Raw genomic sequence first — 71,385 nt, 5'->3', positions numbered from 1 at the left:
CCTACAATAAATAGATATGTCCTCATGTCTAAATTTAACTGTCAACACGTCGTCTTTGAAGTATTTTTTAGTGACATGTTAGTCAAGATTTACATCTTACGTCGAGAAAGCTGTCTGGCTGACGACTTCGGAGTGGCGACAAACTCGTAATAATTATTAGATTCCGACACCGTTTGTGAGGCAAGGACGAACCCGTCCGCCTGAGTTGCTTGGTAAGATGCATTTTGTATTTTGCTGCGCGAAAACAGCAACCCCAATTTGACAAAGACAACACTCAAGGTCATGGTATAAAGGGTCCTACGTTGTTAATTAATACAGGGGAGGTGAGTTGGGGCTTGGGGTTTAGTGTCAGTTAGGAGAAATGAAAAGTGACACAGGGGAAAGGATGTATCCCGGAAAGACGTGGAAAAAACGGAGGTATTTGGAAAGTGAGGAGTTTGCAAGGGTATTGACCTTACAGGATCTGAAGTAAGATTGACATCATATTTAGAGTTACATCTGGGTTATCAGAAAACTGATGTTGCACCTCTCGATTCTCTTGCGCAAACTCACCATATGCAGTTTCCATGGTAACGTTGACATTCCAGAAGTGTAAATCATAATCAAAGTTTGTGTTAGACTCTCTGACAGTCCTCAAAGCTTCGCATAAATAGCTAAATCTTGGATTGTTTTGTATGTATCTACTGCATAATTGTACTGGTATACTAGTATCCCAGGATCCCTAGCCCTGTACTGTGCGCCCTTATCGATCACATAGGGCTAACCTGCTTCGCCTAACACATCAACAAAAGGTTAGCCCTATGTGATCGATGAGGGCGCACAGTACAGGGCTAGTGATCCTGGGATACTAGTATACGAGTACAATGACGTAGATACATACAAAACAACCCAAGTTTTAGCTATTTATGCGAAGCTTCGAGGACTGTGAGAGAGTCTAAGTTTGTGTATACTAGTATACTTTTCGGGGACAGTTAACTCATTGATCATTCGATCTTTCCGCTCAGGGTTATGTTAATGTTTGTGTATTTTTATTAAACTAACAGTAGACAGATGTAAATTAGTCAGAAAATGACAGTTTATAAAGTCTCACATGAAACATACAGCAAAAGCGTATTCGGTGTTGATTTGTTACCAATATCTGTTACTATGACAACCAATAACGAGATCCGATATTATACAAAAGTATGACAATAATGAATATTTCATGGTCCCAACGGACAATTCACTGATCACAGGACCCAAGTTCGACGTCATCGTCAAATTTCAAGGTTACCACGTTTTCACTTTTTGACAACATATCACCGACACATTACAATAATTACCATTAGAGATAACGTTATATGCTGCAAGGATGTCATAATATATAGTCTTCTAAAACGATCATGAAAAAAGAAAATTACCATGTCAACAAAATATAATTACTGTCAACTGTTATGTTATCAACAATGGAGTAGCTTTAATACAAAATAAATAATCTTAGTAAAGGGTTGACATCCTTTCCACCCACAGAAGAGAGCTCAACAAAAATCCAACTTGTGTATGTATGTATGTATGTATGTATGTATGTATGTATGTATGTATGTATGTATGTATGTATGTATGTATGTATGTATGTATGTATGTATGTATGTATGTATGTATGTATGTGTGTGTGTGTGTGTGTGTGTATGTGTGTATGTATGTATGTATGTATGTATGTATGTATGTATGTATGTATGTATGTATGTGTATGTGTGTGTATGTATGTATGTATGTATGTATGTATGTATGTATGTATGTATGTATGTATGTATGTATGCGTGTGTGTATGTGTGTGTGTGCATGCAATGTATGTATGTATGTATGTATGTATGTATGTATGTATGTATGTATGTATGTATGTATGTATGTATGTATGTATGTATGCATGCATGCATGCATGCATGCATGCATGCATGCATGTATGTATGTATGTATGTATGTATGTATGTATGTATGTATGTGAAATATTATTTACTTTTTTCAGACTATGGCTAAACCTACATTAGTATGTCTGGATGACTACGAGGACTATGCAAGAAAACATATGGACAAGGCAGCGTTGTCCTACTTCACTACTGGAGCCGATAATGAGATTACTTTAAAAGAGAACAGAGAAGCATACACGCGGTCAGTGTTCTGCAGTTGAAAAAAATTATCTGCTATAATTATATCATCGTGTATTTATTTTACATATAACATATTCGTTCCTGTTCCTTAAAAGTTTCTGTATAGTGAGAAATGTGATGTTCTTTGGCAGCTCATCAAAATTAAAAGCTAGCTTTTAAGACCTCAAGGTGCACTGCCCCGGGGCTGTCGTGGTTTTCATTGGGTTCTGTCCGTTCGTGTATTCGTCCGTGCATGCATGCGTGCGTGCACCCTCATATCTCTGGCATGCACTGACCAATTTCAACCAAACCTATTACAAAGTTAACTCACTGTGTTGACCATGTGCACGTCACTTTGTTTTCTGAGCGAATCAAGTATGCTCAAATGGCAGCAATTTTTTAATAGATAGAAATATCATTCAAGTGCGTACCCCTATGAGCTTTCTTTTGAGACTGACTTTTGACCTTGAAGGTCGTCTTCAAGATCAAATAGATCGTTTTTGTTGCAACACATCTAGTTTAATAGCTAGAGACACCTTTCAAGTGCGTACACCCATATTATCATATATAGGCTTTCTTCTAAGGTATTGGCCTTTGATCTTGAAGGTCTTCTTTCATGTCAAATAGCCAAATTTGGTTCATTTACAGCTTTGTCTATGACATAAAATAGCCTATTTTACCAAGCCCTGACTGGAATGTCATTCATTTGTCTACAAAACATTTTAGTTTTATTATCACAAGTTTTAGTAATATAGTGACTAGTGCATTTTGTCTTACTCTCTGTCTGTTGTAGTGTTGATCAGCTACATTGTATGTTGACAAACAAATATTTGGCTAAACATTGAAACTGTCATGCGTACATATAGAATGTCGATTACATAAAACAGTGACACTCTGAGATTGTATGATTACATACTATCCTTAAACGCACGCCATTGGTGGTGCACGTGCTCACAAGTGCCTTATGGGAGGAATTCGCTTGAAAGCTGCTTTTTATTATTGTCTATAGGTTGAAATTACGACCAAGGGTACTGAGGGATGTCTCAAAGAGAGATTTATCAACCACAATACTCGGCTCTCCATTAAAATTCCCAATATGTATTGCCCCATGTGGAGCGCAAGGAGTTGCATGTCAGGAAGGGGAAGTTGCCACTGTTAAAGGTAAGAACTCAAACAATCACAGCTATCACATCAAAATACTGCTATGAGTGTTGCTGAAGTTATTGACAAACTACATGTAAACGCACAACTGCTTTAATACGACTTTATAGCAGTGCTTTGATTATATGGATATAAGAGCAATGTTAAATATGATGTTGGTTTTTATATACCGCTTTTCCACTTTGTGCTCAAACCGCTTTACAATTATAACCCCTGGCACGGATCAATAGCGGCACAGCGGCCCTTTACTTCCTCACCTCCGATCCCTGGGGAACATACAACCCATAATAACATAGTCACCCTGTAGTCAGCCCTTCGAATGCTGTGGTCACTTGACGAAAACTTGCTATCAGAGATGCCATCCTAATGTTAGTGTATTATACCATGCAAGGTCCATTGATGGCTGTGTTAGTTGTATGTGTGATGATGCTTTGACATATTCCAAGATCAAGTTCACTTTTCATGATTGTCAACTTTCAGCCGCTGACAGTATGGGAACGTGTATGACACTCAGTACAAATTCTAATTGTACTCTTGAAGAAGTCAGCCAAGCAGCTCCCAATACATTAAAATGGTTTCAGCTATATGTATGGAAACGTCGTCATGCAACGGAGGAATTAGTGCGCAGGGTTGAAAATGCCGGTTTTAAGGCATTAGTATTTACGGTAGATGTACCACTTATCGGAAAAAGAAGAAGTAATCTCTATCTTGGTGGATTCCGTCTACCACCACCTTTGAAATTAGCAAATCTACGACCGGAAGAGCAAGTAAGTATTAACCAAATTAGCCTGTAGTTTTTAAGGATGAACGCTACTACACTATTTCAGTTATTCTAACTTCCCCTCGTTTCCAAGTTGAAAAACAGTTATTTGATCAGGTAGTTGTTCCCTGAAAAGTTGTTTTACTTATTGAAAATAGCCAAATAAATACCCATTTGCCATCTCTATAGAATGCTACTAGTGCAGTGCCCCCTCGCTGCAAATTCAGGTCAGTATGCGTCATTATAATACGTCGTTTTCATACAGTGATTGTCCTAGACTGAGTGACGTGGTATGGACGCGTGACCCTTACTGACCTCAATTTGCATACAACGGGCAATTTCCATGTTCTATTTTTCCCAGGGCACTATTACAGTAGCCTGAAACTAAAGTCCTAATGGTGATTTTCTTTCCACTCTGGAAAGGATATATGATGTGTTATGAAATACTTATTGTCTGGCCTTGTCTGGACACTAGTAGGCTTCATACTACCCACTGTGCTGTTATCTCAGACCACTACTAGATGTTAGTGGTCTGAGCTGTTATGTAGCAATTTGCCTTGGCTTTCTGCCTCAGAACATCGTTGCTACATAGCAGCCCTTGACGAAATAATCGTCTACTAGTGCTCTCTTAGGCAGGCCATATGTATATATTAATAATGTCTCTATTTTAGTATAAGGACGGTGAGAGACGGGAATACGGTGGCGCTACTGCTATGAAAGATGACACACTGACGTGGGAATGTGTGAAGTGGTTAAAATCAATAACTAAACTACCCATTATACTCAAGGGTATTCTCACAGCAGAAGATGCTCTGTTAGCCCTTCAGTACAAAGTTGATGCTATCATTGTATCGAACCATGGTGGAAGACAGTTAGATACAGTACAGGCAACAGTAAGTTTTTACTTTTCAAGTCGTGCGATTCTTTCTCGATGTGATAGATGAGGTATCTTGGAAAAAATTAATATGCGATCTAAATTAATTGAAAATTAATCAATTTAAAAGATTACAAGCTAGTAAACATAAAATGTCAAATAATCTATACAACAATCAAGACACTGGTTCAGAAAGAGGAGTAGTTTGGATGGCATTGCTTTGCAAACTCCGTCTAGCACTACTCAAGTGATATTTTCTATACAGCGCCATCATCGTCAAGAATAACAATACTTTACGTTTACTGAAATACGTGCATCTAATCAATGTACTCTAGTCAAGGGTGTAGGTAAGGGTCGGAAGCAGGCAAAACCAAACGGTTATTCTGTAATTTCGGGTCAAATTCCTGAAATGGTATTTGGCCCGAAAGGTTTAAAAATTCGTTGTTTCTACAACTATAGATCCATTGAAGCAGACATTGTATAATCAAGGAGGAGAGGGAGTGGGAGGGGAGGGTTTTGTTAAACGTCATCGATATATAATATTAATATTCTTCAAATTTATGAATTTCATAATGAAGGCAAGACAAATATCATATAGTCACCTTGAATATATCTAAGATAAACACATCGTACATCTTATTCTATTTTATAAAAAAAATGTAAAATAAAATGATCAATGCGATATGAAAATAATCATGAATTGACTTTCCAGAACCCATATTTTATGAGAATACCGTTCTTTCTTGGCATTGTGTTCCCCTTTAAGGCATGTTTTCTTTTTAATCTGCACAGATTGATGCTTTACCTGAGATAATATCAGCAGTAAATGGTGAAATAGAAGTGTACGTAGATGGCGGTATACGTACAGGTACTGATGTATTCAAAGCTATAGCACTGGGAGCTAAAGCTGTCTTCATCGGTAGACCAATAATATATGGACTTGTCTATGCGGTAAGGAATCAAGTATTTAAACGAACGACTCTCCTTTATATAAATACGGCACAATCATTACCATGAATATTTGTGACTCCGATCGCGAAATGCATTCCAATTTTAAAAAAATCGAAAATCCTCCGACACCTGGTCGTACTTCAAATAACAATCATAAGTTTATGTTGATAAAATTCCATCTACCAAATATGAAAGAAAAGTGCTCCGTTACGTTAGCTATCAAGGGAAAGCCCTGGAACTAAGAAAATTATTATTGATAATTTGGTTCAAAAATAAAACAAACATATTACGTGTAATCATGATGCAAATTACCCAATTACTATGGAAGAGCTGCATCAAATTTGCCGATTCTGATTTGCAAGAGCCTGTAATATTTAGCTTCCGCAGGGATGTTATGTTTCGGGTGGATACACTCCAAATGTTTTCCAAGGACACATTTGGTGGGTATATAACTATAGTTGGAAAAGCCAGACTACTGGTGTTAACTAATCACGTATGACAAGCGCAAAGCTAAAGCATGAAATAGCTTAATTTCAAATGAACACATTGCAAACAATAGGTAGATCGTGTATAGATAGCAAAACTGGTCTATACTGAGTGTGGCCAACAGTTGGTATGTTAATGTTAGACATATATATTACAAGATTATCCTTAGTTGTTTAATATTATTACATGAACACTACAACATTTAGACAGATTTCGCGAGAGGCAAGGTACACAGACCACTTGCTGATAGACTCTGACTTGTTATAAATAACAAACTTGATATTTTACCAACCAACCAACCAACCAACCGACCGACCGACCGACCGACCGACCAACCAACCAACCAACCAACCAAACAAACAATTAAACGAATAATTAACTTTTGTACATTGTGTCACAGGGTGAAGAAGGTGCTAGACAAGTTCTTCAACTCCTAAAGGATGAACTGAGTCAGACAATGGCATTGACAGGTAGGCTCCTCATATACACATCGGGGATTTTTTTGATGAGGGGCTGAATTCTTATGTCGAAGTTATTGTATTCAAAACAAAAATCTATTTTGGTAACGCAATGTCTGTCTGTCTGTCTGTCTATGTATGTATGTATGTATGTATGTATGTATGTATGTATGTATGTATGTATGTATGTATGTATGTATGTATGTATGTATGTATGAGCTTATGGATGGATGGATAGATGGATGTATGGATGTATATATGTGTTGATGTGTGCATATGTATATATGTGTTAAGCATTTCATCATATACATATTATGCAGAAAGTGGTTGACGAATGATTAAGGACAGGGTATAAATGATGTATGATCTATATGTACACGGGACCTATTCACATTGAAAAACAAATCCAGTGAACCCAATTTCTATACAATTAACCTTTTAATGACTTGGTTCCTGTAACTCTATGTAATTACACCCTGAATATAATGATGTCATGCTTTAAGGGGTTAAAATCACGAATCCTGAAACAACTCTGCTATATTTTATCGTCTGACTCAACAGAAAATCTTATCAACAGAATATTATACCAACGGAGATATTAGTCGAGCAAGATGATAAAATGAAGCAATATTGGTAAGGATTTTGTTGAGCTAGACGACGCTTTGTATCAGGTTTCATGCTTTTAATTGTAGTTGACTGTAATATCTGTCACAATGCTATACAAGAGCTGATACTTGATGTATTGATATACTTAAACGTTTGGTTTCCCTCTCTAGGTTGTACTAAAATCAGTGATATCAAATCTTCGCATGTTAGACCAAGAATAATGTATCCACGACTTTGAAAGAATGCTATTGCACGTTGCACGTGGTCCTCACGTGATGCAAAGGTGAAAAGATGCCAACAGAAACTTCGTTAATTTTGGAATATTGTGGAATATGTGCCAGAGTGTTGCTGGAGTAGGGTTGAACACGGACTTCAGAAATTTGTCTTTAATACATGTTTTGCTATGAATTTACTCAAGCAATGTCTAATCCACTTAACTAAAGAAGTAAAGTGAGGAGTAACCTGCTCGTTTTACAGCCGAATGATGATGATGATGATGATGATGATGATGATGCTGAATTGTGTATTACTTGAAGGCCTGCGATTGCTAGAACAAGGGCGAACATCAAATGTGATTACTCAGTCACTATGCTATGCTATGCAGGACCAATTAATCTGTACTGCATGGTCACCTTTCTGGTTATGCCATATTAAATGGGTCAAACCCTTCTTTATCAGAAAAGTATACAGCATACCTATTTTTCTAACCGTATTGTGCATCAAGTATAGCGTACGTCACTAGGCAACTTTACATGACAACGTATTACTATACAATAATTCATAAATCAACTACCATATGTATGGGAATTAGCTGGAGGTTATGTGCTCACGCTATGACTGTCCTTTTTGTGGTTTGACACAGGCTTTCCAGGTTTTGATGTATATTTGCAAATGTTGCTGCCAAATTCACCAAACCTCAACGAAACAATGTGTGTCATATGTGTATTTTCATATTGATTAATACAGATAAGGACAGCATTTCAGATAGGCGGACTCATTAGAAATGAAACCATGATACAAATATTTTAAATGAAACTGTGATACACTGTTACTACTACAGTAACTACAAAAGGTTAACATGTGTGCCTTTTTAGAGACTTCAATGGCACATATTACTCCTACAGTCAAGGCAAATCACGATGGGACGTCGGTGCTGCATGAATAATCCGAAGAGAAAATAGAAAGCTAATAATACTCACTCTATGCAAATTAAAGTCACTATGGGTACCAGGTCACTAGAACATGCCACGTGACACAATCTAAGCCAGTGACTGAAGGCTGTATGAAAACGGTGTGTTTTAATATGACTTAGTACGGTATTCAGCAACTTTATTTTGTAACCGTATTTTCGAGAGGTCTCGCGATGCAGAATTCAGTTGACTATGACTTGTGGGGGTAATCTATGCGTACAGGGAAATGCAGATAAGATAAATTCAGCCTCGCCTTTTGAAGTAGGTGTTCAAATTTGAAAACCAATATATTCAAGTAGAATGACATTTTTATTTTTGAATTTTCATTTATACAATGTTACATACACGTACCATATGGAATGCATTAAAAATCTGGTTAAACATATGATACTGTTTAAAATATATCATCCCACCATATCAATCCCGCCTTCCCCATCGTTATTAAATTGCTAACATCCACTGTACAGCAAGTTATTCACAAAATATGTGACATCTTTGCGTACATAACATTTGTATGATATACTGTCATTTATAGTTTGCAAATAACTTAAGAATTCCTGGCTTCATGTTAAGTTAACACTGTGTGACCCAAGGAAGGTGAAATTCCTGGCGACCCAGTATTCAAACCCCATGTGTGGATTGGATATTGATCTCTTGAACCGAAACATTTTCTTAACTAGTCGGGGAATAAAAATTATCAATATATGTCATAAATACTTAAATGGAAAATAAAACCAATAGCATAAAATCGATCGTGGCATTTACAATAAAAAACAATTTCAGGCTAGTGGCATTAAGAAAGCAAATATTAAAAGTATGTAAATATTATATTGAGCACAAAATTTAATCTAGTAATGAGATATTATATGAATTGATATGATATTTAATCTATTGTAGAGGAATAATAACGCCATGATGATTTTGATTGAAAGTATGTCAATATTTTTATTCTCTATGTTGGGAATGTGTATTCAAAATGGAGTTTTTGGCGGTTTTATCCTACGATTGTCAGTTATCAGTTATATACACAATTCCAATTTGGTCTACATAAATCTGAAAATAACCAATTGATACCCATATGAGCATTATCAGTTTCAATTTTGTTTTCAATATGGTTATGTAATTTGCATACTGACTTATGTAAAACGAACACTTCATTTTCGCAGTAAAAGATGACACAAACATATCTCGGGTCAACCATTGGAAATGTGTCACATATTTGTCACATTGATATTTGACAAATTCAGAAAAAATGTTTTTACGTCGGGGTTTTCCGTTTGCTTGCGCTCCTTTTCTGGAAAAGAAAAGTCAGTTTGGCTTATTTTATTGGCAGACGACATTCAGTCAGTTGCCGCTTCATTTTCATAGCTGGTCTCATTTCTTTTGTGTCTTCAGCCACATGGGTAAATTTTTGACACCCTTAAGACAGATTTTCCACACAAACATAAAACCCACCACGTATAATTTTTATGTGAAATTAGTTCCTTGAAATAAGTATGACATCTCCATACAACATTTGACACGTTTAGACACATGCACATATTGTGAATGATCCTGCTGTCAGAGCCAATTTTGGGCATACCCCAAAATGACGTCAGGAAATCATCCATTCGGTGTACCTCACCGCTATGCAACTGATCTCACACTTCCTATCCTAGTGGTGATCAACATGTCTCGTGATGTTCAATACTATACAATATTCTTCATTTGAAATAAAAAATAACAGAAAAATGTATAAATCTGGCCAATGTTCCTTTAATCCTTAGCAAACCATTTGTTTGTAACCTTTTAGATGTTCTTATGGCAAAAAATATAAGAATGAAGTTCTAAACATCGAAGATGTCAACAAAAAATAACAAGATATGCAAATGAGGGGTTTACAGACAGCACTATAGCAAATGTCGTCTGCTGGAGTCAAGAAGAGAATTAATCACACAAGTCACATCAAAGGAATGACGAAACAATAATGACACGCATATATAGTTACTGTATATCGCAGCCATTTCATTATATCAATAAATTCCTAACCTACAAAGGTTAAAAAAATACCACTTTTTTCCCAGCTTCGCACAAATACCATATTTGGTAGGCTCGTATTACATAATATACAGAGACGGTTTAGTAGGGCGGCTGTTGAATTATAGCCACTATAAAATAATTCAATAAACCGTGCCGCGAACTAAACGAGTTGTGACAAAGAGCGTCCTCGCAGTCATAAATGGTCTCATTTTACACTTAAGGGAAATAACATTATATTCATGGGCGAGGGTTTTCAGGAGGATAGGTCATTTTAGAAGCGGTACTTACATGTGAAGGAAAATATTGTTTTTATGAAATGTTATATTTGAAAAAAAAAAAGATCTTCTATTCTGTAAACTACACCCAGATTTGTGCGTATCACGAAATCTTTGCGGGATCACAGAACAGATATGCAAATTGACTTATGAGTATGTAAAAATCACGAAGTAAAATGTACACAGTCACTGTTTGATATATACACCTATATACTAGTAATCAAATTTACTTTGGGAGGGGGTTATTGATGTACCCACCTCCTTACTGTGAATTTGTTTTTTGTGGATAAATGTCATCGTAAATTATCCTTCTTCTAAATATTATTTCACTAGCTGACATGACGCTCGTACACATTTGGAAAATATAAAAATTAGCGCATGTGAAACTGTCCTCTATGACTGTTTAACAAAGTCAGTGCTCGTTACGGAGACTGCAGTTAGATTTCTTCCTGACGAAAAATTGAAACACGACCTCCCGAAAATCGAAGGCTATACTGCTCATTGCATTTACCAAGTGTTCTGCTGTTTGGTATTCTGATATGTTGTACTGAGAAAAAGTATAATTTCAAAGAGATTAGAGGGCAGCGCCAAAAAGCCGTCATACGTTTGTTTGCATTTAGCATGATACACATCCAGAAACATGTTTAGAATATGTGATTGGAAATAATCGAGAAACATGGTAATTTCACGTTGTGATACCCACAATATGGTGATTTATAACACTCGCCATGTACGGCCTCTAAAGTGCATGTAATAGTCTTCACCATGAAATAAGAATGCGGAGTATTTTATGTCCAATGCTGATACGAGGTGAGATTAACTGTGACATGATACAAGTGTAAATTGTAATATCCTATCGAACATCATGCAACTCTCACTCTCAAACAAATCGTTAGTGTCAAATTGACCAGATTTTGAAAAAACTGTGTAAACGAAATAGTATGTCTTTCTACACCAGTGTAGTCGAAACTATTGCATATAGTGCATTCTATTCGCAGAAACCTCAGTGCTCTATACAAGCAAGCAAACAAACAAACACACACACACACACGCACACAGAAAAACAATCAACCAGACAGACAGACAAACAGACAGACAGACAGACACAGACAGACAGACAGACAGATAGACACTAAAATACTCTTTAGGTGGTCGAACATAACACATCCATCTTTAACCGCAACCTTGTAAATAATCCGACATTTTTAAGAGTGAACTCTCCTAGTACTACACTTGAAGTTTGCTAAACCGACACAAATCACGTTCGTTAGGAAATTTTGATACAAAATGTAGTAAGTCAGATAAAGTTGACCTCTTTAAATTTAGATGTACTAATAATCGAGCATTGGTGTTAACTAGAATGATGTACAAAGGTTAACATTTTCATTAATGGGCTTAATGCGACGCAAAGGTTTTTGTCCAAACTGTTACCTATTCCTGTTTGTTTGTTTGTTTGTTTGTTTGTTTGTTTGTTTGTTTGTTAACGTGTAACTTTGCCACTTTCCAAAAAAGTGAGTTGTTATTTTTGTCAACTAATATTTGTACAATAGAAATAATGATGTCGTTAAACGATGATATAACTGGTATAAATTCTGAACAGATGTAGGTGAGCATCACAGTGAATAAACAATATTGCTAATTACACAATGACAGTATGTCTGTAAATGGTACAAAACGTTGCCAGGTTACTGTTTACTGGCTCTGCATGATACAAAGACACAGAAACCATTACGAAACTGCACATTCTACACTTTAAGATGTCACCAATGAATGAATGAATGCATGAATGAATGAATGAATGAATAAATAGTTTCTTGCGACATTGTGTCTGAGTGAAATGAAATTTAATGTGTCACCATGTAAACATCAAATGCAGTGTCAAAACATTGACGCCACGCGTATGCGTCTAGTTGCAGTATCCTAAATGTATATATCTCATCCACACTCAATGTAGCTAGACATTTGTGGTCTTGCTATATGAAAGTGTGCAATCTGTCATTGGTTACTGTATCAAACAGAGCCAGTGAACAATAACCTATAGCTACAACTGCAGACCCCAGGCCGTGGACAATTGGATACTGTTACAAACAAGGAAAGTAAACAACTGAATTGGACCACTTGGCTCAGCATGTTGGAACAGCAGAACCTTGTGTTACATACCATGGTTTGATAAGAAGTGTTATGGCCTCTTTATGTGTATATGAAATGCCAGGGGAACTGGAAATTTGTGGACATAAAACTATTCATATCAAATGATGGCATGTACTCTGTGTCTGTACTTCCATCATGCTGTGCCAAGTCCAATTCAGTTGTTTACTTTCCCTGTTTGTAACAAGTTCCATTCGTCCACAGTCTGATGTCGGCAGTTGTACAATGTGCTGTAGATCCGTTATTGGTATGTGACAGCTTTGTAGAATGGAACTGAATATCCATCTTCAAAGACTTTGATAAAAAGCTGACGTACCCTGGTATGCGTTCTCACATTTGATGCAATATAAATATTATTCAAGTACATAGTTTCTTAACAGGTGCGATTAACCCAACCAATTGTGGGTAACCTGAGCCCGTTGAAGCGTGTGAGTTTTACTGCACAACGCTCTTCAAGGAACAAAAAAGCAAAGACAGTCAGTGGAGCGAGACAGATATTTGGTCACAGTACTGTCGGGTCAATTGAGACCTCAATTCCTAATATCTTTCGAAATTTCGGATTTGTCACGCAATAAACGGAACAGCCTTCGGCGGAAATTGAAATCATGTAAGCACCCCTCCCCCATATTTTCAGTGGTTTTGCCCTAGCTTGAGCAATTCAACAGCCAATATAATAATACTTAACCGTCAAACTGTAATTTATCGCTTCTCGCACGTGACTGTAATACAAACACCAGAAATTGATTAATTACGATATACACAGCTTTCATTGCTACCCGGGAAGCCAACGATTGACATGCTGACGCTGGTTAACAACATTCACGCAAAATAACACATTGTCTTCTCGTGGCCTCCAAGTACCACTTCATTGGACTCGTGTTGCATTGTGTTGTATACTATATTCAACGGCCAACGTCGACCATACGTTGTCGAGCTTAGTTTGACTTGGACGGCTGTATTTGGAACTAAGGTGCGGGGATAGTATCACCCTCGAAAAGTCAATATACGATATTGCTAAGTACCCGCAACAGGCTAATAATTCCATTACATTACATCTGTTTGAACGATGTCGATTATTGCATTCGGAGTATCACTGATACTCGTTCTGCAATGCATAGGTGTCGATGGATTACGTCCGAGACACGGCAGCGTGGCTACCGAGGAATTGAACTTTGCTGCTATGTTCCCGTTTACGACGGATAGACATGAGGGAGAAATCGCACGAGGTGTAAAACCAGCGATTGATCTGGCTATACAACATATAAACAACAGTAGTCTAATTCTACCGGGTTATAAACTCAATATGGAACCATATGATACGAAGGTAGGTAAAATGAATTGCATCAGTATCCGACTCTATATACATCTATCATTCATTGCACTACTGTCTTTAAAATGAGGAAAGACTCGAGAGCGATTTGATTGGCAACACTTCACCACCTGAACAGTAAATGCCGTGTTTCGATTTCAATTGACGAGTACTAGAAACAAAAATAGTCGATCACGTCTGACGTTAATCTTTAGAAACATGGATTGTTTCTTTAGGCTTGGTTTTCGACATATTGGAGATAACAGTTAGCATTGCAAGTATTATAAAAAGTAATCACGCAATCTTTTGGCACATAAATAACTACTACTATGCAAGCCAAAAGCAATTGAATATTTTGTTCTTTTAATCTCGATTAATGTTTTAAATGATAATATCCAATTTTTTAAAAGTCTCTTCCGGATATTTATGGTAAAACCAGACAATACTTGCCTAAATTGTTTCCTCTTTTCAAAGCAATAGAACTTAATTATTCAACTTTTAGTACAAGCCGAGTTTATAAAGTTCTGTTCTTACTCGGCTGAAAATATTTACTTAAAACCTTGAAGAAACTATTTAGTCAATAGTGCTAATGATATCCATACATGCCCTTGATGGTATTAAAATTGTCTTCTGGTTTTGTTGAACACAAAGTGAGGTTATTAACGATTTCCGTGGCATTTTAAGACACCTATACTAAATTCGTCATCGTTTACTTATCCCTAGACTGTAAGATACGTCGTGTTTTTCAGCCCCGAGCTTCTTAACCCTTTCATGACTACAGACAAGTTTTAAATAATATGGGGACCCAATTTATATGAATATTTTCATAACTACAATAATATTACTTTATTAGGAAGTAACATTTCTTTAATTCTAGTCTAAAATGAAGTTGATATATGCCAAAAACTTACATAAAACAAGAATTTTGTCCAAACAATTTTGGCGGGAATGTTTTCAGTATTGAAGGGGTTAACTGATAGCGTGGCACGAATGTCTGTATCTTACAGACTAACTTACAAGTTACATGTATCCCAGGCTTATTTACCGTTATAGTAATACTGTACCAGCTTCTCACAGCATGTAGTGTGCTTCAGCAAGTAGCATACTATATGTATCTTTCGATATAAAAATACCCCCAAATATGTCAACTCAGCTTCACCCTGCCAACAATTCTTGGTATTTTTCAAAAGCAGCCATTCATCCTTACCATTATAGATTGTTGAGATATATAAGTCAAACTTTGACATCATCATCGTCACATTCAAGTTCGAATAGTTGTCATTGTTTTAGTGATATATTACCTGACTCAGGCTGAACGCCCTTGGCCTCCTCTATCACATGTATACCAATGATACCAAAATTGTCACCAGCAAATTAAAAAACAGATCGGTTAACATGTAATTATTTTACCAGCTTTGAAGTCGTCCATGACTTTTAATAGTCTACAGACTATCCATGGCTTTAAATCTGAAGATATCGTTCACCATGTCTCGAGGAACGGGATGCTAAGATGAAACTTCAAATTCAAACAGCCTTCACACAGCAATTAACATCATGATTGTGTTAATGAATCACAGAATTCTGCCAATAATAAAGTAGTGTGTATTTTGGTCAGCTACAAATTTGCTGTATTTGTCATATGAGGATACTACTTACACTATTTCCGTATTTCAAACAGTTGGGTTAACTCATTTGCATGAACATCTTTCTTGGGTTAATGACTTCTCATTCCTCTAGACGTGGGGAAGGGTATCTTCAGATTAGAAGTCACGGATAGCCTTTAGACTAGACTTTGAGTATATGGTCTATCATTCATCGTATCATTTCTTACCTATCTATCCGAGAAACATTACTTTTGACGTTCGGAAGTGTGGTGCATTTTTTCTCAAAATGTGTAAAATTTGCATTTTGTAGAGCTTTCTTTAGCAGACGACACACATAGCTAAAAACACGGCGGATTTGATATAAAAATAGCACTGGTGCCGAACGACGTAACTTATTTGGTAGAATTGGAAACGACTATTGCAGACTTAGTGTTTGATTGTTTGACAGTGAAACACTCGGTATTGTTCGAAAATGTACCAATGTAAAACCACACTTACAAAAGACAGATGAGAAAGTATAGAATTGCAAACGTCCTTTGTAGACTTAAAATACAGCTTGATTATTTGGAAGTGAAAAAATGACACGGCATTGTTCGAAACTGTAAAATAACACGTCAAAGGTATCGACAAAGAGCGACAAAGCAAACGCATTCTGAGAGACATATAAATATACACTTTGCCTTATTCGACGTGGTGGTCTGCTCTGTATTGATCTGTGTAAGATTGCGCGTCAAAAAAATAAAACGTTTTATAGAGTATTGTAAATGTTGTACGTGCGTCACAAAGTCTCTGTTTTGCCGAAGAATTTTTGTAGAACCTTTACAGTCTTTCAGTCAAAACTGTCTCTTTGAATTATATTCAAAACGATCATACAATTTTGTCACAGTAAACATGATGAAATACCGTGGAAATCATTTAGGTTGAAACAAACAGTCGTCTGATTAATCAATTATCGTACTAACATTGCTACATTTTATTATCAGACTCAACAAATAGTCCACTAAACATTGCTACATCATATCGTCTGACATGACAATATTGAGGTAAAATGTTACATTTTAATCCATTGCTATGCCTGAAAAAAGTACATGTTGCTACAATGTATATGATTTGGCGATGATTTGCTAAGATAACGGTAGCTCAAGTAAAATGCAGCAACGGTTTTTGTCACACTAGGGGATGAAAAGCAGTAAGATTTTAGATGCGCCAGACGATAAAATGTAACAACATTAGTAAGATTTTTGTGGAGCTAGATAAACAATGTAGCAATGTTAGACTCAGTATGTTTTTTTTTAGACAGATGATGTTTTGTTTAAAATTAAGTGGCTTCCATGGTATAAATGTCTGTTATAGCCACCTCCTGTGCATTGCCGTCAATTATGGACACATTTTAGTTTTGACAACATATATGACCTTTCGCCTGTGACCTTTGACATAACGTAGTGAACGACACAGATGTTCACTTGGCTGTGACAGTGATATTAATATAAACCGACTCAAATCGTATATAACGTGGAACAACAACAGGAAAACATCTGCAAACAAACTTCAAACCTTTCTGGCTCGTCGAGGGAACTACGTATTTCTCAAAAATCGAAAGTTAACTCAGACTTAACTCTAGTAGCTCCTGATAAGCTTATGACCGAGATAGTGTTGTCAGTCCGTGCTTTCATCAATCTTTCCTTTCCCATTTGAGAAGATTACAGAAACATTTACTATGCGTGTTTATAATGACAATTGTATGATTCTGCAGTCGAGCTTTCTTTGAGCAGGACACAGCCGAGCCTTACGCAAACATCATGCTAAAATTCATTTACACCATGGGCTGAAGTGAAAGATAGTGAAAGGGAAAGGGAATTAGATTAGCATACTTCTACTATTGTATGGTACATCACCAACAAGATTAATGACATTAGGGAACTCAATCCAATTTAGTTTGTTTTGCATTCAAGATCAACATAGCATTCCATTATGTGGTAATTTGATCCGAATATTTGAATACATGTATATTTACTAAACAAATCTTACTGAAATAAAGGAATACCCACTATTGGCAATCAACCTCAGCTAATTGACTCGTCTAGTATCTGGTAGGTGATACTTTCAAGTATAGCCGAGTCACAGACCCAGCGGGTAGATAGGCTACAGCCACTTACGACAGTGGTAACAGAACTTTCAGCCAACTAAGATACACACAAACTAAAACGATTGCCGCCCTATGTTAATATAAGCTATCTAATAGACACTGGTATAATTATACTCACAGTAGGGTGGCGTTTCTAATGATATCAATGATCTTGCAGTGTGCATTTTATAGAACTTCCAGTGTTTACACTAGCTTATTATTACAGGGCGACTATACCTGCAAAACAAAAGCACTTGTATCTCCTACCTATAATCTGCCAACGACAGTTGCCAACTTGTCAGTTGAACAACGACAGTTTAGTTTGCCTATCTTATCAAGCTGATGGCTCGGTTTCCTTAGTAGTAACACACAGTGGATTTTTGTAAAAATGTTTAGTCTTACTGACATATTATTTAATTACACTCAATCAATCGTGTGCTAGCATGTCCGATTGTTCATTCACGTTGAGAAGTCAGTTTAGTGCCGTATTTTAGAGTCTAAATTCGTCCTTTAATTAGGAGTCTGGACAGAACATACATGTATGTGTGCTCTGGCTAGCCTACCACAGGAATCACTCGGTGTGACTTAGAATAGACAGGATTACAACGCATGAAGGGCTATTAATATAATGCCGAGGGTGTTTGTCCTTCAATAATTTCCCAACTAAATATTGTACATCCATCACAACAGTGACATGTCAGACACTCACCCTACGACTCATCACGTCCATACAATATCAATATATCGTACAAATTAAGAGCAAGCAATTCATCAGTATTTTGTTAAAAGTAGTGGAAGTAACATTTTCGACATCGTCGTAAAATCATAGGCCCTTTTGCGGCAACATTACAATACAATATTTATTTTGATATTACTACCAAAATAACGTAACTTTAGAGTTTCAATTATTGTGTACACTCGAGACCAGAATAAGTCACCTGTTATATTGGCCCCTACTAAGGAGGCTGGGTTGGAGTTTGTCAAAGAATGGAACAAAAACGCACGATAGAGTGACGATGCTGTGATCAATTAATCTCATCAACTTGTCTGTCTTTCAAAACAGAAATATGCACTTGGCATCGATATTGGGTATAAAATTTCGATTACTAGTATTATTCAGACCATTAAGTATTCTCGTATGCGGTACCATGGAGGCTTCTTGCTTAAGGATTTGTTATAGTGTTCTGTATGTTTTGCTTCATACTGGGAGCAGTTGTTTAATGTTACCTAAATGTGTAATTTTTAGAGTGTTACTTACACATATTACATAATGTTTATAATGAGAGTAAAAGAGGTTTTATTTTATTTATTTATTTTTAAAACAAATATTGACCTCCTTGGACAATATTTAAGCTGCAAACTCAAAGCAAGCCACTGAGGATAGCCTAAACTACACTATTTCTACGTCGACGATGCCGACTACTGCGGCTACGTCGACTATGACGATGGCGACGACGACGACGATGTTGTTGATGATGACGACTTATTCCTAAACGTTGTGACCTCATGGCCAAATTGCGATACTTTAAAAATTAGCATAATAGAAGAGAAAAACACTACTGATACTGAAAAAGTGTGTGGTAGCCATGACAATAAAAAATGTTACAATGACAAGAGCAGACTATGGGCAGTTTAATATTAAATCGTTGCAATAAAACAATTGGATTGCGTTCTTTAAGCTTGATCTTTAAAGTTCCTAACATCACGATTTCTGTCGGGTACTCGTGATTTATAAGTGCTGGGACACAGTGATTGAGTTTATGGTTCCAACATTTGGGTAGCAAACTTCCAACATATATTCTGACGATTCTGACGACGACATACAGCAATACAATTTTGACTTCAACACCACTCAGATACCGACCAATAAAACATTCGAATCGTTTATTGCTGTATTTTGAAAATCGATGTCCGATATTTATTGGATTTCTGCAATGTCAATGTTATTATGTAATTAACTATCAAATAACATTTGGAATGTAAAAGATTGAAACCAGATTCTAAATAGCCACCAAGTCATTCAATAATGCGAAACGGTGTCCTCGTCCAGGAAATTTAATTGTAAATTAAAATAAGTATTTTCTCCCCGGTCATTAATCATAATAATAATGCGAATTTATAATGTGCCTTTCCTCCTGAGAGCTCAAGGCACGGATCAATGTCAGCACAACAGCCCTCTATATTTCCTCAACTCCCTGGGAAGCATACAACCCATTGCAGCCTCCATAAGCCCATTCACATTGCAACCACTATCCTACCAGGTCCCAAATTATACAGCTGGGTTGACCGAGGCACAATCATGGTTCAAATCTTGCTAAAGGACTTTAGCCATTCAGAAACAAACGGCAGCAACGGGGCTCGAACCTGCAAACTGCAGATTCCCAGCCGGCCACGCTAACAATTCGCCCCATACTCTTAATCGCATTGATGAATATAAAATTGACAAAAACGATCTACCCCATAAAAGCAATGTAATTAACTAATTGGCAGAGGAAACGTAGTAGGCCCTAAGACTGAATTTTCACGGGTAGGCTGAGAAGCGGAGGGAAACAAAAAAGGGGTGGGCGATTCAGGATACAGTTCTCCCATTGATTGCATTAACCGTACATGCCTTCCTTGATTCTGGGCACTTGATTAGTTCGTGTATACGTTTTAAAATAATAAATATCACTCGCTGTAGGCAATTCCACTTTCTCAACTTCCTGTTCTTTCAGTGGGCTTATTCAACACACATCAATAACGTCTCATTGTAATATATTCCATCGATAAAATCATCATGCGTACATGCTAATACGGTCTATTATGTGACACACTATAACACTTGTATACTGAACTCTTTTTTTAAAGTATCACACTTTAACTCGCCCATGAAAAGAACGATATAGTAATAAAAACCACTCCGTTTATTAGACCCGTGAGTCAATACAAGTAAAATATAGAATTTTACCATTTTGTGAGATAATTGTCTGGAATTTATGAGAGGCTCTTAGGTTTGAGTCTTTCAACACTTGAAATCCCTATTTTATGATAACTGAAACATTTTATTAGTATTCAAATTTTTATTTTAAACAAGGCACTCTTTGCCATTGAAAAAGTAGAATGTGCCCCGAGGACCTATTTCCCCTCGCACATCACAGTACTTAAAAGGTCTTAAAATCTCGCCAAATGTTGTCATATGAAACTTGTTCCTAATCCTTTTGAATAATAATATTTTTTGGCTCCATTGTCTTTTTCGCAAGGGAATCGACAATTTTTTATTTTCTCATAGAGTTCACAGTATTCGGCGGCCATATTGGATTCTAACTAAATTTTGATATGTTGACCTCTGTTTAAAAAAAATCATAGTGACTGCTGTTTTTGTATCTTGATTTGAAGTAAGGGTGGGTTTTATTGAACAAAGTAACATGTACAGTTCGAGATTTGAATTTCCTAGGCACACAAGTGAATTTGAAATCCAGCCCGACTTGTGTATAGGAAGTGTACTTGCCCTAAATATTGACCTCCAATATGAGAGTGCTCCCTTAGAATTAAGTATACATATTTTCTGTTGAGGCACACATCCAACAATTGCGTCAGATTTTTAAAGCAACCTTAATCACTGATTTATATTCTCGATATCTACACTGCTCGTTTAAGATTGCAAACTGTAACTCCTCTACGTGAAAAAGTCACCTTCAATCATCTGCATATCTAATCTTCCTAGTAGACTGAATGGTGTTCATGGAACACCTCTCCACATAGCCAGCAAACTCAGTCATTCAAAGTTCGTATTTTTAAACATACCTCTTCATGTGCAAGTGTGGGCAAATAGTATAAATTAGCATATCACCTGTAGGTGTTCGAGTTCATACAAAGGTACCATTTCCTTATACGCCCAATGAGGTCACATCCGGGTAACCTGACAATCATTATCAATTGACTTATTCAACCAATCAGCTTCTATGCATGGTATCCGTGAGAAATATCGAATTTAGATTTAATGAGTTCGCAGACTGTGGGGAGAGAATGCATGTTAGGTCGGTTAGCCAGCCTCGCCTGCTACAGAGGCTACAGCTGAACGGTTATAGCTCAGACCACTATAGAAATACATTTAGTTATGTGAGGCTCTACATACAACCTATTCGGCGTTCGCGTTTTTTTTTGTAATACAACACGGTTCTATTATACGCGTGCGAAAAGCACAAATAAGCTATGCATGATTGATACATTGGCAAACACATACTATCTTTGAAAGCCTACTGTTCCCTGCAGTGAACTATTAAAGAGTTTCTGATATGCATGCCTTGTGTTAAAATCAGAGATGTACATCAAATTATTACGCTGAACGCTACACTACTGGGAACTTATATTTCCCTACTGGTATTGCAATATTAAAGACAACATCTCTGAGGTATAGGTACTGTGTGTATAAGGATGCCTTCACGAATACACATGTCGATGAGCAGAGCTGAACTCCACGTCATATGCTTGTCGACGTGCTGAGATCCAGTGTTGGACGGTCTTCCTTGTCGAGAGACGGACATTCATTTGGCATTCATGAGGATTTATAGCCCTTGCTTAATGATCATGATGTCACGCTGGTGTAAACACGCAGTATGGTTAATGATTGAAGACATCTGTCTGAGAGGTCACACATGATAGCAAACGTAAACGACCTCCCTATGCTAAATAGCCGCATCCCTCCACTCGATTGACCCGGGTCTATAGACTCCGTTGTATCTGTAACAACGACAGGAGACAGCGAACTGTGGTATTCGGACAATGATAATGATACCAAACCACCATATCAGAGACGAGATCAATTCGAAACATCATCCTTCATCCGACTTTTTTTAAACCAGAAGAAAACGATACCATTATCCGTCTTTTGCAACAAATTTGTCATATACACCTAAAGCTAATTTAAAAAAACCGTACCTTTTGGGTTCCCATCTTTCGAAACGTAGACTACATTGTAAAAAGGACCGGAGAAATGAAAAAGACATTCTTTTGTAACGACATTGTATGTGTACATACATACATACATACATACATACATACATACATACATACATACATACATACATACATACATACATACATACATCGATCCACACACACACACACACACACACATACACACATATATATATATATATATATATATATATATATATATATACATACATACTTAAATCCACTCCTCTTTATGAGTAACACCGCATGAAGTACTTGTTTGTATAAAGTCATGTCATTAAATTTGCATCTTTTCATTAGCTTTAAGTAGTTTGCACAAGTCCAGTAAGCTATCAATTGTCCGATAAAATGAGATATCATACAACGTTGTGATATCACAGACAAACTAACCATACTTGCTAACGGCTATTGTCGTTTGACATCAATGAAGAAAATATAATCAATGGCATATTTGTACTGAGAAAACTAAGTTTCTAGTGTTGTCAAATAACATCGAGTATCACGTCTGTCTTTTTAGGAATTCACGTGAAACAAGATTAACGTCAAGTGAAAAAAATGACGGTTCCAATTTATGTCATTTGGTCTCTCGGCTACAAATGAATTTAAATCGTACATCTTTGTTCACAAATGAGAGTCAAAGACCAGAGGTTAACACAAACATAAGTGCCATGGGGGATGATTGATTCTATTTTAAAAAGTCAATTTTAAGAAATGTATGCATTGTTTAATAAAGAAGCCATTTTAGGCAAAAGTAATGAATTTAGGTTCATATTCCCAAACACCCACTGACATATTATTTTCAGCATACTGCCATACACACGCATATATGTCATACATACTTGTGCAATAAAAAGCTACAAATATCCATTCCAGAAAAGTCCATCCATCCATCCATTCATTGATCCACCCCTCCTTCCCCTCACTCCCTTCGCACGCACATACATACATACATACATACATACATACATACATACATACATACATACATACATACATACACACACACACATACATACACACACATGCATACACACATACATACGTATGTACGTTCATACATACATACATACATACCTACATACATCCATCCATCCATCCATACATACATACATACATACATACGTACGTACACACAAACACACATACATACCTACATGCATACCTACCTACCTACCTACCTGCATACATACATACATACATACATACATACATACATACATACACACACATACACACATACATACACACACATGCATACATACATACGTATGTACGTTCATACATACATACATCCATCCATCCATCCATCCATCCATACATACATACATACATACATACATACATACATACATACATACATGCATACATACGTACGTACACACAAACACACATACATACCTACCTACATACCTACCTACCTGCATACCTACATGCATGCATACATACATACATACATACATACATACATACATACATACATACATACATACATACATACATACATACATACATACATGCATACGTACGTACGTATGTACCTGTAAATTCAAAATGTTACAAAATGTATATTTGTAACATGGCAACATTCTAAGCAGCGGTTTCTATTGAAACTCCAATAACATTTTCTTTTGTCAATATGTGAACTCTAATTTTATTGTTACTTAGACGTATTTCATTTGCATCCACCTTTCACCTAATCATAAAACGACCTACCACAACTCTGCAAGGATAGGTTTTAGGTTTAATATAGCTGTTTTGCTCGCCTGATTCAAAAGTACAACAGCGGCATGACAGACGTTATTGAACCATGGTGAATAAACTGAGTCACTTATAGTAAAAAAAAATTACAAAAAAAAGACTTTTGCAACTTAAGATATAGATGAAAGAAATCACTCGGGGAAATGTACATACTTATTGTTAAAAGCAAAGTAGTATTGGGTGGCGTATCTTGACGATTTTGTTTGTGGTTTTTCCTCTCCCTTTGCGCCCCCCCACTGCAAAGGTAAATCGTGTATTAAATAATTGTTTAGGTACCACTATTCTGCATAATGTACAGGTTTGAAGTGTTATGCAATCCGGGTTAAACTTCTTGAAAAAAGCATGCTGAGGTGCGAACTAATCGTAGAATCAAACGCTTCATGTTCGTGCGTATTTACTGTTGAAGTGTAACAGTTATACAATAACGTGGACACTGATCAGTTCGTATATACATGTCACACGGTGTAGTTCATGGGGAAAGTCATACTACCAAAACAGAATGACTATAGAGTTTCATTAGGCGGCATGATCTATTTTTACATCTCCTTCAACGTGTTTGTTACCAATTACACAAACAAAATACAGGCACAGATAGCACTCACGTACCTGAGGTTACGTTCATCTTATTGTGAACACAATGATCAGTTTTGTGAATGAATCTTCATTGTTTAATCTGACAGTGCGTTGATTTGTGTTCAGAGTGAGATAAAATGTATCATTTTATATGCTTGAGTGTCTGTGCTTTGCTTTATATAATTTATAGCAAAAGACTTGTGAGATTTAAGGAAACATCTTGCGGCCTGACTGAAACTCTATAGTCACTCTGGTTTGGTAGTACGAGTATAGCATTCAGAATAAAGTTGACATCAAATGTCGCAATCCTCTGTCTATTACTAAAACTTTGTTGTTGTTGCTAGAATTGCCTTAGTATTCATGAGGCGTCACATATTCTCCACGCATTAATTTAGCGCCCGATTTTGTTGATTAATTTACGAGTTTGACTACTCGATGCTTGAAATGCTATACGAGAAAGAGTGTATTCGATGTCTGGAACGACCTTCGATACGGTCTCGCTTCTAAATGACAAATTGTATTGCCTGTCTGCATCAGTGCAAATCTTAGAAGACCAAAGTTTATAAAGATGAAGAAAGTTGTTTGTGTATTGTAAAGCCAATTCTTTGCTATGTCCTTGGGAGTAAGGAAGACATATAGCTGTACGTTCGATGTCTTCGTTGACATCAGCGAGGTCGGGTTTAGTTTAACGGTGATTCATATCCATAGATCAAATCATATCTAGGTGTATTTTGTAAAAGGTATGCGATATCTCGTAAACAACATCAATTTAACAAAATGAGAGTAACAATCTTTGTCAATTCTGAATGTTGTTACATTTAGTTGAAGCAGCAGCCACAGTGTGCGTGCGTGCGTGTGGGTGGGTAGGGAAGTAGGTTTGTGGGCGCACGCGCGTGTGCATGGCCTTTAATTTCTCGAATATGCATGACCTCATTTCATTGAATCCTAGCACAAAGGTGATACAATCATGTTATGTGTATATGTAAGTTATTTTCTCATAAGTTGATTGGCCGCCTTTCATGTTACAAAACCGTGTTTCACACCACAGTAACTCCGATTCATTACACGCAGATAAACCATGTTTGAAGCTGAACAATGTTCTGAGGTATTCCCCATTGTCGCTGTTGTACACAATCTGGAAACTCGGGCTACAGTTACTGAAGGGTTGTCACCTCGTATCATATTCCCGCATCCAACTATTGCACGTTCTTTGGCAGTGATTGGTCAACACACTTGTTAAAATTCCTGAATATAATTCGTTTTATGATATTTAAAGTTAAAGAAACTGGAGACTATATATACACTCTTCTTTGGCTTTTCTAAGCTTTAAGATCAACATCATCAATCACAAAGCAATTTACGGTGTTACTGATTCAATTCAATACACCGTGGCCATGACCATTTCATTACATCCCAATAACAACCATGTCACACAAAAATGCGAAAATAGATAAGTTCGTCACGGTACATCTAACAACAGATACAGCATTGTTGGCAACTTCACACATAACGATAAAAACGTCAGAGATAATATTCCGAAGACATGTTTTTTGCCAAGGCACCGTGGAACTATTTGAAACTAGTCGACATTTTCCAAGATTACGTCAATTAATTAAGGCGACTGTACAGGAAGGGTGGTGAAAGGTTTAGACTCAATGAGGCTGCATGCTCAATCAAGGAACCAGTGTTGAGAAACCCAAGTTGTACTGTTCACGCACTCATAAGGAAATAAACCAGTCTCTCAAAAATTGCCATGCTTTTAATACCAGGAAAGAAGTACTTAATGTAATACACTTTTACGATCCACAATAACCACCAGAGCGGATAACTTCATCTTCGTAATCACGACTCTAGCAATACGTGTCGGATATACCTCAAGCCAAAATTTCACCTAATAACATGTTAGAGTTTTTATAGCTTAATCCCGTTTATTCCCCGGGGATTAATAATCAGAAATTAAGAGTCTATAATATGTTACGTGTCTTACCAACACAATTAAAGGATTGCTGGTATTACCATTTACTATTACACTTGGAATGAAAAATACCAAATGAGGCGTCGGTTAATATTTCCCAGTTGACGTTTTTATTGTCTCACTGGACGTACCACGTCAAGGAAAAGTAATATAAGGATTTGAACACATCCAAGGTTATTAAGGTTGTATTTATACCAATTCTCTGGGGTGTGTGAAGAAAAATAGCAATTTGAAATGACCCATGTCTTGAGAGTAGTTTAGTTTTCAGACTGACATGTTTTCGACAATTTAGCCATTTAATCACACACTGGTCCTGAATGTTCAAATCAATTCAATATAATTCAATTTTTAGTCTACCCTGATCACGTTCTAGCCTCTGTAGCCTGTGTAGCACAATGGTAGATCTGACAGCCTGCGAACTCAATCACTGAAACTCGGTATTTTTGCCTCATTATTATCTGCAACTGATAAAGACCGTGGTTTCAATCCTAGGTTCTTATATTAGTGTTATCAGTGGAGCCATCAGGATTACATAGGATTATTCTTTTCTTTCGGGCCTACAAATGAATGATGCCACTTTCTACAGAATGGCAGTCATTTCATCAAGTTGATAGAAAAAAATAAACAAATATAAAACTTAGGTTGTCATAAATTGCCGTATTTGTTTGGACCTCGTGTTAATAATATCATGGTATTTCACTTACAAGAATATAATATGTATCAGAAATTCCTGTCACAATATACCAAGAATAAATGGATGACGTGCCTTTTACGAACTACTTCACTATTCATGATTTCCGTACAACTTGAAGACTACTTGCTTTTACGTTAAGGACCCGTCTGTTTTAGAAAGCTTTCAGCGAACTATCACCTATCAAATATCACTGCAAACGCTCTTGTTTTGGTTGCTTTATGATTTCTCGACTCATCATCATCATCATCATCATCATCATCATCATCATCATCATCCACCACCACCACCACCACCATCATCATCATCATCATCATCATCATCATCGAGACCCCCCCACCAAAAAAAAAAAAAAGAAGAAGAAAAAAAAGCAAACAAGTAAACTGTGTTAAGATATATTTTCTTACATTTAGTTTGGGACTGTATCTATAAAAATAAGTTTTTCATAAGAACGAAGTAGGTATCATCAGCAATGTTTAGAGCATTTATAAGCCCAAGTGGAATAACACGCTAACTCGTGTCACAGAAAAGATGTCTAAGTCACAAACAAACCTATTCAGTCCGTATGATCTGCATCAATAAATTGCTTATACGACCACCCTATCAGAATTGTCATCATGTCGAGTAGGGATATTGATAACTCTGAAAACCTTGAAAGTACGCAATATCGTTGATTATGAAATAGCAGTTCGAATTTGCCTTTCTTGAATCGAGTAAAACTATTTACGAGAAACTCTTAAGTTCACACTAATTCAATCCCATGGCTCTCACAATCGGAATTCGTGGATGGTAGGTTTTTGAGTAATTGGCGGTTACCAAGGTTACAACGAGATTGAAATCTGATTGGAAATTGAATCTTGAACAGTTTGATTTCACGTGGAATACAGTATCACAGGAGAATCATTTGTCAAGGTAGAAACACCATGGCTAACTGGAGTCGAGGGAGATGAAACGGTTAAACATTTAACGTGACTGTCAGCAAACAAAAACACGTTTGTTTAAATTAAATAGTCAAGGGGAGGGGATAAATAATCATTAACCCTCAGCTGAGGAGGAAATTGATTGCTCCTTTGGAACCTTACATTGTATATCTACAGTCTTATAGGCATACATTGAACAACTTGCTATAATCACATATTATACCATGCACGAGTCAGGTTCAACAAAAAATATGGAACATATACTCTGGTCGTTCTACGTCACGACAACGCGCGTTTATGTCACCACAACGTGTTTCTACGTCATTGGTTCTGCCGTGTTCGAAATATGAGTCAAAATGCTCAAAATTGTACTTTCCCAGATTATGTTTATATCACTGTCGATGGTATCATTATATTATTCCCCAATATTTGTCTTCATTCGGCGGGAATATACTCGTGACCAAAGGGTTTGCGCTACTCGTCTAGCAACTCGGAATGACAAGGGTCCCTTGGGTCACTCGTATTTTCCTTGGCTGAATGAGGACAAAATAAATATTGGGCAATAATCTAATTAACATTTTCTCATTCTTTACCTCATGAGTTCAACCTCGGTATTGACTCACTTTTATATCTCAACAATAGTAAATAAAACCTATAATGAATTAGATACAAATCCCACAAAAGAAAATAGGAAAGTAGGACTCCTTCTGCTAAATAAAATAAAGGTAACTGGAATTAGGAGTCTGAGAAGCTGGGGAAATGGTATTTCCTTTCATTTGCGCTGTGTTGCTATAGTACTGCCACAAGTACAAAGAGAAGAATTTCTGAAATTAAGTTTATGAAAAGATCTCGTGTAGCGATCGAATTAGGTGGCTGAGAAATACGAATGGTCTTGTCTTTCCTTGTTAAGTATTTTGCTGTGTAGGCCGTGAACAATTACAAAAACATGAACGTTCAAGTCAAACCCTATCAAATGCATTAATTTATGGAGTGGAAATAACCCAGATAAGGCACAAAAGTCTCCTCAGATACTCTAGCAAACTAAATTTATGGTCTTTTCCAAAATTTATATCGTTCTGATGAGCATGCCAGTGTTTAATTTCAATTTTTGCTACAAATCAGATTGAGGTATGGACAGATTACATAGCCAACCCTTTTTATTACCACACAAGAGTATCGCAAGGTCCTAAAGTCGAGTCATGATAAATTTTGCCAAAGAGTTTAGTGTTTACAATTTGTGTGTCCCCAGCTACGTAGTCTCGTGTCACAGAAAACAACACATCTGGAGTGTCGAAATATTTTTTAAATGTTTATTTTTGTCTGGATAGTTTTTAGGCCAGTGTTAATTTCCTGTTCGTTATGAAGCCTTTTTATGGGTTTTACAAAAGGAAAGTCCTGTTGTGTGATAGATATGAAAACCCCCTAAAACTTAACACCTGTGTTGTGGTGTCACCTTACACAGGAGGTCTGATTCGGAACACAGACTAACCAATTAAACTCAAAATATCTGTGATAATAATAAGGCGATGCCACAGTCTTTTTGATGGGCCAGTATTTACCAAAATAAAGCCTCCTATGAAAAAAATACTTTCAAATTACGAATGCGTTCAGATTAATCGACTCATTCTCCTGAGCGTGACTCATTTCTAAAATTACTAATTCATTTGATAAAAATTGAACACCGATAAATTTTGAATGGTTTATTCTGTGAAGCTACACGATTGTAAATATTCCAAGTGGACTTGTTCAGCTATAAATTGGTCTGGTTATGTTAAACCTTGTTAAGTGTTATGAATATAGAAGGATAGAGATTTGTCATTAATCATTCAAAAAATTATATGTACACTTAATTTGCATAAATCAGAATGTATAATTAGTATTTTTAGTAAACCAATTCCCTCCTTGCTTTTGTAAACCCGAGATCAAACAAAATTATTATTTCACATGGCTTTATGAAAATGTTCAAAATGTCACCGGACTTTTAGGGGATATTTAGAGAAAGATGAGATATCCTTACTTTGATTCAGGTATACTTAAATATCATAATATCTACGCTAAACACAGAACAATAACGACGCAAAAAGAAACACCACAACATACCCCACTACGTTGCCCATGACAACGTCACAAAATTAGAAATATGAACATTTTTTAGTAATTGATTTGCGATTCTGTTTGTGATAATATAGCATAATTTTTTTTAGTTAAGCTTGTCGTGTATAGCATATGTAATGAGGTCATGAGATGCATTTCAAGTAGCGCTGAGACTTTCCTCATAGACCAATTATATTTAATTTTAGATTAGGTTACTGCTTAAATGGAAATATAATGGAAGAAATAAGTGGAAATTATGGTAAATGTTGATCCTTTTAAACTGACTAAGCGCATTTATATAAGCCACGAATTAGTTTAAAGCATCGATTTTCATTATTCTTGGTTTGGTATGCCAATATTAATAATGACAGTTGTGAGTGTTTTGGTTGATATAAGTTTGTAGTGGATTATGTAAATGAAGATATGCAATTCATTTTTACCATAAAAAAACCACGTCATGCCCAAATGAAAAATTACATGTATGATTTGTTTCGTGTATAACATGTCTTATAAATTTCAACACGTTGGAATTGTCAAAAGGTTGGGGCTATTAAAGGTACACTGGTTGTTCAACATTCAACTTAGGGTGATATCTAGCAAAATGACACATGATATTGCTAAGATAGAAAATTTCACAGCCTATCAATGATACCCATGCTGTGTGATAGATGGTGCGTGCGGTGAAAGTACTGATGTTGAGGGACTGAAATATTACTCAAGTTCTGGTCGCGGTCAAACTAGATGTGAAAGAACACAATCCATCAACCATCATTCGCATTCCTCTGAACTCATCACAGCAATCGAATATGTTACGATTCATCGCATGTAATGTAATCGGGTATATCCATTCCTCTTCTGTTGTGTATGTCAATATGTCGGTCGCCAGTTGGGCTACATACGAGGACTAGAACTTATTAAAAAAACAGTGGTTCACTGATTTCTGTTTGAATCTGTTTAAAAAAAACGGCACACCATATGCGTAGTCATGTTCTCAACTTCATCGTATTACTTAAAGTAAGTACATTATATCTAGCCAAATAAACCAAAACAAATATTACATGAAACCATTCACAAGAAACATTATTGCGGTATGCATTGTTGACCTTTTAGTAATAACGTGATTCGTCACTTATTTTAAAGGCAGCAAATTGTATTTGCTTTATGAGTAACAAATCCATGCGAAATCGGTACCACAGCGTACTATCTGCACATACTTAGATTGGCTTCTTTGTCAAGTGATGTGTACTTCTGATACATTCATTCACATGTCTCTAGAGATGAACATTTAAAAGACTTGGTGATATGTTTGTTAAGTGGTGAATAGAAATCGAAGTCGTTATTTTCTCTATATTCACAAAACCACTAGTACGCTGATGGTTCTCTCCGGAGACGATACCTCGAAAGGGTCTCCTCAGCGAGTCCACTTCTTGTGTCTACTCTCAAACTTGTTATATTTTTTAAAGAAGGAGACGACGACCTTACAGAAAAAAGCAACGCAGATTTTGTCACTATCATGGCAAGATTCGTATTTTGTCTTCTTTGTTTTGAAGACAGCGTGGTTCTTTGAAATCATTGAAAAACAAACAAACCAACAAACAAACAAACAAAGCAAAACAAACAAACAACAGCAGCAATAACCTTTGGCGGCAAGTTTTGAACAGCTTGAACTTATTACCTTAGCCTTTGATAAATTCTGTGTTTATACAACCTGGACTTACGTTTTTACAATTTGACCTCTAGACAACAACAACAACAACAACAACAACAACAACAACATTAACAACGACAAAAACAACAAGAACAAAATTAGAAGAACAAATGATACGAATGTTGTGTCGAGTCACTTTTGACTTACTATAAAACCTGTTAAGAATTTCGCCAAGCCGGAGGAAATAAAAGCAAAAGATTTGTCTGCCAAGATTAAAGGACGGTGATAATGATAAGAAATGATATTGTGGCTGGATGTACTTACATGTATATCGTTTCCACATTCTGTAAATATTAACCATGTTAACGAGTGTCTATAAATAATTGTATAGTAATGTATCCCTGTATGACATGTTGTGAATTAATGAGAGTCGTGAAGAGAATACACCAAAACTTTTATAGTACATTACTTACGCTTGGAGTATGGTCGATAAATGTGAGCAGGGCTTTTTAACAGGGTGCTAATAAATACACGGGATGCTAATAAATACACAGGTTTGGGTAAATGTTCTCATCGAAAATCATACCCACTGCTAGTAACGATAAGTAGTACTGTTTACTTGTAATGACTACGATAGAAAACAGTTGGTCTGAAACGAAACGTCGTATGGCTCATCATCAAAAACAAATATTAAGTTTCTAACATTTCATCGCTACATTCTACATTTCATCGGCGATCTGACTAACATTGCTACATTTCATTAGTTGGCATAATAAAAGTTTACCAACAATCTAGATTGTCTGTCATTATGTTAGATTTCTTACAGGTAATATGCACTCTCAGGAGAATTTAAAATGTAATAATCGTGCTTACGTTTTGTGAAGTCCACGATCTACCGTTTTAATATTCCTATAAAATATTGAAATGTTGCTATTAAAGATTGTTTGCTGACCCAGACTATAAAATGTAGCAGTGTTAGTGATATTTTTGTTGAGGCAGACTATAAAATGTAACACTGTTGGTAAGATATTTCTTGAGCCAGACGATAAAATGTAGCACTGTTAACACAATTTTGTTGAGGCAAACGATAAAATGTAGCACTGTTGGTAAGATTATTTTCGAGCCAGACGACATTTCGTTTCTGGTTTAGTGATTATAATTACATATCTCCTTGGTAACCAGGACTAAATTCATGACACCTATGATTTACGTTCTATTATGGTGTAAAACATTCACTCATGGAAAAGCATTTCGAAAAACTGTATTATTTTACTGTGTTTGTTGTGTGTGAGCCCGAGGCGCGCGTGTATGAATAAATTATTTTGTCTTTTGCAATCATGTGTGAATGCTTACCTATTGTATTACCCGTATCGTGATGTTGTATTTAAATGCGAAGGTAAATCGGGTTACTATGACAATATGACATTCTTCTAAAAATGATGAAAATAATACAAAATTCATCAAGAACTTAAAAAAACACGAAGTGTTCCAATCGATACTTCTCGATTGATTTATCATAGAAGTCACGCATCAAATTTCTAGGGGGTAGCTGTGATCAATAACATAACATTTTCTGATTTGTATTTCAAATCAATTATTTTGTCAGCTATCTACAGCTATCTAGCCAACATGACGCCTCATTTTGGACAATCTATTAGAGGACCGAATTTCTAACGCTGCCAAGAGGCATATCACCAATCAAACTAAAATAAAGGGGTCTACAGTGACTAGCATGTTTTCTTATTACATCCATGAAATAAAGATGTTCAGATCACAGAAGACTCTAAGTTTAGGTTTTCGTGGCACGATATGTGTCTTTGGAGAACGAGGCCCATCTCTAGACTATATAATATTGATAGAGACACAGCTAGGCAGTATAAAAATACTCTTGTCATTTCTAGTTAACTTCTGTGACGTAAATATCGTTTGCACGGTTGATTACGATTAAGGCCGGTCATAAAAAATTAATTGTCTATCAGAAGTCATTTATTACTGATATCCTTATTTGGCACATCGCGTGCGAAGTTTTCATTATAAATGTATACCTGATAAATTCTCGGCAGGTTATAACTTGAACCTGTCGGAAACGTTAACAAAAAGGTAATATTAAAAAACTCGGACGGAAGATCGCGTAATTTGTGCTCCTAATAATAATCTTAGATTACTCGCCACATTGTCTGCACTCAATACTACAGAGAAAACTAATATTTTTTATGAATATGATTTATTTAGAGGAAATTGGAACAGAGTTTAGGGGCCATTGACTATATACTTCCACGGTGAGTGTACTTTATTGACAGCAATAAAGTCATTGTCAGTTGGATCGACTTTTCCTTGTCTCTAAGGCCTGATAGCCTGACATTATTGAAGCTATATTTTGCGCTTTTAACCTATAATATATTGGCTGCTTGTGCCTGGGGGCTGAATGCAATCGTCTGTAAAACAGCGGTTAGGCTTTTGGATATAATCACTGTGTACATTATATTGAATACAAAAGCAGCTATCGGAGACCTCACCGGCTAGAAGGTCTATTCCAATCAAGCAAACAATCAATCAATCAATCAATCAATCAATCAATCAATCAATCAATCAATCAATCAATCAATCAATCAATCAAATAATCAGTCAGTCAGTCAGTCAGTCCATCCATCCATCCATCCATCCATCCACCAACCCAACCAACGAACCAACCAACCCACCGACCGTCCGTCCGTCCGTCCGACCAGTGAGTGAGTGAGTGAGTGAGTGAGTGAGTGAGTGAGTGAGTGAGTGAGTGAGTGAGTGAGTGAGTGAGTGAGTGAGTTAGTTAGTTAGTTAGTTAGTTAGTTAGTTAGTTAGTTAGTTAGTTAGTTAGTTAGTTAGTTAGTTAGTTAGTTAGTTAGTTAGTTAGTTAGTTAGTTAGTTAGTTAGTTAGTTAGTTAGTTAGTTAGTTAGTTAGTTAGTTTTAGTTAGTTAGTTTTAGTTAATCAGTCGGTCGGCCCGTCGGCCAGCCAGCTAGTCAACCCACCCATCCATCAACCCACCAAACCAACCAAAAAACATTCACCGATCGACCATAAAATAAATTGTAACCTCGGATCACATACAGCAACGAATACAAATAAACCCACGGCAGTAAAAAGAAAATTATCAAAAACCAAATCAAAATTAAACATATTTGTGCATATTATCCGTGGCTATACAAACATAACAATAATAGCAATGTCAAGAATGGAGTACCCAACTATTTTTTTAGACCAAACTGCCAGACTTAGTTTCTAAGAAAAACAAATGCATAGTTCTTTTGATACCGGTTATAACTAAATCATAAGGGTATTTTACACCGACCTACTTCCCTGTGAACAAAATGAGAAGTTAAACTTCGTACAATGTATGATCCCAATGCATCTACTGAGCAAGAAAGAATGTCAATTAACCGTGGAGCATTTAATACTCGCCTCGCGGGAAATGTTACAGATCGCAAGAACTTGATAATTAAGACATATTTCTCAATCAACCTACACAGTGTCAGTTTCAACATTTAATGAAAGATCACCAGGAAGCAGCTTCGATTTCATGCGTGTTGCATATTCCGTTTAATCACACGTTAACATTTGCCCTTTCTTGATTCCTTAAGCGACATACAAGCTGCAGCTGGGCAGGGCGCCATATGTGTATCACATACAAATATTAGTGATAGGTTTGGCTTTATTAATTCTATAAACTTACAGCTGTAACACCATCAAATTTCTTAAGTGGCACGCTAGCTGTTCCTGAATACGACAGGACACCAGATGTGTATTAAATACAATCAGATGTAAATTGTATGCCTTCCACAAGGATTTTCGATCAGCTCATTTTACCACATTGAGAATGATCAGTGATAATTACATGAATTTCGATATTTCCTAAGATATTGCTAAATATCAAAAGATATTGCGTAATAGCCAATATCAAAAAATATTGCCTAATTACAGAAAATTGTTAATTAATTATTAATTATGCGCATTACTCATTAATATTAAAAGCTACGTCAGAAATCTTTATACAACACATGCGAATGTGTTACCATCAGTGCATGTACAACATTATTTGAAATTTGAAGTATGTACTATTAATATGATTTCCTAGTTATCGAAAATCGTCATATATGCAAATACCTCATAATTATTCATGGAATGTTTAACTAAACCTAAATAGCTCTAGTCATGTTACTAAAGAAGGTGTGCACCAAGTTTTTTTTACTTTAGCTAGCCTTTTTTTGAAATGACTGACAGACCGACAGACACAGACAGACAGACAGACAGACAGACATCATTATACAGTGATCTTCCCTCAGGAAAGATAAACATAAATATTGTGATACTTTCCTTGTAACATTGGGTTTTAAAAGTGGTCATGTCTAAAACTTTACTATATCATAAAAGAAATCCTTCATTCGTATAACTTCTTTTCATTAAAAAAAACATATTGAAATCAGCAGAATGGGTTTAATATTAATGCATGTAAAATCAATTTCAGGTAAATGGTACAAAAGTTGCACGAGATCAACTGAGATTGCTTTTTAGATTTCGTCAATCGGAAAGAAATTATATTATTCAGAATCTTTGAAATATTGAATTACTGCACACATAAGTTTACTACTTTAGCATTATATTTGCATGAAGTTGATTAATCATTTGCATAATGGCTATATTCGGAAGTGAGAATGACGTAACCGAATTTCGTTTTGTCTATGAGTGTCGACGTACGCGTTGTGGACGAATCCATTCAATATCACATCCTTACAAGATACAACGTAGATTAAAAGTTGACTCTGTCGATTGAGTCTGTTGTACAGGGAAGCGTTATGGAAAAACTATGTGTAATATGTATCAATGATAGTTATATTAGGTACAGACAGACTGTTACAATGTAACACTCGCAGACATGGTTTATCTGGTGGAGACGTTGTTTTGAATAAAGTCTCAGACATTGTTTTGGTTGTCTGGGATAACACCAGCTGTTTCTGGTATTGAAGATGTTGTGTCTGCTATTGTCGATTGATTATCACTTATAATTTAGTTCCTATATACTGTATCGTTACCATTTACACCTCCACTCACAGTATAGTCAAAGTCTTTACTCTAGAAGTCTTGAGATGAATGAGATGCAATTTAAAATTCACCCATAGCCACCCACATAGTCATTGACATCGAGTCTTTGTTAAACAATCACAAAATGCTAAATAATAACACAGTCCCTCATAAAGTTATTGTTTATTGAGGCAGTTATTTAATGTCCAAATATGGTATATTTGTCAGCTCAGGATGCAACGTGTGTATACTGCTTATGTCACTATATCAGTTGGGGTTCACTTATTGGATGAAAACATTTTGTGCTGATTAAGGGACTTTGACCAAGCGTGGTTTAGTTAGAAACCACGTTGGCATGCAGACTATCACTTTTGTGAAACAATGTAGCAGTTATACTCATGCAATTACGTCAGACTCTTGAAAAGGCACGCAGATTCTTACTGAGCGGCGTTTTCAAAAGGAAAACAATAGACTGCTGGTTAAATTATGGTATTGCGACGATTGCATTTTCCAAGCAAGTATGATTCTGGTTGTATTAGGTACAATGTACAATTTTTATTTCTACCTATCACTTAAAGGTTGGTCTGAGTCAGAGTTCTTCTGTCGCAGAAGTACTTGCGGCAACTCTCTTCTGTTGCTGTAAACCAGTGATAATAATTTTACTACAATAATTTAAATGTAGTATAACATTAAACTTAAAAAAAATACTCCATAAAAGATGCTGCTTGGCTTTTGATTGGTTGTCACCAGTTTTAATTAGAGCTCGGTTTTAAAACACCCATATTCGGTTTCAAAAATACGCTGTTCAGTGGCTCTAGATCTTGTAACGTTCGTAGAGGCCCCCCACCGCATTTGAGTGTTTTGACGTGTTACGGCTGGCGTGTGCAAGCCTGGTCTAATGTAACAAAACATCAGGCAACATTCACTGTTTTATGACGTGTTATCGCATATCGTGTTTTGTTATTGAATAAATGTTATGATAATATCCAAGGCAACTTTGTGACTTCTGTGACTTATAGACTTATCAACACATTCCATCTGCTTTGAAAACTGTCACACGACGCCCATCTGTCGATGACAAAGATCTTATCGTATTCAATTGCTTTAGTTATAGCCAAAGGATTTGTAATCACCGAACATCGTCAATGTTCGTCTTTCGACCATGACACCGTTGCAACTATTAAGGGATTCATTTATCATTATACGGATCATTTGGCTTAACTTCTAGCCTGCCATTAAAGAAAAATAGATGTCACATAAATATTTATATTGAAACCTTAATCTCCGAAATGACTAATCGTTGTGAAAGCCAGAATTTTGTAAGGTACTCAAGTTTCATGTTAAATACACCATGCAAGGTAATGTATCGGTTACAAGGTATTCTGTTATCACGAATGATTTTGCTGAAAGTATGTAACCTTTAGTCTGAAAGGTCCAGTCCGCTTGTGTAACCAATCACTACCCATGTTAGTGAGCATATTACATAAACGTAAACAACGACTAGATCTTTCAGGCTTGTTATATTTGTGATGACGTAATTATTTAGAGTGAAATAAATCGTCCATAAATCAGTTATTCACGGAATGGTATCTAAGTGATACTTACCATACTTAACATGGATATCTTCCAAAAATTGTATGCAATGTTTGTGATGACGTAATTTTTTAGAGTGAAAAAATGTCTCGTCTTTCTAGAGTTCATAAATCAGTTATTCACGGTACCCTGCATGATATTCAACATATTTACTATGAATGACTTATCGAAATTATATGCAATCTGTGTGATGACTTAATGTTGTAGAGTAAAGTAATGACGTTTTCAAGTTAAAATCAATCATAGCCACAGAAATGCTCAGTGGCTGTTGTGTGAAAATTTTGCTAGTATTGAATGAAGGAAGAGTATGCGCTCATCTATTACAACATGGTCAATGGTTTTACACAAAATTACAGTGAAATTAATGTGAAATGAGCCTCGTCTGGCTCAATAAAATGTAACCAATATTGTTACATTTTCTTTGCATGAGCTGATATTATCTCAACAGATCACAGTCAATCATATACATTGTAACAATTTGTCGCATTTACAAAAGATAAACAAGAATGTGTGATTCAAATGTGGCAATTATATTTCAAGTTTTTCGCGCCAGATGATAAAATGTAGCAAACTTACCCATATATTTGCATAGTCAGAAGATAAATATGTCAAAGTTATAATTAGTGAAGTTTTTATTGGACCAGACAACGGTCTGTTTCAAGTTATCTGGCTTCAATTGTAACAGCTGTAAATTGAAATTAAAGGTGCTAAGTTAACATCTGAATCGTTTTTGCTATATTTATGTTTCACATGATTGCGTGCGTCCCTTTAGCACCTTTCTGCTAGGGAATGTTCGACTAAACATTCCAAGACAGTAATTTGGTTCTCCCGAAGTGGCGTCATTAAAAACTTTAAAGGTCACACATGTTGTGGCGACGGTGGCCAACAGGCCTGTGTTCCCACGCCAGTTTTTGTCTAATTCGTGACATTCATGTTTATACAGTTTCCAATTTTGGTTACGGACTATTAACCATTATATAACGCAACAGTATCTAAGTGGGTCTGCAATTCTTGGTACCTGAAATAGAACATTACTGCCTGGGCACATCATATAAATAACTTAACGAAGATTCGATTTCTTGGTTGACAACATAACTTCCGGTCCACGCGCTTCACTATAGTCGCGCGTGAGAATAAGTCGACCTTCTTGTGCTATTTTGACCCTCTAGCATGAGGTAAAACATTATTACAACTACCAAGTATTAGGGGAATGTTAAGAGAATCTATATATAAAACGGACGTACATTAAAAAATGAGCAAAGTTACCGAATTATTGTTGGCTACTACCCCTTTTATCAATATGAGTCTATAAATCCCACACGTTTCTCTACTTATGTCTTTCACGATATTACATCCCTGCTAGTAGAAGTCGCATATTATGAAGACGATGCTATATAGAGGGAAGAGTTCCCCCAATTTTTCAGATTGGGTGCCAGAGGATGACCCTTGTGCAAAACATCTACCCATGTATACTATAATAAAAAAAGACACATTGTTAGGGATTTCTAGTTACAATGATCCGGTCAATTACCTTTATTATGAAGCTGTGAAAGTATTTCTAGAGCATGAAGAAGTTCCTCCTATTACCGACCCCGTGATTAGGGAACTATCGGACGAAAAATGGACCCATATTTAGGTTTATTTCGTGACCCATTTTGCCGTCATATATTTGTATACCTGAGCTGTATATGGTAGCTACCCACCTGGACATGCATAGTCTTATACCCCCCCCCCCCCCCATGTAAATGTTTAGATGTTTTGAAAAAACATCAAACTATTACAAAGAACAACTCTTTACTTCTTTATTAGCTGAATCACCTGTCTACGATGGCGACCCGACACAATACACATTGGCTGGGTAGCCACGAGTGAACTGTATGAATCAACGGTCCGGATAATACAGTAAATTTCAAAATACCTTGAAGCTTTTCTGTTTAATACAATCACGCAGTAACCAAGAAACTGGACATGCTACACTTGAAGATAGCAATATTGAATGGGTACAGTCTCTTGCTACATTCTGTGGCAGTGAAATGAACTACACATGCCACCATACAGACATCAAATGAACAAGCAAAAGACATTTTTAGTACACTTCATCGGGTGTTTCAGTAGCGACATTGGCGCCCAATGTCTGCATGCAGATGCAATACATTTTAAATGGTTTATTTCATTTAGACTAAATGTAGCAAAACATGCGATGTTGCTATTGAAGTATGGCACATGCACTTTCTTGTTGGTTTTTGTGTGGTTGTATCAAACAGAAAAGCTGCATTTTGCGGTATTTTGAAATTGACTTGCTTCATTGATTTGTGGAATGCTGATAAGGTTAAACCAAAACGTGATTACACATGCTTCAACAAGTACCATCACACAATGAAATCGAAAATAACAAACATTCAGGAAAAAATATACCCAATTACAATTGTCGCGGCTTAAAATTGTGAATAAAAAAATCTATGTACATTTTCAGGTCAATAAGCATGTACTATGCAGAAAATATTCCTGAGCAAGTCCTACTAATTTGTGTACTGGTAAATAATGCTATCCTCAAATACAAAAAGTTATAATACATTGATTTGTATGCGTATGGGAAATGATACATCCGGTACGGTCCCATTACGGCTTATTCTCCTATACCCTCTTTACTTGGTTGTAGTCTCTGAGACTGAATTTTTAGTATCTTAATTTTTTGTGTGCTGGGAATTGCTCACAGGGATAGTGGATTATTAATATACTATTAATAATAAAGTAGACTTTAGAGCGCGTAATCTCTGCAAGCAGAGCTCGAGGCGCAGAAATGGAAAATTAGTCTATGGTAAGAGCAAATATGGATTCACAGACACTGAATACTAGGTAATTGAAGAAGACTGAGACTAATGTCTAAGGAGATGGGTCTTGAGAGAATGGCGGAAGGATGTAAGAGACTTGAAGTGACGAGGATCGATAGGAAGATGGTTCCATAAAGTAGGGCCAATGTGAGAGAAAGATCTCTCGCCAAAAGTCTTTCTGGAAACCCTTGGATTACAAAGAAGACGAGAATCTGAGGCGTTGTCTTTGTGGAGTATATTGATGAAGAAGGTCAGAGAGGTATTGCTTCATATTCAATGCATAGATTAATTTAGTCACGGTGTTGAGATTTGTAGAGCAATTGATGCAAATAAGTAGAATTCTAGGTACCTGTATTAACATTTTACCTAATGCTAGAGGGTCAGACTAGAACAAGATGACACCTGGTGTACATGTGTTGCAGAACTGTCCAGATGGAAATCGTATGAAGCTGGCGAAGTTTGAATTTAGGTTAGAAATTGACTCCATGGTGATGCCTATTCTGACACACGCCTCCGAAATTTGGTGGTTCCAATCTTACATTTTATTTTAGATAGGGTACAGTATAGTGTATGTAGGTTTTTTCTTGGGGTCTCAAATAGTGCCCCAAACTCCACCACGCTTGGCGAATGTGGTAGATATGCTCTTTATCTACAAACAGCAAAACGTCGCATTAAATATTGGACTAATCTATGGACACTATGCCAAACTATAGATACCACAAAAAATGTTACGATATGTTTATTATATCGGCTGTAGAACAAGACACACATGGGCCTCTGACATAAAAAATCTATTGTACATTTGTAATGTTTGGGGAACACAAGAAAATGGTGACACAAATGTCTTTCTACATATCTTTGTAGAGCGTTTTAAAAGTTATTTATCAAATAATTGGGTGTCAGAGGATTCAACACGTGATACCTATAGAAACTTTAAATCATTACTTCACCTGAATTGTATTAGTCAGCTGTCACTGTTGTTAGTCATAGAAAAATATTGGCACATTTTAGATGCCCTTCACACTGTTTAAAAATTGAAACAGGAAGACAAGGCATTGACAGCGCCGATCGAATCTGTGTTTCTTGCGACTCAAATGAACTTGAAGATGAGTATTACTTCCTACTGAAATGAAATTTGTTTGCCAATGCTAGGTCCAAGTATATCCCACAATATTTTTATTCTCCGCCTACTTATGAAACATTTACTGAGCTGTAATCATCTGGCCAAGTAGTTCACTTACAGTATTGCAGCCTTTCTCAAGCATGCTCTAACAGTAAGAGCTGAAGCAAATGAATTGGAACTGTAACCTTTAACCGTATTGTGTTTTTTGTTCATAGTGATTTGTGTTTTGGCCCAATTGCCTTTGAATAAATAAATGACCTTAATGAGAATAGAACAAGACTGATATATTCTGCCCCCCCCCCCCCTGTAGTAGTGCATTGAAGAATGTTGAACAATAATCTTGCTATCCAAGGATTGCTATATTTGTGATGTGCCTTCGTGGGAAAATTCTATTTCTGGTGACTAGAATGGGCGGATGACAATGAGGGGTCTATCATTGGTAGCCATTCAGACATACTAGCGTACAACTATTCAGCGTTTTGTTGTTGTTGCTGTTGTTGTTGTAGTTATTATTGTTGTAATTACCTATATAGCATATACGGTGATTCGCTCAAAGGCCACCCATATTTGAAATTTCTAAGCCCTTGTTATTGAATTTGCATACTCTAACAAGACATGTCAATATATATCATCGACGACCATTTTTGTTGTAAAATATTTCATAGTATAATATCCAAGTATTTGAGAGTCTTTCAAACTTAAAGAGGAACGCAGGAAATAAAGGTATTTTCGAAAACTTTGGTTTCTGGAGAGTCCCATTGATTGTACATCACTTACATTACGCCCCGTGGTCGCGGAAAAAACGTCAAGTTGAAACGTAAACGTGTTCCACTTTCTTTGTTCAGTTGACGTCCTTGGCAATATTTGTTTGACTATTAAAGAAACAGTGAACAAAAATATTCACAAATTGAATATTTTATTTGAAAGTTATGAAAGGAACGACCCTTAAAGAATGTTGCTGTAAATACAATATTGAGCTTGTAGTAAATCCCTTAGCCTCCCACACGAACGCATCGGAAAGTAAAGTCCTCTTTGTAATATGAAGCCATTTCCTCAATAATCTCTATTTAAGCTCATTAATCCTATGTAATCCACATAAATGTCATGATTAGGAGGATATTACCTAATTTGATCTTCAAAGACTTTGAGCAGGTGCGTGTTATTACAAATGTCGTGAACTTTGAACCTTAGCAGAGATCAACCCTCAAGCTGGAATGTTTCTTGTATGTCAATTGGTGTTAGGAATTGCCGATACGTGATTTTCTGTGGATATAAATCAGGTATTAATTCGCAGTGAATAACGTTGTATACGAACCTCTGAAATTTATCTTTGAATACATCCAGTTTCACATGCTATCCACTCCGATAAATCTAGTTTAATCTATTCATTTAATTATATGAATCAAATATTAGATTTTAGTTTTCATTTTATATTTCCCCACCCCCATTCCCACCTAACACAACAGTTCTCGGTATTGAATATTGTGTGTTCGGTTTCATGTGATCTTATTTGCCAATTAAAGGTTACCGTACTAACTTAGTACTCAATGTTGTTCTTCGTCACATGAATGTTACATTCGTTGTAGCCATACATCATTAAAGCTGGGTCGTACAATTCCACACGTGCACCTTGGGTCCCATGCTACAAAAATGTACTTGGTAACTAAGGACGTCCAAACAAAACTTTGTTTCTGAGCTGCAGCTTATGTAATTTACGAACTTACATTACTCTTTCACCACATACATTCTGGAGTCATGCAATTAAGCCAAAATCAACATGATGGTAATAACTTTAAATTTGGCATCAGAGCTTCACATATAGACTGTCACCAGTCCCTTGAGGTATTCCGTTTTTAAAGCTCACACTATTCATATGTATTAAGTTGTTATTCACTTTTATTGTTTTCAAAGGACAATGCTGTTCTCAACCTTGTAATTTTTCCCTAGAGTTACCAATAGGCTACGTCTAACCCAACTGTTTCGCAACCACCTACTCAATTTAGTATTTCACAAAAGAACACAGCTGATGTTAAGAAATAATTTCATTTAAATAAAGAATGAAAAACCGGTCGACTTGAGGTGTTTTTCACAATTCTAACAAACAGAAGGGAAAGGCTTCTAATACATATGGAATCAAATACATCCTGTTGGCAATTAGTTATGACGTCATTATATTCGGAGGATATTTATATGTATCACAAATAAAAACTGTACTCTGATCTATGCACCAAGTCAAATACCTCAGCCAGCCAATTGAAGCACTTTACTTGATCCGCCAATACTTGTGTATTGTCCATTTACCAATCAAAATCATAAAATGAACTTTTCGGCACCTTCACTTGATACACTTTGATCACTGGCATTGAAATAAAAGACAATGTCCTTGTTTGAGGAATTATAACTGGTTGCTTAAAAATGTATTAAATATAGACATACTAATGCTCCATACAACTTTAGTTCTTTGACAATTTATAAATCGTGTTCAAGTGTATCGATTTTCCCCACAAGAATAGAAATGTGTTATAATGCATAATACGTGACAGGAATTTGCATTTAAATTAAATTAGTTTAAATTCCTTTGTAATTTTGTTCTTTTCAGCAATTTTACTTCACATAGTGATCGCAATACGGGCTTATCAAACAATAAGCGCTCTAGATTTAAATAAGTCAGCCACAAACATTCACTAACAATTCTTTTATTTTATTTTCTGATGTCACTGCGTGATTATCATTATAGTTACACAGAGTGAAAGTATAAAGCTTAATATACATTATTCTATCAACCCGGCTTCACGATAAATTATGATATAGCCAGCTATCTTATATATGAAGCAACTTGAGTCTTGACATTTGAAACTATGAGTTCACATGATTACAGCCTTGGTTTGTGGCTCTTCAAATAACGATACAAGAGGTGTAAAGATTATATATATTTTCTACGTACTGCCTTTACACGGAGTCATAAAATTACTGTGCAATGACAAGAAATGTCGAAAGACATAAAACGCTCACTATTGGTATTTTTCACGAGTTAAAATATGTAGTCCCTAGCTAGTGGCAATCCCGACTGGTGCAATGCAATATGCCATCATTTAAACTCCGTACTGTTTGCTTATATGCGCACGAATGTGTGTGTGTGTGTGTGTGTGTGTGTGTGTGTGTGTGTGTGTCTGTCTGTGACTGTGCGTACGCGAAACTGCACACCCCTTCATATATGCATATAGTTTTGTGTTCACGAACTATTTGACTTTAAAACTCTCCCTCTGTCTGTCCTTTTGTCTGTCTTCCCTCGCCGTCTTACGGTATACTATTTTTCAAGTAATAATTCAAGATGAACTTAAAACGAGTGTTTATTCTTAATGAGATGGTCGTTGTTATCGACAATCTTGTACATAAAATTTAGATAGCATTCGCTGTCTTTGCACCAGTCTGCAAACCTTTCAAACATATTATTTCATCATCAACATCTCAGATGCTAACGTTATGAAATGTTAATTGTAATAAGAAAAACATCTGCATTTTTGAGAACTTAAGTATCATTCCAGCTGATGAGAAGGAAAAGCAAGCAGACAGTGTGTCAGACTTCATAGCTGATTTATTCGAATCCATGCGATACTGAAAAGTTTGGCGTGGGAAATATGAAAATTAATGAGAAAAAACTGCTAATAGGGCACATGGAGACACGCTTTTAAACCGTAAATGAAATGAAACCACACGAATCATTATAATCTACTATATAGGAATAAATTATATTATTTGACAAACCTCAAAACCGAGTTTCTGATAAACAAATATTATATATCTGATATGTATTATGTTTCACTGCACAATTAGTTTAGAAATGACATATTTCTATGTAGTTTTGAATTTCCTTTTTAGAAATTATAATTTAATTTTGGTTCTAATGCACAAACAAGAAAAACATGCCGTCTATGGACGAATCAGAAAAGGTGAAATCATTGTTGGCACGAGGGCGGCGTCATTTTTTTCTGAACTCGTTCGGAAAGCTTCGTTAGGATGGGTGTGTGAAGGGGTGGGGTGATATTAATCAATGAATATATATATATATATATATATATATATATATATATATATATATATATATATATATATATATATATATATATATATATATATATATATATAACTCGGTGAGTATCAATCTGCTAAGACAGTGCTCTATACCGCAGTGGCAGAGCGCAATATATATATACTCTTTCTGCAGTAAACAAGACGTGCAAGCATGGTTTTAGACATCAGCAACAGCTTAGGATTGATTCATCCTTCAGCAGAGCCATGGTACAACCGTGACTATCACATAAACATTAAGACATCATTAATATTGATTTAGTAACTGAAATAATGCACTGGAAAGTTAAATAGCCTACAAAACCACAGCCCTTGACTAAGTCCCTTTTTACGTGAGCAGTAGTTTATTTGTATATCTGAATATAAGTTGCTTTAGACAGCATTTGGCGTCTTATTAGCCTGGCATGACATAATTATTCACTACCATTCCTCATTACAATAAACATTTAACTGATATATTGATGTCTTCTGATCTCTGTGATATCTTTAACATTCTATTAGGAAGACAAAATTCACGACTCCGGTGCATATGCTGTGTAAGGTCGCGGTTAAAACTATGATGTGCTCTTTAGATGGCAAGTAATTATATATATATATATATATATATATATATATATATATATATATATATATATATATATATATATATATATATATATATATAGGCAGAGACAAACTTACAGACAAACAAGCATACATACATACATACATACATACATACATACATACATACATACATACATACACACATCCATACACACATACATACATACATACATACATACATACATACATATATATATACATACATAGACAGACAGACAGACAGACAGACAGAGACAGAGACAGACAGTGTCTATTAAATAATAGTTGGATGCTACCTCCGAGTAAAGTTACATTTTTATCCGAATTACGAAGGCTTGATAAATGATACTTACACAAAATTAAGTAGCTGACATGACTTTTAACATTATGTTTAAGACGTCGAACAATATAGGAGCATAAATAAGCGATAAAGCTAATACTGTCAAACAGGCTATGAGTATATTTATCCAAACCTGACTTAATTATCTGCCTTTACGAGTTTGAGCTCCTGGTCCACTTTATATATGCTCGTAAACACACTGCTCCGTTAGCCACCAACAAACTGGAAAGTTTTATGTCAAATGTATTAAGCTATACAAGTGCTTGATGAAGGATGAAATTTGACATCAGTAATCTCCATATGCATTGTCTGGTCCCACTGATGAAAAATATCAGTTAGGAACTTTATGAATGTGTCATTTGGGGACACACAAAAAGAGATGGTAAAGGCTATGCTGTCGTCATGACAACACACCCTCTCGATATTTCATTAAAATCTGACAGCATAACCAGAGAGTATGGATATTTAGAATGAAGGGAAAGAAAGTAGCCTTGTTGTCATGGAATCCGATATTAAGCTGTCATGCGTGTAATCATACTTAGAACAGCACTAGCTGTATATCATTCTTCAGTTTAAAGAACCAAAAGAACCAATAATTAGATAATCTGTACCGCAACAGCTTGAAATCGTGATCGTATTAGCGTGTTTATTTTTGAGTGCAGACGACAAAAATCAGTTTATCCTTCCACATTATGTGTACATGTGCGTAAGTACATTTACACACAGGTGATTCAATGTGGTTCAGGATGTACAATATTATGAGTAAGTCATTATATAAAACAACACTGTTTTAGAAAAATGTTGTAGCTAGTGCAACTTGAGAGTAATGCATTGCTCAAAACCCAGGACTGGTTGGATTGCACCGTATGTGCCTGATACAGTAGAAGTCATTTGACATCAAACGTCTTACTATCTTTGTCATACTTTGTTATACTTGCTCGAGAGTGCAATTTTGTCGTATATTAATCCTGATCATGTCTTGCCCTCCGAGGGATGGCTGAACATTATTAATATGCAAGCATATTATTTTCTTTTCTAGTGTGACATGGCGGTTGGGACTAAAGCCTTATTCGACGCCATGGTTGATAGACCACCTAAGTTGGTAGTTCTTGGCGGAATTTGTCCAAATGTTACAGCTCCAATTGCCGAGGCTGTAAGCTCGTGGAAACTAATTCAGGTAATAATCTAACTCTAGTAGATATTGAAAAAAAAATAATCAAGGATTCGAGAAGGCAAGTAAAACGACTGTCACTAGAAAAATTAATATTCAAATCTGTTGCTATGCTTCTCTGTGTAGGTATCTATGTGTTGTGATGCTTCTCTGTGTAGGTATTTATGTGTTTGCTATGCTTCTCTGTGTAGGTATATATGTGTTGCTATGCTTCTCTGTGTAGGTATCGATGTGTTGCTTTGCTTCTATGTGTAGGTATTTATGTGTTGCTATGCCTCTCTGTGTAGATATCTATGTGTTGCTATGCTTCTCTGTGTAGGTATCGATGTGTTGCTATGCTTTTCTGTGTAGATATCTATGTGTTGCTATGCTTCTCTGTGTAGGTACATTTGTATCTATGTGTTGCGATGCATCTCTGTGTAGATATCTATGTGTTGCTATGGTACTCTGTGTAGGTATATGTGTTGCTATGCTTCTCTGTGTAGGTATATATTTGTTGCTATGTCTCTCTGTGTAGATGTCTATGTATTGCTATGCTTCTCTGTGTAGATATCTATGTGTTGCTATGCTTCTCTGTGTAGGTATATGTGTTGTTATGCTTCTCTGTGTAGGTACCTATGTGTTGCTATGCTTCTCTGTGTAGGTACCTATTGGATATGTACGCCTCAAAATGAATAGTTTTTGTGTGTGTTTGTGTGAGCGTGCGCGTGTTTTACAATGTAATAACTCTTGAAATTTCATTCAATATTTCCAGATCTCCTATGCTAATACTGAACCATTTTTATCAGAACGTGAGAAGTACCCTACGTTTTTTCGCACAGTTCCATCAGAAACAGACTTTATTCCTGCAACGGTGAAGTTACTTGGATATTTTAATTGGACCCGTGTTGCAAGTATACATCATAGTCACCCACGTTTCTCGTTGGTGAGTCTTTCACTCTTTGTTTATCCACCGTAATTCAGCTGTTTTGTCAGCTCTAGAATATATTGCCATGGAAAACGCGACCATTTATACCTGCATGACCACAACAAATCGATTACTGTTACTGCATTGATATCTTTTTGGCGAAGTGACAATGCATGAAACATCTAGTTGTTAAGCTTAGTGGTGCAGCCCATGAAATAAATTGTTATGGCCATTTTCTTATATTTCTGATAGTCAGTGTTCATCTCAGTACCTCAGTGGAACCTTGCCTTAGTTTTGAGGACACTGGGGAGGCACCTTTTGAGCCATTGTAATCAGCCTCACTGAGGGCAATTACCCTCAAGACAGTTTTCCTTTTGGCCTTGGCGTCAGACAGAAGACGTAGCGAGATCCATGCCTTGGATGTGGGCAAAGGGAGAATTACCTGGTCGGAATCACAAGTAATTCTCAGACCCCATACTAAGTGTGTGTGTGTGTGGGGGGGGGGGGCGAGGCGAGGGGAAGGGGTTGACACGCTTGTTCTACAATCTCGTATAATTTCTTTATCAGACGCAAAATAAAATGTCGAGTGTTTTGGATACAAATGGCATCAGAGTGGATACAGTGGCAGAATTTGATGATGATCCAACAACAGCTCTGCAAGCAATAAAGGTAATTTTTTTAGTAGGATCGTCGATGGCTAAAACTACCATATTGTATGAAAAATATGCGTTGCGAAGATGCAAAATGCATTTGTCTTAGTTCATTGACAATTACATTTTGACTCCCACAGTACTCATCCCCATCATTGTAATTACATGTCACACAAATCCAAAATGTAAAAGATGAATCATGCATAATAATAATAATGTTAGGTTTTTATATACGGCATTCTCCACACTGTGCTCAAAACAATTTACAACTATTACCCCTGGCCTGCACATATATACAGTGACACAACGGCTGTTTATACTTCCTATACTTCCTCAACTCTCTTGGGAACATACAATCCATTGAAGCACCAATAACACCAAAGGACTTAAGTATTCTCATTCCAACCTCTGTCCTACCAGGTCCTCAATTATACAGCTCGGTTGACCGGGGCACAATCGCGATTCAAATCTTGCCCAAGGCCATTAGCCATTCAGAAACAAAGAGCAACCTGCAGATTCAAAGCCGATCATTTAGAAACAAACAGCAACTTGCAGATTCAAAGCCGATCAATTCTAACCATTTGACTATCAGGAATCCGCGTTAGCCTGTCTACTCGGTGGATATTAGCCTGTCTACATTGGACTATCATTTGACTATCATTGACTATCATTTTGACTACCATTTGACTATCATGACTCCACATTAGCCTGTCGCAATGGACATTAGTAAGAATATAGTGGGTGGTGTCACAGATTCAGCAAATAGACAGACAGCCAGACATACACATATCTTATGGTTAATTTGTACTCTTTTTTAACATCTGTAGGATTCCAAAGTCCGAATTATTCTGGGTTACTTTGAAAAGGAGATGGCACAAAAGGTTTTCTGTCAGGTATGTTGCAAATATACAATTTCATATATAGAGTGATATCTTTTCGCATTTGACTGTTAATGATGGGGTTATTGTTATGTAGATTGAAGTTTTCCTGCCCATATGTTAGGTCTGTTTGACGGACGGGTAAATTTCTATCAATGAATAGAAAAACGTTTTATACTCGACTTTGACATGTGACTGACGCATGCATTATCGGTATGTTTTACATTGTACATCAAAGAGGGGATCCCAAAAGGTATTTAACTTGAACTTAAATTGAAGTCTATTTCACCAGAAAGTGCAAAGAAGAGCATGCCACATTCAATGAAAGTAACAAAGAAAGAGAATACACTTTCTGGTGAGGGCGATGGAACAATGTATGACATATTGTTGAGGAATTGTATATAAAATTCAAAAAGGAGAAAAATATATTTCAACAATGTTGTCTGTCTCATTGAAGATTTATAGAGAAAGATTGTTCGGTGACAAGTACGTGTGGATTCTGCCTGGCTGGTACACGAAAGAATGGCTCAACAGCTCGGCAACAACTGATGTGGAATGTACGGTAGAGGAAATGAATAAGGCTGCTGAAGGTTACATAGCAACCGATTTACTCCCTCTGAGCACCAATGAAGAGAAAACAATATCGGGATTGGTGAGCAAATTTTTAAAAAGTATGAAAAGTATTTTTTTTCACCAAATGGTAATGCAACGGATTACATTCCTCCCGAGTAAACACCTGCCATAGTGTAAGCAAGCGAGTGGTCGGCATTACTGGTGCCATTATTTTTAACAGGCGCCACCATGTGGATTGAGACGGTAATGTCGCTGCTATATCGCCTTCTTTTCCTTCAAATAATGATACAACTGAAATTAATGAATTACTGTTCTGTTCTTGGAAAGTTCTTAATGTACTTGACAATAAGTGATAATTGAAATTTAGAAATGTGCTAAATTGTACCACTTTATTTTCACCAATACTTGCCTATTCCGAGAAAAAATTAGATATGTTTGTTGTCATGCAAACAATGTTCATTCTTCTCCTTGGACTTCTATTCCTATCAATCTCCTGTCATATCGCCTTTGCCAGGGCTGTATCATAGCAACTCGCCCTTTTCTTTCCATCAGAGTGCAATAGAGTACCAACGTCAGTACGACAAGGTGAGAGGTGGTGTGTACCATTTGTTGCATGGCTATGCCTACGACGGTGTGTGGGTGATAGCCACAGTCCTAGATAGAATCCTACACAAGCTGGGGAACACGTCGTCCCTGACTGCATTTCAGTATGATAACGATCATGAGGTTTTTGATCTGTTCATGGAAGCGATGAATGAGACAGCATTTACTGGAGTAACGGTAAGATTTTGATTACCAATGATTACCAGTTGTATTTTCAAATATCACACATTGTCATGGCAACACAATCGCTAGTTCATTAGTTAGCTTAGTAAGGTTGAGAAAGAGAGAGAGAGAGAGAGAGAGAGAGAGAGAGAGAGAGAGAGAGAGAGAGAGAGAGAGAGTGTGTGTGTGTGTGTGTGTGTGTTTTCGTGATGAGAGCGAGGAAAAGGTTAAAGGAAAGGATGAGACTACCTAAAACTACTTCCAGTTCCATTATAACGGCAATCTATGACAATCTTAATCAACGCTGATAATCAGTACAGTGATATTCTCTATCGTATCTGAGTGCCAAGTACCAATTAATTTGAAATAACAATGTTTCCTTAAACATTACTTATTATTTGACAGGGTATGCTGAAATTCAATAATGGGGATCGTCTTGGGACAATTATACTTGGCCAATATCAAGGTATGCAATTGAAAGTATATTCTTGACGTGCAAGTTGGGTTCTACATTGAACAACTTGCAACATCAATTAACGTGGTAAGCGTTTCGGAAAGAAATAATGGAAAAGTCCTGTCAAACTTATTTTATTTCAATTGTTTTAGTAAATATGCATATAACTGCTATCAAGTTACATATAATTTTAATAGGTTATATAAAATAACACTTTGGTAACTTATTCACCTCAATTTTGCAATCCTGTAAAGAAGCTCGGCTGCATATACCTGTGCTCTGCCTTTTGGAGATATATTTCTGCAAAGGCTTGCAGGGAAACCCTTGCAGAAAATGACATCACACTCACCACAAAATCTTTCATGACGCATGTGAACGAACCAGTATCCCTCACTCAACAAGTAATCACAATCCGGCCTAGCCTACGAATGGGTGCTTAAAGGAATCAGCAGTGCCTGAGGCAGGACGCCTACAGTATTATATAGGGTTATTGTCCTTGGTTGCAATATCCTATATACATGTATTAACTGTATGTGCTGGTATCGTGAAATTAATTTCTATGTGATCGATTGATGTTTGTTATTACATCCGACATTTTCATTGGGAACTTCATATTTGTTAGATGATTCAGTATGACGCCATATGTTACTAATATTGCTATCGCCAGTTTCTCAATTAACGTGTCTTGAAAATCAATCAAGTATTGTGTAGAAATTTTGAATGGAGCAGGCCAAAAAAAACATATACTGAAATGTTAGTCTTTTGACTATTACAGGAGGACAGCAAGTTAAGATTGGTGAATATCACGCGTATAATGGCGTTCTAGATCTCAACGAAGACGTGGTTCTATGGCGAGGTATGTTTTGCAACTCTAATGTTCGTCTCACGGCAAATCGCACGAGATCTCGAGTGACTGCAGACGATCCCGCATGAACAATTAAAAAATGACAAAGGTCAGTTTGTCAAACTGAATTATCTTTCCGTATCGCGCAGATGATGTGAAATGTGACGCACGAATACATTTTACATACACATGCTGAGAAAAGTAAGTATTGGTCATCTGCATTTGTTGGAAAATGTCGAACTGTCATTTTACCGATTTCGTCAACATCGCGCTTTTCCAGCCAAAATAGTATTATATCATACAACGACCCCCCCCCCCCTTATTTTCGTGTAAATTCCAATATTGAGACTGAATCCGGTCCAGTAATACGAATATCATTTCCAAATAAATTTCTAGCATTAGATAAAAATTATAACATTATAAAAAAGTCAACAAAATCATCTTCATACCTGCCGCATGTTTGATAGTTAATGATACCTTTTTCATAGGTGGATCTCCTCCTAGGGATCGTCCAATCATACGTCGGGTTCGTCACGTGGTATCCTTAGTATTGTATATTGGTGTATGTAGTCTTGGATGTGTGGGGATCATACTGGCTTTAATTTTCCTATTTTTCAATCTGAGGTTTAGAAATCATCGGTAAGTAAACAAACAAATAAACAAACAATTAAATAAATAAATAATACACGGTTGGGTTGATGGATAGATGGGTAGACAGATAACTCAATGAATGATCATGATTGAATGAATGAGTGAGTGAGTGAGTGAGTGAGTGAGTGAGTGAGTGAGTGAGTGAGTGAGTGAGTGAGTGAGTGAGTGAGTGAGTGAATAGGTGGGTGGATGGGTAAGTGCTCGAGTGGTTAGTGAGTAAAAGAATGGGTTTATAGTGAGTGAGTGTGTGAATGAATGAATGAATGAACGAATGAATGAATGAATGAATGAATGAATGAATGAATGAATGAATGAATGACGGAAGGAATTAGCAAATGAATGAATGAATGAATTAATTGAGAATGGAGATTTGTTAGATAACACGGTACAGGATAAATGATTAATAAGTGAAAACGGGGCTTACGGTAACAGTAAATGAATATGAATATATAATGAATAAATTGATGAAATAGAAGGACCTATTTGATATTAGTCATAGCCTCATAAATGTATTTTTAAGATTTTTGTAACATTCCATGTACAAGTACATAACTTATATTCTATTAAAGAGACGACACACCTTTTCTCAACAGGTATGTGAAAATGTCCAGCCCTTACATAAACAATCTGATCATAGTAGGTGCTATTTTGTGTTACTTCTCGATATTTACACTTGGATTAGATGGTCGTCATCTGTCGGAGAATAACTTTGATGCAGTGTGCACAGTGAGTAAAATTTAGGAAATTTTCAATCGTGATATGTTGCTTCACAAGCTGATCTCTGTATACGAACACATGATTCAGAAGTGAATGCATGCCAAAGAGGGCGGTATTTACAGCTATTTTCAAGTGACCATTAGTTTACTAACCAGTTCGCTCATGTCAGCTGCTCACCTATGTGTCAACATTTGATACACATTTTACAGTGACTGTCATTGTAAGTTTTTATATATTAACCTGTAAAGCATTTGTAACTGGCATGTGAGAAATTGCCATGGTATTGAGAGATATCCAGTTTTGGTTAAAGCACACAAGTGCGTTGTTTCACACACGAGCGTCTATGTAGCTGGGGATCCAACACTACGGAAACCTTGCCTTATTGGCGCAGACAACACTTTTGACATGATCTAGGAAAAACCGTTTTCCTCCTGTTAACGCTCACAACATGCTGTATACTGCTCACATGGCAATAGTTAATCGCAAACAACATATCCTGAGTATAGTTTAATTGTGAAGCTGCTGTAACATTATTTTACAATTAAAGCCACAAAACCTGAAGAAGAAAAACACATCGTCTGGCTCGACAAAAAAACTTACTCACACTGTTAAATGTTATCGTCTGGGTCAACAATAATGTTATCAGCATTGCTACATTTTATCGTCTGGCTCAAACAAATTTATCGACTCGGAGATATTTGTCCAGGAATTCGATAAAGTGTAGCACACAGGCTATTTTTAAGATTTGCTGAAAAAGATGATAAAACATAGTAGTGTTAGTGAGATTTTTGTCGAACCAGACGACGTTTTGTTTCAGGATCCGTGATTTTAATTGTGTCATGTTGATAATTTATTACAGCTCCAGGCCTGGTTACTCGCCCTTGGGTTTACTCTTGCGTATGGAGCGATGTTTGCCAAAACGTGGCGGGTATACAGTATATTTACAGATATTAAACTAAAAAAGAAGGCAAGTAGAATCTCATATAATTATTGATATAATTATTACAATTTAGTGACGTCATCAGATTCCTGGAGTGCGATTTTTTCCTACCATATTTTCGAAGATTTATTTAGAATTGCAGAGTTTATAACTGAGGTCATACCTTTTTATAGAGAAATCAGAGTGCAAAATTCAAATAAACATTGCATTATTTTTGATGTAGTTCTTCTTCTGCCACCACCGCTATAATTGCAATCTATGATCTAAAATTTCGATGTTTATCTTTCAGATTATCAAAGATAGTAAATTGTTTGGAATTGTTGGTGCGTTAGTGTTTGTGGACCTGTTAATCCTTCTCTCGTGGGGTATAAGTGATCCTCTGAAAAGAATAGAAGAAGATGGCCCTCTTCAGGTAAACTTTTCTTTTCAGAAACACAGCGAATATGATTCGGCTTCTATATATTTGTATACTGCTTTCTGAGTATATTAAAGCCCATTTGAAGTTACCGCTCAACAGTTCTGTTTGATACAACCACGCAGAAACCAACAAGAAACTGGACTTGCTACATTTTAAGATAGCAAGATGTATGAATACAATTTGTTGCATCATTTTGTCTATAAAATGAAATGAAATAACGTAGCATGCAGAATCAAACGCAGACCTCAAAACGTTGTCGACCTTCTGTCTCCGTCTCATTGAGTATATTTAAATCGTTTACTTAATTTAAACACACTGTGGCAAGAAATTGTGATCATGCTATCGTACTGTAGATCACACAGTTTCTTATTAGTTTGTGTGTGGTTGCATCAAACATATCCGCTTAACAGTAACTTGAAAACGGGCTGTATATGTGCGTAGTCGATGTTCTCTGCGTGGTCGTATATTACTGGTCTTTGCATGACTGCTCCGTTTTCAAGAGGAATTGATAACGCTCGATCGATTCATGATATTGAAAATATTGACCCATGATCGGAGCGAAGATGTGTAATTATCGTATATTAATATTTTTTCTGTTCGGTATATACGCTTGTGGGTTTTCATTAATTAGAATGCTGACTTTATAAATTGACTTAGCAATATAGAGATATTGAGGGCAGTAAATTTTGTATTTTTTCCAATATGCTAGTTTCATTAATATGATATAGTCATCAAATACGGTTTTCTTATTCTCTTTGAAGTCTGACACAGAGGGGAGAGACATCACTATCATTCCCATAATGCAATATTGTAGAAGCAACAAGATGACAATATGGTTATCAGCGATATATGTGTACAAAGGCGTACTTATGGTAAGTCTAACCACAAGGAGTAGCGAGCGCGTGTTCTAGATTATTTGATTTTCTTGGTGGTTAGTGTAGGACACGTTGTGATACTCCGCCCTCACCGTCCTGCTCTGAAAGGGGTTGACCGATGCGTGAGGGTGTATATCTTACAGACTATTTGGTGGTGGAATTACACATATTTTTCTGTTTTCCTTCTTTACCATGTTTCCTGACGCAGCTAAGCAATGAATAATGCCTGGCCATTTTCGTTTGGCTTTAAACAAAACTAGAACTAAAGAAAACAGAACAGAACAGAACAGAATAGAACAGAACAGAACAGAACAGAACAGAATGAAACAAAACGAGACGAAGCAAAGTGAACCAAAAGCAAAAAAAAAAAAAAAAAAAAAAAAGCAGCAAAACAACAAACAATTACGTCATTTATTGAGGACATGATAAAGTCGGATGGACAAAAGAGTACCCAATAAAACTTTAAAAATGTAATGATAATGGTATCAGGATGAGAGTAAAGAAGGACCCATTTTTTAAATAAAGAGATTATTGTGGCATTATATGAATGTTTACGTGTTCATTTCTCCTCTCTCAATAATCAGGTGTTTGGTTGTTTTCTGGCCTGGGAAACACGTCACGTCAGTATACCCGCCCTCAACGACAGCAAATACATTGGTATGAGTGTGTACAACGTGGTCGTCATGTGTACAGTGGGTGCTGCCTTGTCCTTCTTTATTCCGAATAATCCTGATGCTTCATTTGGGATCATATCTGTATTTATACTCTTTAGTACGACTGTAACACTGTGTCTTGTGTTTATACCAAAGGTAGGTGATACAAGGCCTTGTGCTGGGAATTGCTGCATTGTATACAAACACGTACACACATATATGCATCTTTTCTCCATAAGTCTATTCAGGTGTTAGACTACCTGACAGGGCAATTTTGCATGCTCGCCATCAAGTCTGGACTGTGTATACGTTTTTTTTGCATTTTATTGACTTGCAAACACGGACTTGGTCTATGTTAGATGTCCCCCATTTTTATTCAAGTAGAAAAAACAATGTAAAGTTATTTCATTGATAAAAGTTGTGCTTATTTTGTTTGATCAAACAACTAACAATGCAGTAATTCACTATTGTTAAAATGCCAATAATTAGATATATATTGATTAGATGTCAATTTTATCCAACAATTGTCATAACATGTTGGAAGTACCAGAGACTTGTATTACATTTCATGGTTATATAAATACATTTTTATGGCCTCTTTACGTGTACATGAAATGCCAAAAAATTTTAATTGTGTCTGTGAATGTGAGCTAATACGTAAAGAGGCCATAAAACTGTTCTTACCAGATCTTGACAATGTAATACAATTCTCAGTAGTTTCAAAATGCTGTAAAACATTGATTTAAATGTTGCAGGCGAAGTTGTTTTTCTTCACTGTCGATATTCCCTGTGAGAAGTATAGCAGTGAACCCTTCGACGAACTCGTTAAGGGCCATGGTGTCGTACGTGATTTCTTTCCTCGTACCATGGGGCCGAGGTTGGGCGGTCATATTGTGTCATGCGACCTGAGTAGTAGTTTTACCTATACGAGTTTGAAAACGCTGAGACTTACCCCGGGACTTACCAGGTTTCGGGTGATCTGACTTGAAGTCTGGTATATACTGTCTTTGTTGTTCCAGTAATTCTTGCTGTAGTTGAAGATCAGCTGCTTTGTCTTATTTTGTCTACGGACTGAGCGGGAGCATTACTAACGGTGCACGCGGTGTGAAAAATCTCCCCTTTGCTGTGACATCGCTGAATTGGGTATACCATCTGCGAAAAATCTCTGTCACTCTGCTGATCAAGCTGTTCTCTAAGGGCTTGGAATTCCCTCCTGAGTCCTTGAAATTCTCGTAGGAATTCGTTGACAGGTTTTCAGAATCTGACTGGGACAGTGACGTTGATCGGTGTTTTCTACTAGTCTTCCCGCTACTTTGGCACACAGACAAAACAAGTGTCTGTGTTTGGCGCCGGTCTTCCTATAAGTATAAGCCATGCCGGACAACATCAGCTCCAGAAAATACGGCGTGGTCGATTTAGGTAGATACATGTACACCACTAACGCTGTACTGATTAGAGTTTGCGAAAAACAACAACCCTAGTGGGTTAAACTTTCACATTAATGTCAAATTAATAAGATTTCAATTCACCCACGTTTACTCCTACTATAGGGCGAAAGTTTGAAAGTGGACTCCTTAGCTTGCGTAATTAATTCCTTAGAGGGCGCCCTCTGATGAGGAGTGCTCCCCTCAAGGGCACACGTTCCCTTGTTTGTAACAAAGGAAAGCTTGCCTGTCGCTGGTTGAAATACATAGACGATAATGCGGCACTTCTTTGACTATTTCTACTTTACAGTTACACCAATTAAAGCGTGATCCAGTCGGGGAAGAGAGGAAAATACGCTGTACAACTAGTAAAGCAAGCTACAAGATATCGTCGACAGTGAACAATTCGATTATATCAGTTAAATATCACAAACTAAAAGCCGAAAATCTTGAATTACACAGAATATTAACAGAGGTAAGGCAGCTGGTGTTCTGTTCATCGGGAATCATACGTTAGTCTCATAGTTCAGACATATCGCATTTCTTATGTTATGTTAGTTTAGGGTGGACTCTTTGAGCGAGTCTCCACGTAGTACAACCAAGATTAGAATGTTATACAAAGTACTGTAATGTCTAAGCAACGTTACGTCATTATGATTGAACCAATCGTCGACTTTCCCCTCTGAAACGTTGCTTAAATATGCGAGCTTTCATGAGTCTGTAGTAATGATATGAGTGTAACTGTAACATTGTTTCACAAAAGTGATAATATATAAAGGGTACCAGACATAACACTTTCAATATCAAAAACAGTTTGTGTTTTCTCAGACAACCAACGCAATGTCTGAGGCGCCCTTTCAAAACAAAATGTCCTCACCAAATAAAACTATAATTGTGTACTTTATACCTTGTAACATTATGTCTGTACCAAAGACAGATATCATTGATACCTGTTACACACGTTTTCAATGATGCCTTCATCAAGTAACAGAGGCAAGCGTTGAATTATAACAATGATATTGCGAAGACTGTACTTTGCAAAAACTAAGATTTGTATACATGAAGCCATACACTGTTATATCATTGAATGTACTTCGTTACAGGCCGTCACTGACACTATTTGACACAACCACACATAAACCAATACAAAACTGCATATACGTTATAACTTTAAGATCAAACAATTTCTTGCTACATTTTGTCTAAATGAAATAAACCGTGTAAACGTACTGCAGCTAGATACAGACAACCGGACGCTAACTTGAATATGCTGAAGTCTGCATTTGATGTTTGTATAGTGGCATGGCATATTGAAACAATTTTTTGCAAAAAAACTGTATTCACCCAATCTTGCTTTCTGAAAGTGTGTAAAGCAGGTGCATTTTCATACTAACTAGTGTCTGTGTGGTTGTATCAAATTGAGCTTGTGAATTGTAGCATGAAACCGGTGGTATGGATTACCAAAATGTAATCAAATTTTCACCTGTGTTATTTCCTTTAGAAAGACAGAGAGATTACATCATTACTGGAAAAATTGAAGCCAGATCACGGTAATGTGGATAAGGAGGACAATTTTCCAAATTGTTTGCCGGGTAGGTAAAGATATATCAAAAATACATATGTTCATTTCTTACTGGTCGGAGCAGTTTGACTATAGATTTTTGGAAACATTTAAATGAACTTTGATTTTCATTTTCCTTGATCATTTGAACATGTGTTGACTTTAAACTTGACCTCGACCTTGACCTATGGGCATCTCTCCTTCAGTAGAAATTACGAGTCATTCTGTCCTGACTGGAATGACTAGAAATGCCCGTATGCCATGTTCATTTATATTCTCATTCTGTTCACTCGACAGACACACAACCGTTTGGTGGTGTATTTATTGGAGTTCCATTACTAGAAGTGACCAGTGATAAAGCCCAGAAGGTTGTCAGTAACTCAGTCAGCTCGTCAAAAGACAATGAACCAAAACAGGACTCGGTCAAATGCATTGAAAATCATAACAATTGCTTAGGATTACCATTAATTGAAAATAAAGTTTCTTTAGCACAGTTAATTCCTCTTTTAAGAACACTTCGGGAAACTGACATTTTATCAGACTCGTCGGAGAGCGATTTTGATGAAACAACGGTTACAGTTATGCAGCCATCAGTCAGAGACCAAATGTAACAGTTGAGAGCGGATGATATGGGAGGGATGTTGCTATCGCGAAACAGTTCATTCTGTTGTAAATATATTTTACGTTGTTATCATAGACTTGTCTGTGATTATCAAAGACTTTGTTTTTAAAATGTATTATCAAAATCATATTAACATACTATTAGACGGCCTACTATGCATATATTTTTGTTTTGATAAGTCGCTATGCAGGTATACAAATATAACCACTAGAAGCATCATGATAAATCAATGTATTTCATATTTTTGTTTATAAATAAAATGTTAGAAAAAACCCACCTAAGTACTAATGTATTAAACAAAGCAATTGAACATGAAATGAGCAGTATCAAACCACGAGACAAATCACATTATACAGATCAATGTAGCGTCTTTTTTTAGCTGTTATCACCAACAATTAATATGTCTAAATTGCAGAGAACAGAGTAATCGGGAGAGAGAGAGAGAGAGAGAGAGAGAGAGAGAGAGAGAGAGAGAGAGAGAGAGAGAGAGAGAGAGAGAGAGAGAGAGAGAGAGAGAGAGAGGGAGAGAGGGAGGGAGAGAAAGACAGAGACAGAGACAGAGACAGAGAGAGAGAGAGAGAGAGAGAGAGAGAGAGAGAGAGAGAGAGAGAGAGAGAGAGAGAGAGAGAGAGAGAGAGAGAGAGAGAGAATTTTCCTAGTATATAATCCGGGGTATACTCAAATCTCATTATGTATACCAAATGATTTTAATAGGTTTTCCTAAAGATAACGGTATAATAGAAATTGAAAGCAAGCGATGTTTATGGCAGACATTCATACTCTCATAAAATGGATGTTGTTAAGTTTGCTCACTTTAACATAATGGTCTGTCAAATGACGGTATACAATGTCACTGAAGAGCCCAAGGTTGGATAGAAAATTACGATTTCTGTTGCCTAGATCTATACGTATATAATAAGTAAACCAAGGTATTCTGTTTAATAAAGAAAAATGACAGCCGTGCCAACAATTTCGAATCAATGCATGGTTATACACGGTTACCTTTGATGAAAAAGATATGATTGACGCTTGTTTATATATACCAGTCATAAGAGGATTACTACAATGCTTGCTGCTTTTTTTGTTCTCATTTATTACAGAATGAGTGGCGCACATAAAGGATAGTGGACCCAACATTCAATGTGATAATAATTTTAACAACTATATCTGATTTTGTATTCTAACATCCGTAACCCTGACATACCTACCTATCTAGTACCTAACTACATACCTACCTAGATGTACGTACACACGTACGTACGTACATACATACATACATACATACATACATACATACATACATACATACATACGTACGTACGTACGTACGTACGTACGTACGTACACACACACACACACATACATACATACATACATACATACATACATACATACATACATACATACATACATACATACATACATACATACATACATACACACACATACACAAACATACATACATACATACATACATACATACGTACGTACGTACGTACGTACGTACGTACCTACCTACCTACCTACCTACCTACCTACCTACCTACATACATACATACATACATACATACATACATACATACATACTTATTCGAAGCTTGTGTGAAAAAATCTCCCTGGGTCGGTTCGTCAAGGTAATTTCTGATTTCGACAGTTCTGTGAACTATTTTTGTGGACTAAACATATACCGTGTTATAATTTATGATTTATTTCCACACGAATGAAAGATTTTTGTTTTGCCCACGTCTTTCCAAAATTTAGGACTGATTTTTGAGTCGTTGAAATGACGGTACTAATGGGCACGACGTTCTCATCGTAAGTAAAGCAGAAATGAAAAGTTTGTTATGATTTATTATTGGTGTAGCATCAACCACGTCATGTGTCTTTTGCTGGTATGACATCATGTTTAGTTTCGGACCATAAAATCTTATTTTCCTACTTACAGATTTCCGTTTCATTTCTTTTAACAACTACAAATCGATAAACTGTCTGCCATGACATATGTTCACGACATTTGGCGCCAATTAAAATTACACTGTATTACAACCAAGACTACATACGATTGTGTCTAATGTACAGTTTACGTAAAATTGCATCACTGAAAATAGTTGTAACATGTATCAATGCCTGTATTGAGTACTTACAGAACGTTACAATCTGACACTCACAGGTTGGGATTACATGGTGTAGACATTGTTATCAATGACGCCAAAATGTTTCTTGCATTCAAATATTTTGTCAAAGACTATTAACCATGATTGGTTATCACCGTAAAAAAATGTTATAGTTAAACACACGCCCTTAATTCCAAAAAATAACATTTCGAGAAAAAGGACCCAAAGGGGTTTTTGGCACTATGACCTCAAGTCAAATTGAAATCAAAGGTTTTTTTTAGCACTATCTGTCTTCAACCTTAATTTTGGTGAGAGAGAAATATGTCATTTTTGAAATTTGAAAAACAAATAATAATTTTCCATTTTGATGCTTAGTCAACTTTAATTCACATTTTTACCTAGTTATATTTCAGTATAAAGATGGGTCTTTTCTGAGGTGAGAAATCATTCTTGAACAAGATTGAAAGTGTCAAATTGACAAATCACCAAAGATGGAGTTAGGCCGTTAGGGCACTAAGTCCTTCAGTTACTACAGACTATGAAATAGGCGTCCAAACTCTGGCTAAGCAGTGTTTTATAAAGGCAAAAAGTCAACGCTTGATTCATGTGCGGCAGAGTGTACTTTAAACACAACAGTGGTTTTAGTTGTAGTAACTTTTACTGGTATCATTCACACTGCAGTGGAAACGATGTTTGCTATAAGGCAATGAATAATCAAGAATTGAACACAGTAAGATTTGGTCGATCTCGGGTTTTCAATCTAATAAGTTCTACTTTACAGACTTTAATTAAAGTACTTAATACGTGTTGTTTGGAATTAAATTAGAATAGGCAGAAGAAATTTAATTAAATGATTGACATGTACAAGGCTGCATGACTCAAATGAGATAAACTGATTTTACCCACTTAAAACAGATATTACACTCAAATTATTCACATCTATCTATCTATCTATCTATCTATCTATCTATCTATCTATCTATCTATCTATCTATCTATCTATCTATCTACCTACCTACCTACCTACCTACCTACCTACCTACCTACCTACCTACCTACCTACCTATCTATCTATCTATCTATCTATCTATCTATCTATCTATCTACCTATCTATCTATCTATCTATCTATCTATCTATCTATCTATCTATCTATCTATCTATCTATCTATCTATCTATCTATCTATCTATCTATCTACCTACCTACCTACCTACCTACCTACCTACCTACCTACCTACCTACCTATCTATCTATCTATCTATCTATCTATCTATCTATCTATCTATCTATCTATCTATCTAATTTTTCTTGATTATTTAATAACAAAATTCCAACTCTTCCGATTTCACTTTAGATTGAGAACTTCGGGAACTACTGACAATGTTGTTTCATTTTCCATATTTTTTAATGAAATTGATATAGTTAATACATTTTAGTTATAAATTAATTCGCTTCACGTGTTGTATTCTAACAAATATTTATAACTATATTTATTATATGATACCGACATAATATTAATCGCCACATCACTGATATTACAACATTTCCACTAGACTGAAATTGAAAGCTTCATGCGTTTGAACTTCCAAGACAACAACTCACCTCTGTGTGGTGGAGCCGTAATAAAACGTATTTGCAAAAGAAGTTCGAAAAGAGGGTCTCATAAAAATACATTTATTACCACGACGCGGCTCTATTAAAATGAAGCGCGCTGCTTTGCAGGATATTGTGAGGTCTTCCTTCATAAATTTTATAGGACCTTCTTATCGATAGGTCCATCTTGTGTCGCCATATGGAAGTAGCAGTGTTTGTATTGTTTGATTGTTCATCCTTACTGGGTTGTAAAAAATCTATATATTCTCATCATCGTTGTCAGTTATTCGCGCCACACGATACCTATATTTTCATTAACATCATTGAGTAGCACGCACAGATAAAATACCACGGATACTCATAGATCTGTCAGTGAGCTACCAGCAACGCACCGAGGAACTTACATCGCGGCACAGGTGGTGGCTTAACGGTTGTGTTGAAGTATTGGTGTCTCGAAGGTATGTATGCAATTCACAATTGACACATTGGCACACTTTTGGAACAGTTATACTGTAGTTTCCAATTGCTAGATTCTAATTTAACTTTGTCAACCCAGGCTAACGACAATGTAGGCTGGAATTTGGGTTAGGATTAGATTAGAAGGTTTACAATACCTTGTAAGTCCACGTCACATTTATGTTTGTGCTGAAGACGATATGGAAACCTAACATCTGATTAAAACCCTAATGTTTGAATCTCACGGTCTATAATTATAAGTATCTTGTAATTATCAGTAAGGCCTTAAGGATTGAAAAGGATTTTTCATTTGTATAGATTACCACATTTTCTTGCTCTGCTAGACAACACATTCTCACACCCAAATTTCAATCACAGTATCATCACATAGAAATCAACATTTGCTTATTTATATTTTGATTTTGTATCCTTTCAATTCTAAGGACATATGTGTTGTATTTTTATCGGTACTTGATATTACTCAATAAGGGTCGATATCAACAGTACAATGTATGATAACATTAAAGAAAATTCTGATAAAATTAAAGCAAATTCTTTTGGTTTGGGGATGGGGTTGAACTTTATTAATTCTCATCCTCCAAAAACGATTTTACTTTCATTGGATCCTGTTTTGTACCCCTATTTAGATGTCATCAAATAGAGAAATAGAGAATATAGTAAATGCACTAAAATACTTTAAAGCGTCAATAAAAGAGATATTTTTCCTCACGACACACTGGCTTTGTATTCATATAGCACTACTACGTAATACATATTGCTTTAAAGTTAATTCTGATGTCTGAAACAATTTTAAATTTCGTTAATTAGTTAGAAGGGGGTGGCGGCCTAACTAAAAATAGTTTTGTTTCTTAAAATTGAACTATTGATTTCGCCCCTAAAATACCAGTGAGCAGACTACATGATAACTACTTAACAATATGGCAGAAGTGTAAGTTGTTAAAAAAGGTTAATCAGGAAAATCACGTAGTATTACTCCCCCATAAAGACTCTTTTATGACACGGAAAGTAAATACATTTTATGCCCCTATTATTTTCGAAGGTTTTGAGATTTACAAACGGATGTTCAGACATAGAAAATCTACTCATGTAAAATATTTTCAAGGTTATTGTCTTTAATTAAAGTTATCTAGTATATAATCAATCATTTTAATATCCCATCATCTACCGGGTTTTCTTTTGTACGTATCCCATTATTTTCCAGGAAAGGTAATAATGTTCTTGTTAATCGTAAACCCGTATTTTTGTTGCATACATTTACTAAATTGTCATGTTTTTAATTGAAAACATGTACTTTTTATGATCTCCAAAATGTCAATGATATAAAAAGAGTGTCTCGAAACGTTCACGGCTTACTTGTCGATTGGCACTAAGCAGCATCGGGGCACAAACTGAGTTTATACATATTTTGGCGAATTCCGGTCTGCGTTTTCCAAAGGTATGTGTAATAGCTTGGTTCGTTGAGAAAACAATTCTCAGTCCAATTGTCAGTTTATTAATATATTAATATTAATATTAATATTCTATCTACCAAAGCACACTTAACCATCGCTTGCAATTAACTGAAGTCAAACCTGGTATTAAAGAGGCCATGTGGATGAGGATTTGGTATTTATTTTGGATTTTTAATTTACAACACAATTTCATCATGGCTTCCTATTGGAAAAAACAATGTGTAAAACCACAGACAAAGTATGTGTTTGCACCTTAATACATTTCAAAAAGGTAACAAAATATGTGAAATGGACTAGGCATATATGTTTTTCACATTGAAGTCACGATAAAACTTTTATAAATTAAAAATCCAATCCTCATCCATATGGCCACTATAAACGATCCGGTGATTTAATTTATACGTATAAGAAATTAGGAAATCCGTACTGTAACTGTTCCAACAATGGTAGAAGTTGTAATAAAAATAATGTTATAAAAACAGGCATCGATATGAACATCACACTAGAATCATGTAATCGATGATTTATGTAAGAATTTTCACTTTAGTAAAAAAAAGACTTATAAACTTCACCTGTGCCACTTTATCGCTGAATATCTAAGATTAGCTTTTTATACATTTATAGTCTTAGTCGATTGCAGTATGTCTTGAAAACGCAATCACTGTGATATCTTCAACGTGTTTCCTTTTATTCAGTAGTCTATGTTTTGTTTTTTACGTGATTTGCTGGATTACAAATTCTGTCTGTCTGTCTGTCTGTCTGTCTGTCTGTCTGTCTGTCTGTCTGTCTGTCTGTCTGTCTGTCTGTCTGTCTGTCTGTCTGTCTGTCTGTGTCTGTATGTATGTATGTATGTATGTGTGTGTGTGTGTGTACGTGTATGTATGTATGTATGTATGTATGTATGTATGTATGTATGTGTGTGTGTGTATGTATGTATGTATGTATGTATGTATGTATGTATGTATGTATGTATGCATGCATGCATGCATGCATGCATGCATGCATGTATGCATGTATGTATGTATGTATGTATGTATGTATGTATGTATGTATATGTGTGTGTGTGCGTGTATGTATGCATGCATGTATGTATGTATGTATGTATGTATGTATGTATGTATGTATGTATGTATGTATGTATGTAGGTAGGTCGAGTTCCCCACTTGCAGGGAATTAATTTACAAAGTATATGATCTTTAGCTGTCAACTATCTCATGCTACTAAAGTTTGACATGCTTCCAAGCATTCGAGATTAATAGTTTAGAAAAGTCTTAAAAAACGTTTTACAATTTTGCTATAATCATGTCAACCTATGTATAAGTATACTTACTCAAATACAAAATTGTATTTCGTTATTTTATTGAAATGTCTCTCTCTTTTCATACAAAAAAATAGGTCAAATAGAACTTAAAGACTAGTACAGGCAAATAAAATCGTTCAACTGATGATCAGATATAATAAACTACGAGAAATACAAAAGCGTGCCATTGCCATACTTTTTCAAGGAGCTAATATGTGTCAGTTCACCGTGAAATACAAATAATTAAGACACGCAACAAAGATACACCAATCCACATCTCAAATTACCGGACCATAATAGTCTGCTTGTATAGTAACCTTTGTTGCCAAGATTACTTACAGAAAGAAGTAAATTGTGTTGGTAATTGTGGAGGATGTAGAGGGATTGGTGATGAATATTATCGAGTGTTGTAGCATGTGTATCCGAGCATTTATGGTTGTTGCCATGTATACTTTCACTTGTGATAACTACATGGACAATACTGCGCCGCGGATAATATTAGGTGCTACATCAACCTGCATGTTATGATTGATTATTCTATGAATATCGGTAATCTGTAGTTTAGCATTAAGTGGTCATTTATGTCCGGTACCACGCATGGTGATTATTTCACTATAAATTGAATGCATGAGGTTAAATGATTACTTTTCCGATAGCGAAAATTCGATATACGTGTAGTAATTTGATGTAAAAGGAAATGGTAAAAATCATGATGGATATTCCCAACTGATAGTTTAGAGACTGGCGGTACCAGGAACTATCCAGCGTCGTTAACAAAGCATCGTCCTCATGACAGAAACACAACCTTACGTTCATTTCCCTCCAAATAATTTGTTGTTGTTTTTTGCGTTGTTTCTGCGGAAACTGCATATGCTCCGACGTAGGAGAACAGAACTATCAATTCAAGTAGCTACAAAAAACAGTTTCAATTTATTGCCAACATCGTGATTGATGTCGAGATCTATCATGTCGATTTTTCATTCAGTTTCATAAACACATGGAATGCCTCCTCCCCACCCTTATGAGTACTTCTTATAGGAGACTCCATTCTGCGTGATAATCTAATAATACGACTCACTATAAATAGGACATTTATGTGCGCATGTGACAATCTGTCACTTACATTTCATTACTTCGCGTGCACAATCCCTAGACACAGCTAAGATGCAGTTGATGATGTTCGCATTTAAAGCTCACATCTGTGTAGATGTATATATAGTCAGTCAAGTCATTATTCTATACAATATGAATATTATTTTATAGATCGAACCATGAAGTCGTCTATATTGCTTCTCGGGTTACATCTCATATGTATGGCTTCAGCCTTCTCAAATGACATCGACTCAAAGGTAAGTAAACTCCACGAAGTCTATTAGATGTATTATGTAATTATTTTGTGACCTTTTGTTTCAGGTTTCGTGAATGTAATTGTATTTAGTCCACACACATATATTAGGCTGTATTCTGAAACTGGGAAATTGAGGGTAGAAATTATATACTATGTAACTACCTTACACACATTCTTTGTCATTTCACAGAACTTCTTTGAAACACTGAGAGAAAGTAAGGCGCCTGTGAAAAGAGTTGCACGTAAGTAACAATTATTTTATTTGAACGGTAAAGCTGCACTAGCTGTAACCAGCTGGAGTGACGTTTGTTCTATCGGACAAACAAAAGTATTTTAAAAAGATGGTTAAACATCGATAATTTGTAGAGGATATGCATGCAGATTTGGGGTCAATTGTATCTAGAAGTGGTACAGCAACAGGTTGAAGTCGTAATCGTAGTGGGGGCTGTTTTTTTGGGGGCGGACGCAAAAATCAATTTGATTGGCTTTATTATACCTTAGCATGTGTACAGCTGCACAAGTACATTTAACTTTAGGTGATTACATTACTGTTCATGATCAGGGTGTACCATATTATGAGTGAATCATTATATATCTAACAAAAGGGTATCAAAATATGTTCTAGTTGCAGTGCTTGTGCTTTAAAATTCCATTGTCTAGATACAACGTGTTGCAG

At 36.1% G+C, this 71,385-nt stretch overlaps 2 protein-coding genes across 2 annotated transcripts; both read left to right on the top strand.

Annotated features, from left to right (window-relative positions):
* The first annotated feature begins 2,008 nt into the window (after positions 1-2,008).
* LOC144450536 (2-Hydroxyacid oxidase 2-like) lies at positions 2,009-7,660 on the top strand. Its single transcript, XM_078141181.1, has 7 exons — positions 2,009-2,148; positions 3,136-3,287; positions 3,768-4,054; positions 4,719-4,940; positions 5,714-5,872; positions 6,759-6,828; positions 7,593-7,660. The coding sequence occupies exons 1-7, from the start codon at positions 2,009-2,011 to the stop codon at positions 7,658-7,660; spliced, it is 1,098 nt and encodes a 365-aa protein (XP_077997307.1).
* Positions 7,661-13,892: 6,232 nt separating this feature from the next.
* Positions 13,893-62,571, top strand: LOC144450750 (gamma-aminobutyric acid type B receptor subunit 2-like). Its single transcript, XM_078141453.1, has 18 exons — positions 13,893-14,378; positions 49,362-49,499; positions 50,248-50,418; positions 50,968-51,069; positions 51,878-51,943; positions 52,386-52,580; positions 53,054-53,281; positions 53,672-53,732; positions 54,496-54,576; positions 55,053-55,203; positions 55,809-55,941; positions 56,792-56,899; positions 57,162-57,284; positions 58,052-58,162; positions 58,750-58,974; positions 60,553-60,717; positions 61,744-61,834; positions 62,101-62,571. Exons 1-18 carry the CDS (start codon positions 14,121-14,123, stop codon positions 62,412-62,414), a joined length of 2,721 nt encoding a protein of 906 aa, XP_077997579.1. The 5' UTR covers positions 13,893-14,120; the 3' UTR covers positions 62,415-62,571.
* Positions 62,572-71,385: the final 8,814 nt, after the last annotated feature.

This window comes from Glandiceps talaboti, chromosome 20 (assembly GCF_964340395.1).
Source record: "Glandiceps talaboti chromosome 20, keGlaTala1.1, whole genome shotgun sequence".
In the NCBI taxonomy this organism is placed as follows: Eukaryota; Metazoa; Hemichordata; class Enteropneusta; family Spengelidae; genus Glandiceps; species Glandiceps talaboti.
Note: the sequence above shows the minus strand (reverse complement) of the source record. Positions and strands in the feature narration are given on the sequence as shown.

Coding starts and splice junctions, on each gene's coding strand:
- LOC144450536 (XM_078141181.1), top strand. CDS start 2,009: ATGGCTAAACCTACATTAGTATGTCTGGATGACTACGAGGACTATGCA. Junction 3,288..3,767: donor GGAAGTTGCCACTGTTAAAG/GTAAGAACTCAA, acceptor GTCAACTTTCAG/CCGCTGACAGTATGGGAACG. Junction 6,829..7,592: donor TCAGACAATGGCATTGACAG/GTAGGCTCCTCA, acceptor TTCCCTCTCTAG/GTTGTACTAAAATCAGTGAT.
- LOC144450750 (XM_078141453.1), top strand. CDS start 14,121: ATGTCGATTATTGCATTCGGAGTATCACTGATACTCGTTCTGCAATGC. Junction 53,282..53,671: donor CAGCATTTACTGGAGTAACG/GTAAGATTTTGA, acceptor ATTATTTGACAG/GGTATGCTGAAATTCAATAA. Junction 56,900..57,161: donor ATATTAAACTAAAAAAGAAG/GCAAGTAGAATC, acceptor TTTATCTTTCAG/ATTATCAAAGATAGTAAATT.